Raw genomic sequence first — 72,089 nt, 5'->3', positions numbered from 1 at the left:
TTATTTCATGATTTTACCAAAACAAGCATAATAAAATATCATGAGCTGAGAAAAAAATTGCTATCAGATAATCATTACTGCCTAAAGAAGAAATACACCAAAGAATCATAAATACAACCGCAAACATCACGGTCAGATACAATACAAGTATACTTGTTAAAAATGTAGGCAAAAAAAAGGATGTAAAAGATGGGCACATTGTTATTATTTATATTGCAAGCAAACAGTACAAGTATACTTGACAATGATGAGCAAATATGATGTTCCTGATCTAACTTCAAATATATTCAAGAACCAATAAAAATATGGAGGAATTAAGGTCGCTTCAGAGATAACTTGCAGGCATTTATATATGGATAAACATTCAGTAAGTCAATCAATAATGCAATTTAAAAACAAATAATTTACAAATCAAGAGACTGAGCTTCAGGATAAGCAGAACTTGGAGAAAAACCTGATGAAACGTGTACAACATACCTCATTACAGAATAATTTGCCTATTGCTTTAGGCTCATAGCATTTGCAGGCAATTTACATGCTAATGAAGAGTTTCTGGTCACAGACTAAAGCAGGACACAATCTTTCATCTGAACCTACTACACATGACAGCAAAGAAGTCCCGCCAATGCTGGTAGAAAAACAAATCGGATTATTGCACATTAAAAACAACTTAACAGGGAAAACGAACTTGCTAATTTTAAGTAAGAAAGCATGATATAATAATAAGCTAAGCAAACATGAAACTACCCTCTTGCTCTATACTAGCACATTGTGTTTGAAGAAAGACAAAAATGTAAGCTTTAAGTTCTTAATATAGTATTTCCACTCTAGCCACGACTTAAAATAAGCAAACTTATATAATAAAATATCATACTATCTTAGCAAATTCTTTGAGGAAATTATTTCATGATTTTACCAAAACAGGCATAATAAAATATCATGAGCTGAGAAAAAAATTGCTATCAGATAATCATTACACAGATCTACGAGCTGAAACACATTCAAGAAACTCAACGAATGCACACTGGTATTCCACACTTGCAAATGCAACCCAACACAAACACACTCAACGAAAACAACTCTACACAGATCGATGTACAAGGAAAGCTCAACCAAACAACAATATAAGTGTAAACAATTTTAATCTCACAAACAAAAATTAAAATACAAAATCAATAAATAGAATAATTCTTCAACTTTTAGCATCCAATTCTTCAATAAATACAAAATCAAATGAGAGCAAAAATACGCAGTAACCTACATTAACCGTTCAAACAAAAGAGAAAACACAAAATGTGTCAAAAAAACAAAAACAAACACATAAAATTTGAAAGAAAAAACGGAAAAACCAAGGCAAAATACAGGAAATGTGTATAAACACATTCTCCGTCACAGATCTACGAGCTGAAACACATTCAAGAGAAAATGAGCTTACTAAGGTAATAGGAGCTCCAAGAACTGGAGTTTAGGAGATGACAAGCCGATGGCCCAGTCCCGACGACGTGAGAGAGACGAGATGACTAGCCGATGAGGATGAGTGAGGGCGACTGGCGACTGGGGACTGGCGACTGTGGTACTGGGAATGGGAATGACAGACTAGATGAATGAATCAGGTGAGGTACTGATGACTGACGAGTGACGATTAATCGAAGAGGGAGTTGAGGTACGAAGAAGATGGCAAAGAGGGAGGTATGAAGAAGATGGCAAAGAGATTGAGATTGAGAGGATGAATTGTTATGTTGAAGATTGAGAAAGATGAGAGGCGGCATAGAGAGTTACTGAGTTAGACTTAGAGGGGTTAGGGTTAGGGATTTGAAAAACGGGTACCCGCGGGTGCCCACGGGTTCACCCACATAACCCGTTAGTATACGGGCCGGGTACGGATACGGGTCCAAAAAAAAGGGTTTAATATATTGGACCCGTACCCTATATTTTTTACCGGGGTACGGGTCGACCCGCGGGTCTAAACCCATTTTGCCAGGTCTAATTATGTGTAATTTAAACCTAGGATCTACAACAAGGCCTAATCCATATAAGAATGGAATATCTAACCAATATTTCTCATATTTTTCTTCCATCTTTAAAACAATTTCCCTTAAAACGTTATTATATCTATATTTAGCAAAAGTTTTAGCAAATTAAAGTAAAATATCTAACACTAAATTAGTAGTCGGATAATAAATACCACTTATATATTAGTAGAATCATAAAAAATTTTAAGAAATGAATAAAAAAGTTCACAAACTGCCCAATCATTATAGTTGACAACTTCCTCTGGATAGTGCTTTCGGTTGACGAAATCTGTAATTTGTTTTGCGGTTGGCAAAGCTTTTTCCAATATCAAGTAGGTGGAGTTTCAACGGATAGGTATGTCCGTACATAACTTCAAAGGTTGAACCGATGAGTCCTCTTGCTTACAATATTTGACGTACTCCTGCTATCTTTTATTGCTACCGCCGACAATAAATCCGATAGCCACGCGCACCCTCTCCATCTTCGAATGTATAGCATCTAAACCTGCTTTAACTATCAAATTGATGATGTGGCAAGCACATCTGTAGTGAAAAATTTTGCCTTCACCGTGCGGATCCAATCTCTTTTCAAATAAAGAGATTGTCACGGTGTTAGCAGCTACATTATCAAGCATTAGCACTACAACTCTGTCAGTTAATAAATATTCTTGCAAAACTTCAAGAATTGTAAAATAAATAGTTTCAGCACTATGTTTTTCATATAATGTTTTTAAACCTATCAATTTTTTTTGTAAACCCCAATTATGATCTAAGAAATGTACTGTAATAGTTAAAAAATCGGTTTTTGATCTACAAGCCCATATGTCTTATGTAAGTGCAATAGATATATTCCTAAAATTTTGAAATTCGTTTTTAAGTTTATTATTTATTTTGTTATAAAGTTTTAGTATATCTCTTCTACTTGTACTTCTACTAAAGGGGTATATGTGAACAAAATGCAGTTTAATCATGTGAATAAAATAAGGATTTTCAGTAAACAAATGGGAGAGTCCGTAGCAACTATGAATCTTGCATTTCCTCTCGTGCAACATCTGATTGTATTGTCATGTGAGAGAGTTGAGAATTGTGGATTAAAATTAAGTTGAGTTTGAATTTGTCTACTTGATCCGGTTTGAAGATGTACGGGCAACTACATTATTTAGGGGTGCTTCTCTACGCGCGTGCGTTTAAGTCCCTTTCAGGGCCAATAATGGTTCCACAAAAATTACATACCCCACACGATTCTTCGCCCTTCCTATTTGTCTTTGGCGTTTGATTTGGTGAAGTGTCACCATACATCGGACACGACCCTCTTTGACGGTCGAGGGGGTTGGGCTATGCCGTGCCCGTTGACTCGCAGCTCACATGTGTTTGGCTACACCTTGTCCGATCGAATGTGGTTGTGGAATTGCAGTTGCTGCCTTTAGAGGAAAGGGTGAAAATGGATTGAACCTTCCATTTCTTTGGTGGATGGAACGCAAAACTCATTTGCAAATGGTCCTCCGAATGCATCATTTTGGGAATCCATTATGAATTATGATAAAATAATAAAAAATTAAATGAAAAGAAAAATAAATAATAATACGAATAAGAGATGATATTGAAAATAGAAAAAATAGAAAAAAATAAATAAATAATATGAATAATATAATATAAATATAATTGAGATGAGAATTTGATTGAAGATTGGAGTAGAGAGATTGAAAGAATGAGAGATTGAGTGGTGTGGAAAAATAAAAGATTTTAGGGTTATTTATAAAGTAATCCCTCCCCCCCTCCCAAAAAAAAACAAAAAAAAAAAAAAAAAAATCACCGTTGGCTTATAAAGAAAGTAAATTTAAATAAAAAAAAAAATTTGTAAAATTTCCTTTTAACCCCTATAATTTATGTTTATTTCAAAATTTATAGGAGGTTTTACATAATTGTACAAGGGACTAAAACAAAAAAGTTTAAAAAAATTTGGGCCCAGGCCCGGGCCTTAGGGGAATGCCCAATGGAGGGACCGGGCCCTCCTCCTTAGGACCGATCCTAGGATCGGGTTTTTGGGTTGGACCCAGTCCCAAATGCCCACCTCTAGTAGTGACTATAAGTCAATTAGGCTCTTTCATTGGCAAACTTCATATAGGATGGATCCCTGCAGATTACTATTTTGGAGGAATAAACACTGGAGATTCCATAATCTTTCCACCGTTGTTGGAATAGATCCATTCAAGTCATTATATGAAAGGTCTAAAAGTATCAGACATGATAAGTTTCCAATTTCTGAAGGAATGTTTCCCATAAGTTTGCAATTAGGTGTGTCGAACTTTTGGAGATATGTAGATAAAATTCCTAATTGAAGGAGGAAGGATGCCACTCAATGGATTATTCCCAAGTTCAGAACTTCCAGTTATGTGAAGTTTGTCAAAGAAGAGAGAGTCTCATTCTTCATCAGCAGTCAAGTTATTATCCTGAAGGTTAAGCACATTGATGAACTTCAAGTTGCCAAGTGTATTTGGAATGAGGCCAGAGAAAGAGTTTGAGCTTAACTCTAGGTAAGGGAGCTAGTAAGCATTGGAAATGGATTTGGGCATTGTTCCATCAAGTTTATTTTTGGCTAGAAAAAGATTGGTGAGGTTCAGGAGCCAGCCAATGTTTGATGGTAGAGAGCCCGAGAGTGAACGAATAGAGAGATACGAAAACCAAATTAATAGTAAACACACAAACTATAAACAGTAAAGAGAAAGAAGAAATACGCGTCATTTTACCCTGGTTCACCCAATTAACATGCTACATCCAGCTGAGTCAATACTATTGTAATACTACCTCGCCTTTCTCGTTTACAATGAAAGTAATTTGCTCTATTGTTTGTTGTCACTCATTAAAAGAGAAAAGCATGTTCTAAAACCTAGTATTATAAGGATTTCTTTTAAGTAAACAAGTAGCATTGCTAGTTTGAGTCAATGATTGTGACTGCCTACTTCTCATTTTACTTGATCCTGAAAACACCCTTTTACTCAAGATAGATTTTTTCCATTCTATAGGGGTTTCAATAAACGAACTTGCAAATATCATAACATCAAATCCAAATCTATTAGATAGTAGTTTAAAGAATCGTTTGATTCCTAACTTCAATTTCCTCAAGACTTTTGTCATTCATGATGAAAAAGTTGTTAAGAGTTTTGAAGCACAGGTTGAAGGTTTTACCAAGAAACAAGAAAAACTTAGAAGATGCAAGCAAGAAACAGAGAGAAAAAGAGAGCTAAAACTTAGTTGAAAAGTGTGTATTATTTCAGTTAGTTACAAAACTTAGAACGACGGGTTATATAACAGACATTCTGTTATATTATACAACTACAAAACATCATCATCTCTAAGTTGGTCTTTTATCTTTTACAAATACAACCCTTCCATATTTCTAACATTACAAACTCAACCCTACGCATTACAACATTACATTATACTATACTCAATATTCCCCCTCAAACTAGAGTACTAAAGCTGACCTATACAATACACAAACCACCTTTATACTGATATAATCTTGTAAACTAAACAACCTTCAACTACCAACCTACAAAACTCATTTTATACTAATATTCTCCCATGAACTAAAGAGCCTTCAACTATTTCAGGCTTCCACTTTTTCATATTTACTCTTGTAACATTCTTTCAGTACTATAGTCCCAACATTCTTGGTAAAAACAGAATCAATTTTCAACACTTACTGAACTTAAAACAAAAATAGAGCAGTAATTTTTAACACTGATTGAATTCAATACGTACGAATTCCCAGCACATCATATTTCTTCAGATCATATCACCTCTTCATTGAACTAGATAATCGTTACAATATCTGAGTACTTCAGTTAGACACATCAGGATTATCACCAGTACCATCACTTGGTAATGCATCTGTAAAATTTAACTTGTCCTTAAGCATAGAAAACTAAGAACTAGGAAGCGCTTTGGTTAATACATCTGCCATTTGATATTCTGAAAAAATATATTGAACCATCAACAATTTTCTGGTAACCAACTCTCTAACAAAGTGCACATCAATTTCAATGTGCTTTGTTTGAGCATGAAAAATAGGATTAGATGAAAGTGCCTCAACACTCATATTATCACACCAAATCATTGGAATGTTATTGATTTGAAAGCCAAGTTCCTTAAATAGTTCTGAATCCACACTACTTCAGTGGCAGCCTGGCTTAGTGATTGATACTCAGCCTCTGTTGAAGATAAAGAGACCATTTTTTGTTTCCTGTAAGACCACTAAACTAGATTACCTCCTAAACAGACTGTGTACCCATTGGTGGACCTTTTATCCATTTCATCCTTAGCCCAATCTGCATCGGCAAAATCTTTTAAGGCAAAAACCTTTTTCTTGGTGAAAAGAATACCATGTTGCAAAGTTCCTTTCACATATCTTAGAACATGTTTACAGGTTGTCCAATGAACTTCAGTGGGCTACTATAAAAATTGACTTAGTTTATTTACTGCAAAAAACCAGGTCTGGCTTGGACAAATTCAAATATTGTAGCCCTCCTACAATGTTTCTATATAGAGTGGGCTAATCAAACACCTTACTATCTATTGATCCAAGCTTGAGTCCAGTAGCCATTGGTGTAGAAAAAAGCTTAGAATATGCCATCCCCACCTTTATTAGTAAATCTTGAACATATTTGATCTGTGTAAGAAGTAAACCAGAGGAATTTTGATTGACTTCAAAACCTAGAAAATATTGGACTGATCCTAGAGTCTTCAAAGAAAATTTTGCATTCAAGTCGATGACAAGTTTAGAGATCAAATGATCATCATTTCCAATCACCAAAATGAAGTCTACATAGACAAGTAAAAACATTATGGTAGAGTCTTGTTTGTAGAAGAACAGGCTAACATCAAACACTGAATTGACAAACCCCTAATCAAGCAATACAAACTTGAATTTATCATACCAAGCTCTAAGAGCTTGCTTAAGACCATATAATGCCTTTTGCAATCTACATACTTGCTATGAAGTATGTTTATGTGATTCAAACTCATAGTAGCCTTTATGAGGTAGCATGGAAACTTTTTTTGTCAACTCACCATTTAGGAATGCGTTATTCACATCCAGCTACTGAATATCTCACCTTTGATGGACTGTCAAGGACAACATTACCGTAATTGTATCTGCTTTGACCATTGGTGATAAGGTGTCAAAGTAGTCTAGGCCAAGAGTCTACTGCAAGCCTTTGGCTACTAGCCTGGCTTTATATTTTTGAAGGGTACCATCAGAGTTCAATTTGGTCTTAAAGACCCATTTACTGCCAACTAAATTCATCCCTTCTTCATATGGAACCAGCTCCCATGTGTTATTTTTCAATAAGGCTTGGTACTTAGATTCCATAGTTTGTCTCCATTCAGGAATTTGTAATGCTTCAGTAACAGACCTTGGTGTCAAAATAGAATTTGAAGAAAACACAGCTGGATAAGTAGTATACCTTCTGACAGGTAGAGGACCGGTCTTTGACCTGGTTAACACAGGGTGAGTATTCAAGGTTGAAGTTGGATCAATATGAACCTGATCAGAGGTAGAAATAGTTGGAACTGAAGCTGTTGATGAGTCTAATATTGAACTGATAGGAGCTACTGGAGAAAGTGAAACAACTACATGAGACATATTGTGGTCTAATGATGCCAAGACTGGACTAATAGGAGCTCTTGAAAAATGTGAGACAGCTATATGAGATGCATTATGATCTGATGGTTCTATTACTGAAATAAGAGGAGCTACTGGAACATGTAAGGTAGTTATAGTTGATACATTATGCTCTGATGAAACAACTGTTGGACTTATAGAGGTAGAAGAATAAGCATTTAGAGAATCAGTATGCTCATTATCAAGAGATTTAGTGTGTCGAGAAAGAGTAGGCCTGGAAGGGCTTCCTAACAACTCATGTGAATGACTGATAGATCAGGTAATTCAGCTGATTAGAAGTGAGGATTATTAGGAATAGGGGAGCTTCCAAACATTGCATGAGAAACAGCTGAATTAGAGTAGAGCTTAACTGTTGAATTCTGTGGAAGTCTCCAAGATGAAGAATGTGAATTTACAGACAAAGATTCATTTTCTATCACTGTCACATTTGTAGATGTAAAACTAGTTTTGAAAGGGAAATCGAGTTCATTAAACTTCACTTGCTTGACAATGTAAATTCGACCAGCTGAGTTAGGACACAGATATCCTTTGTGAGTGAGACTATAACCAAGAAAGACACATTTTTTTTGTGGAAGGCAAGTTTATGCTTGTTGTAAGGCCCGAGATAAGGGTAACTGCTGCATCCAAACACCTTGAGTTCACCATAGTTAGGCTTTTTATTGAACAAAACAACACGTGGAGGTACAAATTCAAGAACTAATGTCGGTAGTCTATTGAGAAGATAGGTGGCTGTATTAAAAGTTGTCCACCAGTAAGCTAATGGTATCCCAGCATGAGCCAAGAGGGAGAGGCTAAATTCTGTGATAGAACCGTGTTTTCTCTCCACCCTTCCATTTTGCTGGTGGAGATATGGGCAAGAATGTCTAAACAAGATTCCATGATGTTGAAGATAACCAGTAAAGGCTATGAACTTGCCCCCCCAATTAGTCTGTAGTGCCTTTATTTTGTGGTTTAATTGCTTCTTTATAAAACAATGAAATTGGACAAAGGTTGTGTAAGCCCCAGACTTGAGCTTTAAGGGATATATCCATGTGAAACGACTATAGTCATCTACAAAGATAATATAGTACTTATAGCCTTCTTTAGATGTGATAGGAGCTGGCCCTATAGATCAAAGTGAATCAACTCTAAAGGGACTGTAGCTTTGGAAGAAGAGATAGGAAAATGGCATTGTTGTAGTTTACCATATTGACAAGCCTCACAAAAGAAATTTTAATTGCTTTGCAAAGATTGTTTTACATCCAATTTGTCTAACACATCATTAAAAGTTCGAATATTAGGATGTCCTAATCTTGCATGCCATAGCAAAAGCAAATCTAACCTTGCAATTTTATTTAGTTTTGTAGCAGAATTACATGTACTAGTAAAACTGTGAGTAACATTATTTGAGTTAGAAATAGTTTTATTACTAACATTACTTGAAATAGAAACAGCAGATGCTTCTGATGAGGCAATTTTATTTGGCTCTTCAACAGCATTAAAACCACCAGCAGACTGATGACTAGTAACACTTGAGTCTAAAGCAACTTTATTATTAACATCACTTGAGACAGAATTAGCAAAAGCTTCTTAGCTAGTGAATTCTGGAGTTGAGGTGACATTATGAGAAAGTTCGAGTTGATACAATCCATCGTTAATAGTGCCATGAAGTAGTACAGCTTTACTGGTTTTGTCCTTTACCAAGCAACAATTGGCATGAAATTCCATAATCACATTATTGTCTCTAGTAATTTGTGACTTGTGAGATGCTTAGCAAATTCTTTGAAATTTTGGGAACATGTAGAATATCTCTAAGATGAATCAATCTATGAGTATCAAAAGAGGGAATTAATAACATACCTATATGAGTAATTGAAGAGCTTCCCCATTACCTACTTACACTTTAGAGTTTCTAGGATAAGCGGATTTGATCAGCAAGTTGGATCTATTAGCTATCATGTGATTGGAGGCTCTAGAGTCCACGAACCAGGACTGATCATGGAGTATTTGTGGAGTAGCTACAGTCTATAGTTGTGAAGTTGAACCAGAGAAAGTGTCTTTGATATTTCTTAGTGGCAGACTGTTGGAAGAATCAATGCCGGTGTTATGATAAGTAGGTGTAACAGAATGTTGATCACCTACAATTGATGGATAGGATATTGTGGAATTGTGATACATTTGTGGACCTCCAGAAACAGAGAAATCATGAAACGATCCAAAAGAAGGATTATGCACTTGTGAGTTATTGGATGTATAACCAGGAAAGATAGCATGATTAGGTGCATTTGATGTAAAGCTTGAAGCAAACAAAGCCTGAGCTGGAGTATTAGAACCTTTAGTAAACACAATCGATGGAGGAGCTAATGGAGTGTTGCCATTTGGCTGTGGTTGGTGACTATAATTTGGAGCAACAAAGCCCTGATACTCTTGATCAAACCAGTGATAGCATTGTATGGTAAAGTGTCATGTTTTTCCACACACTTGACACACTAACTTTGGTTTGAAATAACCTCTGCCTCTTCCTTTCATTAGATTGTTATTTAGCTGAGCATCTCCTGTAAAGAATTGATGTGCATTAGGTAAGTAGTAAGGTCTACTAAAGTTTTGGCCATGAAAACTATTATTCTTGAAATCAACACTTGCTCCTATAGGATAACTAGGTGCTCATACAGTAGAGCTAAATTGGTACCAGGTTGATACCCATAACCTGATACTTGAGAAGAATAGTTGGATAGCAATGACTTAAGTTTATATGCGTGTTCATCACAAAATTAGGTGCAGATGAGCTATTGGATTCTTGTTTGGAAGCAAGTAAGGCAGACGTCATATGTTCATGAAAATTGATCATAATATTGTGTTGTCGTTCTAGCCTTAACGCATGCTTATGAAGCATGAATTGAGCCTCCTGAATACTTGTTGTGCTACTATTGTAAGTCAAGTTAGCAACTACCACATCATTTTTTGGTCCAAGACCATCTAGAATATACAACAAAAGCTCATCATCACTAAGATTAACACCACTAGCTACAAACTCATCCCCTAACTCCTTCATTGTTCAGGACATACTGGTTATGCTTAAGGAATCTTTCTTAGTAGTCTGTAATAAATTCCTTAAGTGTATAGTCCTAGTCTTCGAAATAGATTGAAAATGCAACTCTAAGGTATTCCAAATTTCATAAGAACTCACACATTTTGCTACTGTCTAACATAGATTTAGATATGTGAAATAACCAGCTTACCAAACATTGATCAGTTCTTTTCCAATTAAAGTACTTAGGGTTTGGCCTTTTTACAATATCTTCAGAATTATCAGATTTTTCAATAACAAGCTAGGTGGACATATTTTCTCACCAGTTATAAATTCATCAAGATCTGAGATGAGAGTGCTGGAAGAATTTGAGAACGCTAGTGTCTGTAATTCTTCTCTCCAAGTTTTATAAAATTGTAGGAAGTGATGACTAAATACTGGAATTGATTCCAATTCCAGCACAAGTTTGTTCTATCTCTGGTTTTGAAGTGATATTAGAAAAATCAGGATTCGTTGAGTCATTGACGCTTGTCTATAGCTCTGTACCATGAAGGTTTTACCAAGAAAAAAAAAAACAAAAAAAAAAAAAAAAAAAAATTCCTAGAAGATGCAAGCAAGAAACAGAGAGAAAAAGAGAACTAAAACTCAATTGAAAAGTGTGTATTATTTCAATTAGTTACAAAACTGAGAACGTCGAGTTGTATAACAGACATTCTATTATATTATACAACTACAAAACATCATCGTTTCTAAGTTGTTCTTTTATCTTTTACAAATACAACCCATCCATATTTCTAACATTACAAACTCAACCCTGCACATTACAACATCACATTATACTATACTCAATAACGGGCAACGAGTAGTTTTATAGGATTTGAGTACAAATTTTGCCCCAAATTTAGCTCTTTTGAAAGATACTGGTGTGCCTCAATCTCAAATTTCTTTTCTGGTGACTAATAATCCATCTATAATATGTTGCAAACAATCTAAATTTTGCAAGATTGTCAATGATGTTAAGGAAATGGGATACAATCCTGCCCGAACCATGTTTGTTAAAGCAGTGGTTGTATTTAACCAATTAACAGAATCGGTTTGAGAATCTAAGATTGAGGTTTATAGGATGTGGGGTTGGTCCAAGGATGAGACTCTTGCTGCAATCAGAAAGCATCCATAGTGTATGCTTGCATCTGAGGACAAGATTAGAAGAGTTATGGAGTTGCTTGTGAACAAAATGGGTTGGTTGTTACAAGATGTTGTTTTGGAATAACATTTAGTGGATTTACATAATTTGTTTTATGATCTTATAATACCAAAGGAGTTTTTGGCAAGTTTATCGAAAAAGTAATGAAAAGAATAAATTTCTTTATGTTGATAGTGTCACGCGATATATGGGATTATTGATTTACAATATGATATTATTAATTTCATGTCGTTTGGGAACTCTTTTTATTCTTTGACTGTTTTGTAATGTTTTTTTTCTTTTTTCTTTCTTTCAATATTTCATACATTTGTCTAATTACGAGGGTTCTTAAGTTATGAGTTTTACGATGTCCAAGTGATTATATTGTAGGGAAACTAACTTATATTTCATACATTTGTCTAACTTCCTCCGATTTGCTCTTATAGAGAAAAATAGGAAAGGTTTTGCACCGGTATATGTATTTGATTTTGAAGGTCTTCTTATCCCACTAACTTCCTCCGATTTGCTCTTTTAGAGAATAATAGAAAAGGTTTTTCACCGGTATATATATTTAATTTTGAAGGTTTTCTTATTCTAAAAGAAGAAACCAATTTTGTCCCCATGTTAAGGGGGCTAACTTTTGTCTTCCTATCTAAGATGACACAAACATGGAATGTAACACACAATTCATGAGCTTTCATAGATTCAAGTCCAAAGAAAACATAATTGGACCATTGTGTAAAATTACGATGCTATTTTCATTAGCTCTATTACAAAACATATTTGTTTTAGAAATATGCAGATAAGTTTTTGCATTAATTTATTAGAGACTTTAGGAAGGAGGAAAAAGAAGAACTCACAGAAAGAAGATAGTGTTGCATAACAAAGATTACTCCGATTGATTTACCACAATCTCCCGATGTATGTTTTTGCAATAATTTTTAAACCTATTTACAACCCTACTTAGTAAATACGCATATAAAACGCGTATTTACGTATTTTATAAAGTGCTGCCGAATTATTCGAGAATTATTGGAGTATCCGTATAATTCGTGAATTATTGCAAAAAAAAAAAAAACAAAACTGATTGAAACGACGTCGTTTTAGTGGGGGAAGAAGAAATCAGTGGGTAAGGCATAGAAGAGATTGGAAAGGGGGAATAAAATAACCCTCTCAAAAAGTTCAAAACTCAAAATGATATCCATTTTCCCGCCCATTTCCCCACACCTTTACATTTTAAACTCAAAACACATACAAAATCATTTCATATTCTTAAATTATTTTCGTGCTATCTAATAAATTAGATTGGATTAATGATATTAAAATAATAATCTATTATGAAAAAAAAAAAACTATCATATATTATAGGTATAAAATAATAGTTAGACTATTGTAACACAAATCTTTTATATAGAAGTTAAAATTGGTTGCATTTAATATCAAACTTATCAAGTTTTAAATTAGTAAAGAATCATGGTTAAATATTATGTTTGAGTCTGGAGACTATAATTTGAATATTACTTATATATTGTATATTTGTGTTATTGGTTAATTGAATACTTTGTATTTAAAATACTATATTATTGATTTTAGTTAGGTAATCCATAAAAGTATTAAAACTAAGATTGATATTATCGTATTTTTCAAAACATATTATTAATAATATACTGTATTAAACCCGTATATATCCGTACCGTATTTTTTCCGTATCTGAATTTTATGACCAAAATTTTTATAAACATATTTTTCATCGTTTGTCGTATTATACTCGTAAAATTCCTATATCTTTTTTTGCCGTATCCGTATTTACCAACAAGGTTTACAACATCCATGGACAGAAGTTGCAGCTCAAGGAATGGCATTAAATGCGTGGCTCTTTAAATTTTTGTTATTCAGCACACGCATTTGAATAGGAAAATTACTCTATAATCTTAGATCCAAAAAAACTGGGTTAAAATTTTATCCAGGCATAGATCGGGTCAAGGACGGTGGATCAGATTTTTCGGGTCGGATTCGGGTCAAGTGATAGGACCGACACCGACCCGAACCTCTTTTTTTTTTTTTAAAAAAAAAAAATTTTATGTGTCAGTTTTCTATGGGGTCACATAAATAACTTAATATACACATCCACTAGGTTAACATTACAAAACTATGGCGGCTCAGAATTGAACGTTGAAGGCTCTATATTCAGCTTCAGCATATGTAGTCTTGGCATTGGCAGTTTGAAATTGAATTGAAGAAGTTTCCGGAATGCAGTTTAAATTTGAGTAAGTTAAGTTCATTATGTTTCGTTTTCTTTGTAGAACAACAAGAAAAGTAATCGCTGATAGCGATTTAGCTCTGAATCTCACTAGTCAACTGGGTTTTTCTCAAAATAAGATTTTCCCTACTAGGTTTCTTTCATCATCTTCGCATGTAGAGAAGAAACCGTTAAAAACTAAACAAAGTGAACAGGAAGAGTCCTTGAAAGTTTCATACTTGATAAATTCATGTGGCTTGTCTTTAAAATCTGCTGTTTCTGCTTCTAAGTTTATTCAGTTGAAGAACTCTGAAAGAGCAGACTCAGTCCTTAGGTTTCTCAGCGACCATGGTTTCACCAAAACCCAGATCTCTAAAGTTGTGAGAGGATACCCACGAGTCATTTCAAGTGATCCCGAAAAGACACTTTCGCCCAAGATTGAGTTTTTCCGTTCTATAGGGGCTTCAAGGAATGACCTAGTGGAGATTATAGCTGGGAGTCCACAATTGTTGTCTAGGAGTTTAAAGAATCATCTTATCCCCAATTACAATTTCCTCAAGAATGTTGTCATTCATGACGAAAAAATTGTTAAAGTTTTGAAGCGCATGGGACGGGGACTTTTACTGGATTTAAGGAGTAAAAATTTTGGTCCAAATATAGCTTTTTTGAAAGATATTGGTGTGCCTCAATCTCGAATTTATTTTTTGGTGGCTAATATGCCAAGCGCAGCACCTTCCAAACATTCTAAATTTTGCAAGGTTGTCAATGAGGTTAAGGAAATGGGATTCAGTCCCACCCAAACTGTGTTTGTTATGGCAGTTGGAGTAATTAACAAATTGAAGAAATCGGTTTGGGAATCTAAGTTTGAGGTTTATAGGAGGTGGGGTTGGTCTGATGATGTGACTCTGGCTGCTTTTAGAAGGAATCCATGTTGTATGCAAATATCTGAGGAGAAGATTACAAGAGTTATGGATTTCTTTGTGAACAAAATGGGTTGGCTGTCGCGAGATATTTCCAAAATGCCAGAATTTTTCAATTACAGCTTGGAGAAGAGGATTGCTCCCAGGTGTTTGGTTATTCAGGTTCTGCTCTCCAAAGGATTGATCAAAGAAAATATATGTCCATCTAGTTACTTATGTGTTGGGCAGAGCAAATTTATTAAGAGGTATGTAACCAGATTTCAAGAAGAAGTTCTGAGTTATTCGATGTATTTCAGGGCAAAATTGATCTTCAGGATGCCTCTCCTGGATTTCAGAGGCATGTGAAATGAAACAGGTTTAACTCTTGAACTGTGTTCAATATAAATTTTTTTGTTTTTTGTGGTAGTAGCTAATTTAAGCTAACTTAGATGTGGCATTTCAGAGCCAATGTTGGTTGTTACAAGATGTTGTTTTGGAGTAACATTCAGTGGATTTACATAATTTGTTTTATGATCTTATAATATCAAAGGAGTTTTTGGCAAGTTTATCGAAAAAGGAATGAAAAGAATAAATTTCTTTATGTTGATAGTGTCACGCGATATATGGGATTATTGATTTACAATATGATATTATTAATTTCATGTTGTTTGGGAACTCTTTTTATTCTTTGACTGTTTTGTAATGTTTTTTTCTTTTTTCTTTCTTTCAATATTTCATACATTTGTCTAATTACGAGGGTTCTTAAGTTATAAGTTTTACAATGTCCAAGTGATTAAATTGTAGGGAAACTAACTTATATTTCATACATTTGTCTAACTTCCTCCGATTTGCTCTTATAGAGAATAATAGGAAAGGTTTTGCACCGGTATATGTATTTGATTTTGAAGGTCTTCTTATTCCACTAACTTTCTCCGATTTGCTCTTTTAGAGAATAATAGAAAAGGTTTTTCACCGGTATATGTATTTAATTTTGAAGGTCTTCTTATTCTAAAAGAAGAAACCAATTTTGTCCCCATGTTAAGGGGGCTAACTTTTGTCTTCCTATCTAAGATGTAACACACAATTCATGAGCTTTCATAGATACAAGTCCAAAGAAAACATAATTGGACCATTGTGTAAAATTACGATGCTATTTTCATTAGCTCTATTACAAAACATATTTTTTTTAGAAATATGCAGATAAGTTTTTGCAGTAATTTAGTAGAGACTTTAGGAAGGAGGAAGAAGAACTCACAGAAAGAAGATAGTGTTGCATAACAAATATTACTCCTATTGATTTACCACAATCTCACGATGTATGTTTTTGCAATAATTTTTAAACCTATTTAGTATTTACAACATCCATGGACAGAAGTTGCAGCTCAAGGAATGGCATTGAATGCGTGACTCTTAAATTTTTTGTTATTCAGCACACGCATTTGAATAGGAAAATTACTCTATGATCTTAGATCCAAAAAATGGGTTAAAATTTTATCCAGGCATAGATCGGGTCAAGGACGGTGGGCCAGATTTTTTGGGTCAGATTCGGGTCAAGTGATAGGACCGACACCGACCCGAACCTCATTAAAAAAAAAAAAAAAAATTTATGTGTCAGTTTTCTATGGGGTCACATAAATAACTTAATGTACACATCCACTAGGTTAACATTACAAAACTATGGCGGCTCAGAATTGAACGTTGAAGGCTCTATATTCAGCTTCAGCCTTCGTAGTCTTGGCATTGGCAGTTTGAAATTGAATTGAAGATATTTCCAAAATGCCACAATTTTTCAGTTACAGCTTGGAGAAGAGCATTGCTCCCAGGTGTTTGGTTATTCAGGTTCTGCTCTCCAAAGGATTGATCAAAGAAAATATATGTCCATCCAGTTATGTGTTGGGCAGAGCAAATTTATTAAGAGGCATGTAACCAAATTTCAAGAAGTTCCTGAGTTATTCGATGTATTTCAGGGCAAAATTGATCTTCAGGATGCCTTTCCTGGATTTCAGAGGCATGTGAAATGAAACAGGTTTAACTCTTGAACTGTGTTCAATATAATTTTTTTAGATTTTTGTGGTAGTAGCTAATTTAAGCTATTTTTTATTTACCAAGTATTGGATCTGTAGTTCTTTTACGCTAGGATGAATGTTTTAACATAACATTCTTAAACATTAAGCTCTGAAATTGTTGTAAATGACTAAACTTGAATCTCAACATTCATACTGTGTCCAAATGAAAATTAGAAAAGCCAATGTTGGAATGTCAATGTTCTTGGAATATAACTAGATTCTTTGCTTCCTTCTCTCTATGAATGGCCTCTGTTTCTGCTTCCAAGATATATTACCATTCACTTGACTGTACATGAAATTTGTTTTATAGTCTAATAATATAATAGGATACTTTTGACAAGATTGATACTGATAAGTGATCAAAAGAACATAACAGTATCTCAATATTGTGGTTCTGCATATGGCTATTGATTTACAATATGATGTTATTAATTTTATATCTGAACTAATGAATTTGATATGCTAGAGTGATCCCAATTGATTAGAACACTTTGTTGGTCATGTATTTATTTATTCCCATCTAAAGGAACCAAAAGAAACATTCTAAAAATATTTAGTAAATTTTGCTAATAACGTGGATTCTTAAGTTAAAAGTTTATTGACATCTATGTAATTATGTTGTGGAGAAGCTAACTTGGATGCGGCATTTCAGATCCCTGCATGACGTTTTGAAAGTTTCAATCAATTTTGATAATAGCCGGAGATGATGCGAACATGGAACTCTAACAATCAATTCATAAGTCTTCATAGATTCAATTGAATGGAAATGGAGCCTTGCATGTAGTTGGCAAACTAGCTCTATGGCAGAGCATGTTTGTTAACAAAATATGCAGATTATAATTTCCTCAGGAACGTTGTCATTCATGATGAAAAAATTGTTACAGTTTTGAAGCGGATGGGACGGGGACTTTTACTGGATTTAAGGAGTAAAAAGTTTGGTCCAAATATAGCTCTTTTGAAAGATTCTGGTGTGCCTGAATCTTGAATTTCTCATTTGGTGACTAATTATCCACCTGCAGGTTCAGATATTGGGCCCCTTGGGCTTGATTTGTGCATATGATATCACAATCAATAGAGTCCGGTCCCAACATCAGCATGTATAACTAGGAATGCCACTATTGTTTGAAATGCAAAATTTAGGGTTTAATCATCCATGTTATCAAAATTATAGGCAATGAATGAACAATAAACCCCAAAATTGGATCAATAATTTTGGAGGTTGACTTATCTTATATGTCTAAAACATGTTCTACATGTAATAACAGAAGGGAGAATATTATGAATAAAAACTAAAATTAAAGATGAACATGTTGAAGTGATAAATAAAATCATATTCGTAGATTATAAATAAACCAGTTTGGTTGGATTCTTTATATTATAAAAAACTACTAAAAAATTTTATTATTCCTTCTGCTTGCTAGCTACTAGATTGTGTAAAACATAATAATATAAGATCTAGAACTGATTTATTTATTGAAATGATGACAGAGAATCGTGTAACCCATCATGTGATTATGAATTAAAATTAATTAACTGAAGGAATAGCAGACCTTGATAATTGAATATCTTTTCCTTTATATAAATAACAAAATGTAAGTACATACAAGAATAAGCATAAATTATATGTGAGAATTTTCAGTCTAACCTGAGTTGATTATATGTAAGATTCAAACTAAATTTAATTTAATGTCTGATAATTTAGATCTAATCCCAGTTAATTAATTTGATTTTTTTCTTGAGCTTTTTATTATTATTATTATAATTTACATGAAAACTGAAATGGTATAACTATACAGCTAATTGTTATGCCCGGAAAATAAAGTTGACGTGGGAAAGTCACGTGAGGGTGACCTCTCCGTCAGAGCAACACGCACACTTCAGACCTGCCAAATGTTGGAGCTCACACCGTCCATTTCCCTGCAATAAGTCGTGCGATGTCAGCTTGGGAAAAGGAAGAGGGACTAAAGCCGGATTAATCCTGACCACACCCCAAACATGGATTTAATGATGATTATACGCTTCATTTGATATAAAATGGGAGACCCCTTCATTAAGGGGATTCACCATTTTTCATACAAAAATCTCTCTCTCCTGTAAACATTTTCACTTTTTCAACCTATGTAAGTCAGCCCGTATGTCGCGACCTGACCACCAACATCAATCACAGTCAGTGGACGTAGATTTGCTACCTTACATCCGAACCACTTAAAAAACTCCCTTGCATTTATTTCGCTTGTATATTCCATTTTCACGTGTATTTAACGGTCAATCAACGTTACGCACGTGAGAATTCGTTGGTGCGCATTCCCAGCATCAACACTAATGTACCCTTCAATTACTCTCTTGGGTTTCGTTATGGTCTTACAGCTTCCTCGTATCTGAAGGAAGCAAAGTGCAAACGCAAACTGTCAAAGTGATGAATTTTGCTTAATTTTATAGAGCAGCTGGCCATTAACGAGTGCCTCTCTATCGAACCTCTCTTCAATTTCATTACTCATATAAATAAGAAATAATATACATGGGCACAATTACCTATACTACTGCATGTGATCAGTCCAATTCCCACCAAGTCCTGATGCATGGCCTTCGCTTAAGTATTAACTCCCGATAATTTTATCACACCAATTCACTTCACTCCAATAATTCTCACCGACCACACGTTTTTTTTTTTTTTTTTTTAACTTTAATGACCGAGGTATTGTATCAGTTTACACATACCTCAATTAATCTTTAAGGATTCTGAAATTATCGACTAAATATGAGCTCTAGCGATCATTTCTATTAACAATCGAGGAGAGACTCGAACTATGACCTCTTGGTAAATACTCAAAAGTCTCTATTAAACCACTCAACCACTCAGAGGTAGTTAAAAAGCTAAATTTTCTTTCCTAAATTAAATTATTTCCAATTGAAAAGGATTTCTAATACAATGGGATCATTGGGATGGGATTATTTAAGCTTGAATATTTTTGGTTTCAACCACCAGCAACATGCATGTGCATTTTTTAAATATAAATCTCTTAGATGGTATCAACAATGTAAAAATATAAAATTTCAATTAATTTTCTAGTATATAAGGCTTTAAAATATACTAATACTCTTTACACAAAGATGGAATTTAAGATCCCATATGATAATTAATAATGTGTCAATACAAGAAATTTAAGAGACTGTTTTATGATACTTTATTATATCTAAATTACATTAACCCAATTGTATCCTTGATGTGCTTTATGCACATGGAAAAGATACACTCTTTTCTAAGTGAAACAAACTGCCTTTATAACATAGTAACTAACAATCTTGGAGTTTGCCAATAGCATGGCAATTAAAACTTTATTCCACCATTATCTTCATTAGTTTAAGCTGATAAATTGTAAGATAATCCACCATCAAATCTACTCGAAAACTTAGGACAAATCTCGCAAGACTTCAAGACTTATTACAAAATAGATCTGCTTGTATCAAATTGATTGAACCTGTTTTTAAACGTATAAAATCAAAGTCATTCATTTATTCATTTCCCTCCTACAATCAACTTTGAATTTAAATGAGCATAAAACCATCAAATTCTTTGACTTCTCTTAGTCATTACCTCAAATAAAACAAACTCAAACACCAAGTTCCTGATGGATCCACCACCTCTGCCACCCCCCACCACCCCCACCACACCCCCATCCCCGCTGCTACCACCACCGCCGTCCCTGCTGCCACTGCTATCCATCTCAATTATCCTGACTCCATTGACTCCTCTCCTCGCTCCCGCAATAATGACACTTATGATGACCCTCTGCCGCCAGTCCCTGGTGCCAAGCTCCGCCTGATGTGCATTTACGGCGGCCACATTATCCCCCGTCCCCCACAAATCTCTCTCTATGTAGGTGGAGATACGCCCTGGTGGTGGTCGACCGCCACTCGTCACTTTCTCTCTTTGCACCCCGCCTCTCTCGTTCTCTTCTCCATGGCCGAAGCTTCCACGAAAATACCAGCTTCCTAATGAAGATCTTGACTCTCTTGTATCCATCACAACTGAAGAGGATCTCGAGAACATGATCGAAATATGACCGTTTAACATCAACTTCAACTTCTGTATCTTCTACACGGATTCGTCTGTTTCTTTTCTTTACAGCCTGAAACTGCAGCCTCCATGGGATCACTTCTTGATGATGCCAAATCTGAAACTGGTTTGTTGACGCTCTCAATGGCTCCGGCTACTTCCTAGAGGGCTCTCTGATACCACCATGGATTGCTTACTAAATCTTGATAACGATAACGACTTGGAGGCTCCACCTGAGGCCGATCACAACAGGAGGTGAAAAATGTGGCGCATGAAGTGCATTATTCTATGCCAGATTCGCCTATGTAGAAACTAGTTCATCTTTTGGCTCGTCTTCTTCAAGTCCTTCAATGTCAAATTTGCCACCGATTCGTGTTCGTGTTGAGGATCAGAAGAATGGGATGAAGAGAAATTTGCTCAGATGATTTTTGCTCATAGTGGTTTGCAGAGGCAGGATGATGGATTAGTTGTTCACTCAGGTATTCCACCTCCAATTCCGTGAGTTGGGTAGTTCCGGGGCTCTGACTTCACTTAATCATACAGTTGCGTCTATGAAAATTCAAGTAGGATTTTATCTGATGATGAGAGATCGGATCATGGTAATCCTGTCCGGTTAAGGAAACCTCCATTGCCATTGCAGCCAGTTCAACACAAAGCCGGTACAGCTTACAATTTGCCTTCCCCTGACTCTGTTGCAAGGAATTCATTCTTTCTCTTAGATCTTTCATAATGTATTTTTTTATTGTATCTCATATTCCATCTATTGTATTCGAAATGATAATTGATGAGAAAATTTTTACAGTGACAGCAGCATTGCATCTGCAAGTTCTCTTTCTAAGCCCATGTATTATCAAGACCAAGTTGTTGCTGCACACAGGGAGAGCAGAGGTCCCACGGCCCAAATACAAGTAGTGAAATCCCAATTCCAAGCTCACAAATTCAAGATCAGACTTATGTTTTGCCTCCACAATCAGATCAACAACAACAACAAACACATCAAACACCAACACAACAATTTGCACACGCGAGCATGCACTATATTCCCCATCCTGCAACCAATCCGGTGCCAATTTCATCTTACTATCATCAAGTGTATGCACCACCACCGCAACAACTTCACCACCCAACTGATCCACAATACCCGTTTATGTAATGCCAGTTACTCAAAACCAACCATTCATGTCAATGCAATCTAATCTAGTTGACACTAGTACTGTTGTGGCCTCAAGCCGCCCACTGACGCCTCCAACTCCGACGGTAGTTGCAGCCTCTGCAGCATACAAAGACTCAATTCCACCGATTTACCCCACAAAAACAGCTACTCAAGCTAAACTGAAATGCCTGCAAGTGTATACAGAACGCTGTGACTTCAACTCCTGCGTTAGTCCAAATTCCTGCTAATCAATTTCACAACAGTATGTTGTTTACTCTCAATTGCAACATCCTTCTCAGTCTATTGCGGTTGCTTCTGGTGCTGCTGCTAATTATGGTTATGAGTATGCTAATCCTGCTCATGAACAAGTTTACTATGCATCACATCAAGCTGCCCCGTTGCCTTCTCAGTACAAAAGCATGAGCCCAGCTGCAGCAGTTGCGGCATTAGCCGATGCCTCAAACAATGCCTGCAGATGGCACTATGCAGCAGATCAGAACCTCACAGGCGCTATGAGGCCTTCAGGAATGCTAATCAATTTTGGTGGTACCTTGGTTTTTATGTTCCATTTATGTTATGGTATAGCTTTAGTGGATTTCACAATAGGGTTATGTATCTAGTTCTTGTTTCTTCATTGTTGTTTAAATAAAGAATAAGGTCTTCTTCTGTATTGTTAAATTAATCAAGGGGCTTCTAATAATGTGCTGTATCATAATTATAAAACAGGTTGAAGCTCATAAAACAGTAGATTGTTTTAAGTTTTTTATCTATTTATTGCTTATTTCCAGTTTGCGAATGTCACAAAAAATAAAGTTGTTGATATAACTACAATTTTTCGAGTTATAGAAATTGTTTCAACCTTTCCTGCACTCTCAAGCATATAGTACTTTAATATCATAATCTGAAGGAAGCTAAACTGAATATTTGTGCAATCACAAATATGGCCACTTCTCCATTACACATCGAAATTGAAGCTAGCTCAAAATCCGTTATTCAATGTTTGACTAGATAACTACTGATTAGAATGATCTTAAACAAGAAATTAAATTCATGAATAACATACACAACAATACCACATTATTTAGGTGCCCAAAACATCTTTCTGAAACTGCAATTTGATCTTCTTGAGTTTTGCTAATGCATCTTTCATATTGATCCTCTGTTCAGGTGACTCCATGGAACATTTCAAACCAAATCCATGATACTTAACATGCAATTCACTTTGGCATCAAAAGATTCTTGTCTCTCAACAATTAGCATCCACAACTTCAGTCACTGCATGAGGCAGTGACGACTCTACCAAATTCTTTAAACTCTTTCTCCAGCAAGCATCTCATCTGTAGCTTCTTTCTTGTGAAAGTTTCCATACATAAAACACCAAAGCTGTAGACATCACCTCTTGTGGAAGCAATCCCCATTGATCCGTACTCTACAAAATTTAAATTTAATTTCATCATAAAGCAAATGATCATTATTAATATTCTAATTGATAATAGACCATATAGTAGTGTATGCTTGAATATTTAGTGTGAACAGTTAAAATATAAATTAAGATTTAGAGTAGAACACATCACCCGTGCCATATATCCAATAGTGGCTAGTGTTGTAGTTCGTGTCTTAGAATCTCCATCATTCAAGAGTTTTGCGATACCAAAATCACTCACATGTGCAACCATATCTTCATCCAGTAGGATATTGTTTGGCTTCAAATCACAATGGATGATAGGTGTTGATAACCGTGATGGAGTACTCAAGAGCGGATGCAACATCTATCATTATTGTTCAACCCTTGCAGCATATCTAGAAATAGTTTGAGAATACAACCCACTTCTCAAAGCTTCCAGTCGGCATAAATTCAAGTATCAGGGCCTTAAAATCAATTACTACAACTACTCAGATTTTTATGAGATTCTGATGACGAAGTTGCGCAACCCTTCACATTCAGAGTCAAAGCTCCTAAGTACTTGCTCTACTTGTAAATTAAAAACTTTTATCGCAACATTAGTCCCACCTGAAAGCATCCCTTTAATATTGTGCCAAAACTACCTGTACCAGCAAGTTGCACTCCTAAATCATCAGTTGCTTGTTGAATTTCTAGATATGATGTTCTTTTCCATTTCGCTAAAGGTACAAATCAACTTCGTCAATGGGGGAATTTTTTCTTTTGTACCGACACCTTTTGAAGACAATGATGACATCACTAAAAAAATTGACAAGATCAAAGGCAAATATATTTCAATACAAGTGTAATGGTTGTCTTAGATCGTTTGATGGTGCCACCCTCGCACAAAGGTACGCCTACTTTAGTGATCCACATAATGCATGATTTAACAAAAATGATCAAGCTGAAAAGCTTTTGGAAGGTCCTTTGGTGAATTTCCCCTTCTAACCTATTAAGCAACACGTTAAATTTTTACGATATGAGACGACTCCACTAACTTAGGAATTTCACTTGAAGACTGTTGTTTGAGAATCCAGTGATACCAAGCTTATCAAGTGCCAAATGTGGTAGGGATTGGCCCATCAAATTTATTGTGAGCTAAAGATAGAGTTTCTAGAGTTTCAATGTGCCCGAGAGTGACAGGAATATTACCTGATAATTGATTCTTTGAAAAATCTAGAACTCTTAACATTTAAATTTTGTTGGTCTGAAGAGAGGGAACCACTTAGAGAATTTGATGACAGATTTACTTCCAAGATGTCTTAAGACTCCATAAGGACGCACGGTTTCTGAAGTCAATCTGTAGAGTCCAAGTAAAGATATCTTAGACAAATCAATTTCACCAAGCACGGTTGTATGCATCCGGAGAGATCATTGGTACTTAAGTATAATTCATAGAAATTCTCTAGTTACAAAGCTCATATGGAATGGATCCCTGCAAATTGTTATTTCTGAGGCTTAGAGCTTGGAGGTTGGGTAATCTTCCCACAGTTGGAATAGATCCATTCAAGTCATTCATCGAAAGGTCTAAACCAAACAAGCTATGTAAATTACCATTTTCTGCCGGAATGCTGCCCTTGATCTTGCAATTACTTGCATGAAATTAAAGAGATGCTGATATATTCCCAATTGAAAGGGGAAGGACGCCATACAATGGATTACAATCTAAGTAAAGAACTTTTAGTTCTCTGCAATTTGTAAAAGAAGAGAGAAAGCTCCATTCTGTAGTGGGTGATTCAGTGGTCAAGTTATTTGCCACAAGGCCAAGATATTTAAGGAGTCTCAAGTTGCCAAATGTATTTGGAAAAAGGCCAGAAAATGAGTTTTCGGTCAGATCTAGGGAAGTGAGTTTGGAAGCATTGGAGATGGAGTTGGGGATCGCTCCAGGAAGTTTATTTCGCCCTGCCTCAAGAATCTAGAGGTTCGGAAGCCATTGGCCTAAGCTTGACAGTAGACAGCCCGAAAGGTTATTCAGGTTTAGACCAATATTTGCTATGGTTGAAATATTGAAGATTGATGCTGGAATTATACCAGTTAAGCCATTGCAACCTAGGGCCAAGTCTCGTAGAGACTGCAAATTCCAAATCTCGTTTGGAATTTCACTTGCCAAAATGCAAATATTGATGCATAAAGCCTTCAGCTTTTGGGATACCTTAAAAGTTACGTTTAGTCCAGGGAATGTTGGATTATTGGGAATGTTGGATACTGGAATCTTATATTACCTTAAAGATTATTGGGAATCTTTAGGAAAATGTGTTGGATTAGTTGGTGAGTATGTTATATTAATATGTTTGGTTAGAGATAATAAATTGGTGGGTATGTTATTTAAATTAATAACTTGACATCTTTTTTAATATTAATATAAGATTATTTTTATTATTAATTTTTGAATAATTTCTTTTAACTCCCAATATTTCATATTTAGCTAAAACACCCCCGCTTACGTAAAACTTTAATTTATGATAAAATCACCCCCACCCCTTGCTGCCACCACAAACCACCGCTAGAAGTCATCGAAAGTTGTCATGAGTAGCTCACTATGACCAAGAGGCTCCGATATGGCCATTTCTGGCCATATTGATGGCCGAAAACAGCCATATCAGGCCAGATTTTTCTGGAAATGACCAGATCTATTTTGGTCATTTTCGGCTAGATCAATGAATTTGACCGTTAAAAATCTGGCTGTTAACGACCAGATCCTTGGCTATTATCGGCCAGATCTCACCCAGATCTGGCCACTAATGGCTAGGGATTTGGCTCTTAACGGCCAAATCCATCGATCTGGTTGCAAATCGCCAGAATAGATCTGGCCATTTCCGGCCAGATCTAGCTTGATATGGCCATTTTCGGCCATCAATATGGCAAGAAACGGCCATCTCAAAGCCTCTCGGAGCCTTCTAGCAACTTTCGATCATTTTTAGGGACTCTAGCAACTTTCCGACGATGGTTCGTGGTGGTTGGCCTGTTGTCGGCGGCGGTGGCTGGGGGTGGTGATCTGTAATTTGTTTTAAATATAAGAGCATTATTGTCCAAAATTTTTATTAGAATTGTAATAAAAATAAGATTACCTTGGTAATCTTACAATACCTAAGAAAATAGAGATAATCAGATTACCTTCAATATTATCAACAGTAATAACTATTGATAATGCAAGATTATCGAAATCTTATATTACTTGACAACCAAATATGGTAATCAAGTAATATAAGATAATATAACCCCAATAATCTTAAATTACCTTCAACCAAACGCCCCCAAAAGAGTTTATGAGATTCAATTAAAAATAAATATTTAGTTAAGAAATAGTATTAATACCTAAAATACATAAATTGAAGCCAAGATTGTACCTGTTAGGCGATTTTTGACCGAAAGTAAAACTTCTAGAGAAGTACAGTCGTTGAAATTCTTGGGAATAGTGTCACTGATCATATTACGAGAAAGACTAAGGTACTGAAGTGCTAGAAGATGATTGCAGATATCCGCTGGGAGACTACTGAATAGGCCACTGTTGTTAAGATAAATTATCTCTAAAGAAGAAATATTGAAGGGTCTGTTTGGTATACTATTTTCTATCCTATTTCCAATCCTATTATCAAAATAATTGTTTGTTTCATTATTTAGGAAATACTATTATATTTTATTCAATTACTTTTAGACCCTTTAAGTTTATTAATTTAATTAAACACCCACAGAAAAAAGTTTAAAAATTAACAAAAACACCGGTATCCACCCACCCACATTTGCCAGATTCTGGTAGGCATCGCCGAAAAGTGGCCGGAATCTGGTATAATGGCGCACTACCGACTGGATCTTGTTGCTAGTGCGTCGATCTATCATTTTCTGGCCAGATCCACCGTGGATCTGGCAGTAGCTAGTCGTCAACAATGACCAAAGATGGCCATATCTTGGCCTTCATTGACGACCAAACATGGCCAGATCTGGCCATAGATTGGGCCTTTTTCAGCTAGATCCATGGTGGATTTGGCTGGAAAAGGCCATCTCAACACACGACCGACCAAATCTAATCGGTCGTGCATCGATACGGCAAATTCGACCACCCTCTGGCGGTGGTGGCCGATTGCCGATATTAATGGGTGGGTGGGGGTGTTTTTGTAATTCTAAATGTTTTTATTAAGGGGTGTTTTGTTAATTTTTAAATCTTACCTCGTTATTCCCACCCAACTCTAAAAATATCCAAAATAATAAAACAAACACACTCGAAGATGCTTGACGAGAGGAGACCAGTTGTTAACTCAAGATAACAAATTAAAAAATAATCAACCTCAAACATACATATTTTAATTAAATATATTCTAAAAGATTTCAACTCTCACCCGTTGCTAAATGATTTAGTCAATTCTAATTCAACATTTTACTCATTTTTGTTAAAAGTTTTGTTACGGATTGTTTGAGTTGTAATCTATGTGTTTGATATTACATATGATAAAGAATTAACTCAATTAAATTAAAAAGTTGGGTAAGAGGTTATTTTATAAATGAATAAAGAATACATTTTAATTGTATCTCATATTCCTCTATTGTATTCGAAATGATAATTGATGAGAAAATTTTTACAGTGACAGCAGCATTGCATCTGCAAGTTCTCTTTCTAAGCCCATGTATTATCAAGACCAATTGTTGCTCACACAGGGAGAGCAGAGTTCCCACGGCCCAAATACAAGTAGTGAAATCCCAATTCCAAGCTCACAAATTCAAGATCAGACTTATGTTTTGCCTCCACAATCAGATCAACAACAACAACAAACACATCAAACACCAACAACAACCAATTTGCACACGCGAGCATGCACTATATTCCCCATCCTGCAACCAATCCGTTGCCAATTTCATCTTACTATCATCAATGTATGCACCACCACCGCAACACTCACCACCCAACTGATCCACAATACCCGTTTATGTAAGTGCCAGTTACTCAAAACCAACCATTCATGTCAATGCAATCTAATCTAGTTGACACTAGTACTGTTGTGGCCTCAAGCCGCCCACTGACGCCTCCAACTCCGACGGTAGTTGCAGCTCTGCAGCATACAAAGACTCAATTCCACCGTTTACCCCACAAAAACAGCTACTCAAGCTAAACTGAAATGCCTGCAAGTGTATACAGAACGGCTGTACTTCAACTCCTGCGTTAGTCCAAATTCCTGCTAACAATTCACACAACAGTATGTTGTTTACTCTCAATTGCAACATCCTTCTCAGTCTATTGGGTTGCTTCTGGTGCTGCTGCTAATTATGGTTATGAGTATGCTAATCCTGCTCATGAACAAGTTTACTATGCATCACATCAAGCTGCCCCGTTGCCTTCTCAGTACAAAAGCATGAGCCCAGCTGCAGCAGTTGCGGCTTAGCCGATGCCTCAAAACAATGCCTGCAGATGGCACTATGCAGCAGATCAGAACCTCACAGGCGCTATGAGGCCTTCAGGAATGCTAATCAATTTTGGTGGTACCTTGGTTTTTATGTTCCATTTATGTTATGGTATAGCTTTAGTGGATTTCACAATAGGATTATGTATCTAGTTCTTGTTTCTTCATTGTTGTTTAAAAAAAGAAATAAGGTCTTCTTCTGTATTGTTAAATTAATCAAGGGCTTCTAATAATGTGCTGTATCATAATTATAAAACAGGTTGAAGTCATAAAACAGTAGATTGTTTTAAGTTTTTTATCTATTTATTGACTTTATTTCCAGTTTGCGAATGTCAGAAAAAAAATAAAGTTGTTGATATAACTACAAATTTTTCGAGGTTATAGAAATTGTTTCAACCTTTCCTGCACTCTAGCATTAGTACTTTAATATCATAATCTGAAGGAAGCTAAACTGAATATTTGGCAATCACAAATATGGCCACTTCTCCATTACACATGAAATTGAAGCTAGCTCAAAATCCTTATTCAATGTTTGACTAATAACTACTGATTAGAATGATCTTAAACAAGAAATTAAATTCATGAATAACATACACAACAATACCACATTATTTAGGTGCCCAAAACATCTTTCTGAAACTGAATTTGTCTTCTTGAGTTTTGCTAATGCATCTTTCATATTGATCCTCTGTTCAGGTGACTCCATGGAACATTTCAAACCAAATCCATGATACTTAACATGCAATTCACTTTGGCATCAAAAGATTCTTGTCTCTCACACAATTAGCATCCACAATTCAGTCACTGCATGAGGCAGTGACGACTCTACCAAATTCTTTAAACTCTTTCTCCAGCAGCATCTCATCTGTAGTTCTTTCTGTGAAAGTTTCCATACATAAAACACCAAAGCTGTAGACATCACCTCTTGTGGAAGCAATCCCCATTGATCCGTACTCTACAAAATTTAAATTTAATTTCATCATAAACAAATGATCATTATAATATTCTAATTGATAATAGACCATATAGTAGGTGTATGCTTGAATATTTAGTGTGAACAGTTAAAATATAAATTAAGATTTAGAGTAGAACACTCACCCGTGCCATATATCCAATAGTGGCTAGTGTTGTAGTTCGTGTCTTAGAATCTCCATCATTCAAGAGTTTTGCATACCAAAATCACTCACATGTGCAACCATATCTTCATCCAGTAGGATATTGTTGCTTCAAATCACAATGGATGATAGGTGTTGATAACCGTGATGGGTACTCAAGAGCGGATGCAACATCTATCATTATTTTCAACCCTTGCAGCATATCTAGAAATAGTTGAGAATAAACCCACTTCTCAAAGCTTCCAGTCGGCATAAATTCAAGTATCAGGGCCTTAAAATCATATTACTACAACTACTCAGATTTTTATGAGATTCTGATGACGAATGTTGCGCAACCCTTCACATTCAGAGTCAAAGCTCCTAAGTACTTGCTCTACTGTAAATTAAAAACTTTTATCGCAACATTAGTCCCACCTGAAAGCATCCCTTTAAATATTGTGCCAAAACTACCTGTACCAGCAAGTTGCACTCCTAAATCATCAGTTGCTTGTTGAATTTTCTAGATATGATGTTCTTTTCCATTTCGCTAAAGGTACAAATCAACTTCATCAATGGGGGAATTTTTTCTTTTGTACCGACACCTTTTGAAGACAATGATGACATCACTATCAAAAAATAATGACAAGATCAAAGGCAAATATATTTCAATACAAGTGTAATGGTTGTCTTAGATCGTTTGATGGTGCCACCCTCGCACAAAGTTACGCCTACTTTAGTGATCCACATAATGCATGATTAACAAAAATGATCAAGCTGAAAAGTTTTTGGAAGGTCCTTTGGTGGAATTTCCCTTCTAACCTATTAAGCAACACGTTAAAGTTTTTACGATATGAGACGACTCCACTAACTAGGAATTTCACTTGAAGACTGTTGTTTGAGAATCCAGTGATACCAAGCTTATCAAAGTGCCAAATGTGGTAGGGATTGGCCCATCAAATTTATTGTGAGCAAAGATAGAGTTTCTAGAGTTTCAATGTGCCCGAGAGTGACAGGAATATTACCTGATAATTGATTCTTTGAAAAATCTAGAACTCTTAACATTTAAATTTTGTTGGTCTGAAGAGAGGGAACCACTAGAGAATTTGATGACAGATTTACTTCCAAGATGTCTTTAAGACTCCATAAGGACGCGGTTTCTGAAGTCAATCTGTAGAGTCCAAGAAAATATCTTAGAAAATCAATTTCACCAAGCAGGTTGTATGCTCCGGAGAGATCATTGGTACTTAAGTATAATTCATAGAAATTCTCTAGTTACAAAGCTATATGGAAGGATCCCTGCAAATTGTTATTTCTGAGGCTTAGAGCTTGGAGGTTGGGTAATCTTCCCACAGTTGGAATAGATCCTTCAAGTCATTCATCGAAAGGTCTAAACCAAACAAGCTATGTAAATTACCATTTCTGCCGGAATGCTGCCCTTGATCTTGCAATTACTTGCATGAAAAATTAAAGAGATGCTGATATATTCCCATTGAAGGGGAAGGACGCCATACAATGGATTACAATCTAAGTAAAGAACTTTTAGTTCTCTGCAATTTGTAAGAAGAGAGAAAGCTCCATTCTGTAGTGGGTGATTCAGGGGTCATTATTTGCCACAGGCCAGATATTTAAGGAGTCTCAAGTTGCCAAATGTATTGGAAAAAGGCCAGAAAATGAGTTTTCGGTCAGATCTAGGGAGGTGAGTTTGGAAGCTTGAGATGGAGTTGGGGATCCTCCAGGAAGTTTATTTCGCCCTGCGTCAAGAATCTAGAGTTCGGAAGCCATTGGCCTAGCTTGACAGTAGACAGCCCGAAAGGTTATTCAGGTTTAGACCAATATTTGCTATGGTGAATATTGAAGTTATGGTCTTACAGCTTCCTCGTATCTGAAGGAAGCAAAGTGCAAACGCAAACTGTCAAAAGTGATGAATTTTGCTTAATTTTATAAGAGCAGCTGGCCATTAACGAGTGCCTCTCTATCGAACCTCTCTTCAATTTCATTACTCAATAATAAATAAGAAAAATAATATACATGGGCACAATTACCTATACTACTGCATGTGATCAGTCCAATTCCCACCAAGTCCTGATGCATGGCCTTCGCTTAAGTATTAAACTCCCGATAATTTTATCACACCAATTCACTTCACTTCCAATAATTAGCTCACCAACCAACGTTTTTATTTTTTTTTTATTTTTAACTTTAAATGACCGAGGTATTCTATCAGTTTACACATATCTCAATTAATCTTTAAGGATTCTGAAATTATCGACTAAATACGAGCTCTAGCGATCACTCATATTAGCAATCGAGAAGAGACTCGAATTCATGACCTCTTGAGTAAAATACTCAAAAGTCTCTATTGAACCACTCAACCACTCAGAGGTAGTTAAAAAGCTAAATTTTCTTTCCTAAATTAAATTATTTCCAATTGAAAAGGATTTCTAATACAATGGGATCATTGGGATGGGATTAGGTTAAGCTTTGAATATTTTTGGTTTCAACCACCAGCAACATGCATGTGCATTTTTTAAATATAAATCTCATTAGATGGTATCAATCAATGTAAAAATAATAAAATTTCAATTAAATTTTCTAGTATATAAGGCTTTAAAATATACTAATACTCTTTACACAAAGATGGAATTTTAAGATCCCATATGATATGATTAATAATGTGTCAATACAAGAAATTTAAGAGACTGTTTTATGATACTTTTATTAGTATCATAAAATTACATTAACCCAATTGTATCCTTTGATTGCTTTATGCACAATGGAAAAGATAAACATCTTTTCTAAGTGAAACAAACTGACTTTATAACATAGTAACTAACAATCTTGGAGTTTGCCAATAGCATGGCCAATTATAAACTTTATTCCACCATTATCTTCATTAGTTTAAGCTGATAAATTGTAAGATAATCCACCATCAAATCTACTCGAAAACTTAGGACAAATCTCGCAAGACTTCAAGACTTATTACAAAATAGATCTGCTTGTATCAAATTGATTGAACCTGTTTTTAAACGTATAAAATCAAAGTCATTCATTTATTCAGTTCCCTCCTACAATCAACTTTGAATTTAAATGAAGCATAAAACCATCAAATTTCTTTGACTTCTCTTAGTCATTACCTCAAATAAAAAACAAACTCAAACACCAAGTTCCTGATGGATCCACCACCTCTGCCACCCCTCCCCACCACCCCCACCAGCACCCCCATCCCCGCTGCTACCACCACCGCCGTCCCTGCTGCCACTGCTATCCATCTCAATTATCCTGACTCCATTGACTCCTCTCCTCGCTCCCGCAATAATGACACTTATGATGACCCTCTGCCGCCAGTCCCTGGTGCCAAGCTCCGCCTGATGTGCAGTTACGGCGGCCACATTATCCCCCGTCCCCACGACAAATCTCTCTGCTATGTAGGTGGAGATACGCGCCTGGTGGTGGTCGACCGCCACTCGTCACTTTCTTCTCTTTGCACCCGCCTCTCTCGTTCTCTTCTCCATGGCCGAAGCTTCACGATGAAATACCAGCTTCCTAATGAAGATCTTGACTCTCTTGTATCCATCACAACTGAAGAGGATCTCGAGAACATGATCGAAGAATATGACCGGTTAACATCAACTTCAACTTCTGTATCTTCTACACGGATTCGTCTGTTTCTTTTCTTTAACAAGCCTGAAACTGCAGCCTCCATGGGATCACTTCTTGATGATGCCAAATCTGAAACTTGGTTTGTTGACGCTCTCAATGGCTCCGGGCTACTTCCTAGAGGGCTCTCTGATACCACCATGGATTGCTTACTAAATCTTGATAACGATAACGACTTGGAGGCTCCACCTGAGGCCGATCACAACAGGGAGGTGAAAAATGTGGCGCATGAAGTGCATTATTCTATGCCAGATTCGCCTATTGTAGAAACTAGTTCGTCTTTTGGCTCGTCTTCTTCAAGTCCTTCAATGTCAAATTTGCCACCGATTCGTGTTCGTGTTGAGGATCAGAAGAATGGGATGGAAGAGAAATTTGCTCAGATGAGTTTTGCTCATAGTGGTTTGCAGAGGCAGGATGATGGATTAGTTGTTCACTCAGGTATTCCACCTCCAATTCCAGTGAGTTTGGGTAGTTCCGGGGCTCTGACTTCACTTAATCATACAGTTGCGTCTAATGAAAATTCAAGTAGGATTTTATCTGATGATGAGAGATCGGATCATGGTAATCCTGTCCGGTTAAGGAAACCTCCATTGCCATTGCAGCCAGTTCAACACAAAGCCGGTACAGCTTACAATTTGCCTTCCCCTGACTCTGTTGCAAGGTAATTCATTCTTTCTCTTAGATCTTTCATAATGTATTTTTTTATTGTATCTCATATTCCATCTATTGTATTCGAAATGATAATTGATGAGAAAATTTTTACAGTGACAGCAGCATTGCATCTGCAAGTTCTCTTTCTAAGCCCATGTATTATCAAGACCAAGTTGTTGCTACACACAGGGAGAGCAGAGGTCCCACGAGCCCAAATACAAGTAGTGAAATCCCAATTCCAAGCTCACAAATTCAAGATCAGACTTATGTTTTGCCTCCACAATCAGATCAACAACAACAACAAACACATCAACAACAACAACAACAACAACAATTTGCACACGCGAGCATGCACTATATTCCCCATCCTGCAACCAATCCGGTGCCAATTTCATCTTACTATCATCAAGTGTATGCACCACCACCGCAACAACTTCACCACCCAACTGATCCACAATACCCGGTTTATGTAATGCCAGTTACTCAAAACCAACCATTCATGTCAATGCAATCTAATCTAGTTGACACTAGTACTGTTGTGGCCTCAAGCCGCCCACTGACGCCTCCAACTCCGACGGTAGTTGCAGCCTCTGCAGCATACAAAGACTCAATTCCACCGATTTACCCCACAAAAACAGCTACTCAAGCTAAACCTGAAATGCCTGCAAGTGTATACAGAACGGCTGTGACTTCAACTCCTGCGTTAGTCCAAATTCCTGCTAATCAATTTCAACAACAGTATGTTGGTTACTCTCAATTGCAACATCCTTCTCAGTCTATTGCGGTTGCTTCTGGTGCTGCTGCTAATTATGGTTATGAGTATGCTAATCCTGCTCATGAACAAGTTTACTATGCATCACATCAAGCTGCCCCGTTGCCTTCTCAGTACCAAAGCATGAGCCCAGCTGCAGCAGTTGCGGCATTAGCCGATGCCTCAAAACAGATGCCTGCAGATGGCACTATGCAGCAGATCAGAACCTCACAGGCGCTATGAGGCCTTCAGGGAATGCTAATCAATTTTGGTGGTACCTTGGTTTTTATGTTCCATTTATGTTATGGTATAGCTTTAGTGGATTTCACAATAAGGGATTATGTATCTAGTTCTTGTTTCTTCATTGTTGTTTAAAACAAGAAATAAAGTCTTCTTCTGTATTGTTAAATTAATCAAGGGACTTCTAATAATGTGCTGTATCATAATTATTAAAACAGGTTGAAGTTCATAAAACAGTAGATTGTTTTAAGTTTTTTATCTATTTATTGACTTTATTTCCAGTTTGCGAATGTCCAGAAAAATAAAAGTTGTTGATATAACTACAAATTTTTCGAGGTTATAGAAATTGTTTCAACCTTTCCTGCACTCTNAATTTGCTCAGATGAGTTTTGCTCATAGTGGTTTGCAGAGGCAGGATGATGGATTAGTTGTTCACTCAGGTATTCCACCTCCAATTCCAGTGAGTTTGGGTAGTTCCGGGGCTCTGACTTCACTTAATCATACAGTTGCGTCTAGTGAAAATTCAAGTAGGATTTTATCTGATGATGAGAGATCGGATCATGGTAATCCTGTCCGGTTAAGGAAACCTCCATTGCCATTGCAGCCAGTTCAACACAAAGCCGGTACAGCTTACAATTTGCCTTCCCCTGACTCTGTTGCAAGGTAATTCATTCTTTCTCTTAGATCTTTCATAATGTATTTTTTTATTGTATCTCATATTCCATCTATTGTATTCGAAATGATAATTGATGAGAAAATTTTTACAGTGACAGCAGCATTGCATCTGCAAGTTCTCTTTCTAAGCCCATGTATTATCAAGACCAAGTTGTTGCTACACACAGGGAGAGCAGAGGTCCCACGAGCCCAAATACAAGTAGTGAAATCCCAATTCCAAGCTCACAAATTCAAGATCAGACTTATGTTTTGCCTCCACAATCAGATCAACAACAACAACAAACACATCAACAACAACAACAACAACAACAATTTGCACACGCGAGCATGCACTATATTCCCCATCCTGCAACCAATCCGGTGCCAATTTCATCTTACTATCATCAAGTGTATGCACCACCACCGCAACAACTTCACCACCCAACTGATCCACAATACCCGGTTTATGTAATGCCAGTTACTCAAAACCAACCATTCATGTCAATGCAATCTAATCTAGTTGACACTAGTACTGTTGTGGCCTCAAGCCGCCCACTGACGCCTCCAACTCCGACGGTAGTTGCAGCCTCTGCAGCATACAAAGACTCAATTCCACCGATTTACCCCACAAAAACAGCTACTCAAGCTAAACCTGAAATGCCTGCAAGTGTATACAGAACGGCTGTGACTTCAACTCCTGCGTTAGTCCAAATTCCTGCTAATCAATTTCAACAACAGTATGTTGGTTACTCTCAATTGCAACATCCTTCTCAGTCTATTGCGGTTGCTTCTGGTGCTGCTGCTAATTATGGTTATGAGTATGCTAATCCTGCTCATGAACAAGTTTACTATGCATCACATCAAGCTGCCCCGTTGCCTTCTCAGTACCAAAGCATGAGCCCAGCTGCAGCAGTTGCGGCATTAGCCGATGCCTCAAAACAGATGCCTGCAGATGGCACTATGCAGCAGATCAGAACCTCACAGGCGCTATGAGGCCTTCAGGGAATGCTAATCAATTTTGGTGGTACCTTGATTTTTATGTTCCATTTATGTTATGGTATAGCTTTAGTGGATTTCACAATAAGGGATTATGTATCTAGTTCTTGTTTCTTCATTGTTGTTTAAAACAAGAAATAAAGTCTTCTTCTGTATTGTTAAATTAATCAAGGGGCTTCTAATAATGTGCTGTATCATAATTATTAAAACAGGTTGAAGTTCATAAAACAGTAGATTGTTTTAAGTTTTTTATCTATTTATTGACTTTATTTCCAGTTTGCGAATGTCCAGAAAAATAAAAGTTGTTGATATAACTACAAATTTTTCGAGGTTATAGAAATTGTTTCAACCTTTCCTGCACTCTTAAGCATGTAGTACTTTAATATCATAATCTGAAGGAAGCTAAACTGAATATTTTGCAATCACAAATATGGCCACTTCTCCATTACACATTAGAAATTGAAGCTAGCTCAAAATCCGTTATTCAATGTTTGACTAGATAACTACTGATTAGAATGATCTTAAACAAGAAATTAAATTCATGAATAACATACACAACAATACCACATTATTTAGGTGCCCAAAACATCTTTCTGAAACTGAAATTTGATCTTCTTGAGTTTTGCTAATGCATCTTTCATATTGATCCTCTGTTCAGGTGACTCCATGGAACATTTCAAAGCCAAATCCATGATACTTAACATGCAATTCACTTTGGCATCAAAAGGATTCTTGTCTCTCAACAAATTAGCATCCACAACTTCAGTCACTGCATGAGGCAGTGACGACTCTACCAAATTCTTTAAACTCATTTCTCCAGCAAGCATCTCATCTGTAAGCTTCTTTCTTGTGAAAAGTTTCCATACATAAAACACCAAAGCTGTAGACATCACCTCTTGTGGAAGCAATCCCCATTGATCCGTACTCTACAAAATTTAAATTTAATTTCATCATTAAAAACAAATGATCGGTATATAATATTCTAATTGATAATAGACCATATAGTATGTGTATGCTTGAATATTTAGTGTGAACAGTTAAAATATAAATTTAAGATTTAGAGTAGAAACATCACCCGGTGCCATATATCCAATAGTGGCTAGTGTTGTAGTTCGTGTCTTAGAATCTCCATCATTCAAGAGTTTTGCAATACCAAAATCACTCACATGTGCAACCATATCTTCATCCAGTAGGATATTGTTTGGCTTCAAATCACAATGGATGATAGGTGTTGAATAACCGTGATGGAGGTACTCAAGAGCGGATGCAACATCTATCATTATGTTCAACCCTTGCAGCATATCTAGACAATAGTTGTGAGAATACAACCACTTCTCAAAGCTTCCAGTCGGCATAAATTCAAGTATCAGGGCCTTAAAATCAATATTACTACAACTACTCAAGATTTTTATGAGATTCTGATGACGAATGTTGCGCAACACTTCACATTCAGAGTCAAAGCTCCTAAGTACTTGCTCTACTTGTAAATTAAAAACTTTTATCGCAACATTAGTCCCACCTGAAAGCATCCCTTTAAATATTGTGCCAAAACTACCTGTACCAAGCAAGTTGCACTCGCTAAAATCATCAGTTGCTTGTTGAATTTCTAGATATGATGTTCTTTTCCATTTCGCTAAAGGTAACAAATCAACTTCATCAATGGGGGAATTTTTTCTTTTGTACCGACACCTTTTGAAGACAATGATGACAATCACTATCAATAAAATTGACAAGATCAAAGGCAAAATATATTTCAATACAAGTGTAATGGTTGTCTTAGATCGTTTGATGGTGCCACCCTCGCACAAAGGTACGCCTAGCTTTAGTGATCCACATAATGCATGATTTAACAAAAATGATCAAGCTGAAAAGTTTTTGGAAGGTCCTTTGGTGGGAATTTCCCCTTCTAACCTATTAAGCAACACGTTAAAGTTTTTACGATATGAGAGCGACTCCACTGACTTAGGAATTTCACTTGAGAGACTGTTGTTTGAGAGATCCAGTGATACCAAGCTTATCAAAGTGCCAAATGTGGTAGGGATTGGCCCATCAAATTTATTGTGAGCTAAAGATAGAGTTTCTAGAGTTTCAATGTGCCCGAGAGTGACAGGAATATTACCTGATAATTGATTCTTTGAAAAAATCTAGAACTCTTAACATTTAAATTTTGTTGGTCTGAAGAGAGGGAACCACTTAGAGAATTTGATGACAGATTTACTTCCAAGATGTCTTTAAGACTCCATAAGGACGACGGTTTCTGAAGTCAATCTGTAGGAGTCCAAGAAAAGATATCTTAGAAAAATCAATTTCACCAAGCACGGTTGTATGCGTCCGGAGAGATCATTGGTACTTAAAGTATAATTCATAGAAATTCTCTAAGTTACAAAGCTTATATGGAACAGATCCCTGCAAATTGTTATTTCTGAGGCTTAGAGCTTGGAGGTTGGGTAATCTTCCCACAGTTGGAATAGATCCATTCAAGTCATTCATCGAAAGGTCTAAACCAAACAAGCTATGTAAATTACCAATTTCTGCCGGAATGCTGCCCTTGATCTTGCAATTACTTGCATGAAAAATTTGAAGAGATGCTGATATATTCCCAATTGAAAGGGGAAGGACGCCATACAATGGATTACAATCTAAGTAAAGAACTTTTAGTTCTCTGCAATTTGTCAAAGAAGAGAGAAAGCTCCATTCTGTAGTGGGTGATTCAGTGGTCAAGTTATTTGCCACATGGCCAAGATATTTAAGGAGTCTCAAGTTGCCAAATGTATTTGGAAAAAGGCCAGAAAATGAGTTTTCGGTCAGATCTAGGGAAGTGAGTTTGGAAGCATTGGAGATGGAGTTGGGGATCACTCCAGGAAGTTTATTTCGCCCTGCGTCAAGAATCTAGAGGTTCGGAAGCCATTGGCCTAAGCTTGACAGTAGACAGCCCGAAAGGTTATTCAGGTTTAGACCAATATTTGCTATGGTTGAAATATTGAAGATTGATGCTGGAATTATACCAGTTAAGCCATTGCAACCTAGGGCCAGGTCTCGTAGAGACTGCAAATTTCAAATCTCGTCTGGAATTTCACTTGCCAAAATGCAAATATTGATGCATAAAGCCTTCAGCTTTTGGGATACCTTAAAAGGTGCGTTTGGTCCAGGAAATGTTGGATTATTGGAAATGTTCGATACTGGATTCTTATATTACCTTAAAGATTATTGGGAATTTTTAGAAAAATGTGTTGGGTTAGTTGGTGAGTATGTTATATTAATATGTTTGGTTAGAGGGAATAAATTGGTGAGTATGTTATTTAAATTACTAACTTGACATCTTTTTAAATATTAATATAATATTATTTTTATTATTAATTTTTGAATAATTTTTTTAACCCCCAATATTTCAGATTTAGCTAAAACACCCCCGCTTACGTAAAACTTTAATTTATGACAAAATCACCCCCACCCCCTGCCGCCACCACAAACCACCGCTAGAAGTCATCGAAAGTCGTCGTGAGTAGCTCACTGTGACCAAGAGGCTCCGATATGGCCATTTCTGGCCGTATTGATGGCCGAAAACGGCCATATCAGGCCAGATCTGGTTGGAAATGGCCAGATCTATTTTGGCCATTTTCGGCTAGATCAATGAATTTGGCCGTTAAAAATCTGGCTGTTAACGACCAGATCCTTGGCCATTATCGGCCAGATCTCACCCAGATCTGGCCACTAATGGCTAGGGATTTGGCTCTTAACGGCCAAATCCATCGATTTGGTTGGAAATGGCCAGAATAGATCTGGCCATTTTCGGCCAGATCTAGCCTGATATGGCCATTTTCGGCCATCAATATGGCCAGAAACGGCCATCTCAAAGCCTCCTGGAGCCTTCTAGCGACTTTCGGTCATTTTTAGGGACTCCAGCAACTTTCCGACGGCGGTTCGTGGTGGTTGGCCTGTTGTCAGTGACGGTGGCTGGGGGTGGTGATCTGTAATTTGTTTTAAATATAAGGGCATTATTGTCCAAAAACTTAATTAAACAAGGGTAAAATTGAAATGGTATATTAATGTAAATTGATTTTAAAATAGGGGCATTATTGTCCAAAATTTTTATTAATAAGGGATAGAATTGCAACAAAAATAAGATTACCTTGGTAATCTTACAATACCTAAGAAAATAGAGATAATCAGATTACCTCCAATATTATCAACAGTAACAACTATTGATAATGCAACATTATCGAAATCTTATATTACTTGACAACCAAATATGGTAATAAAGTAATATAAGATGATATAACCCCAATAATCTTAAATTACCTTCAACCAAACGCCCCCAAAAGAGTTTACGAGATTCAACTAAAAATAAATATTTAGTTAAGAAATAGTATTAATACCTAAAATACATAAATTGAAGCAAGATTGTACCTGTTAGGCGATTTTTGACTGAAAGTAAAACTTCTAGAGAAGTACAGTCGTTGAAATTCTTGGGAATAGTGTCACTAATCATATTACGAGAAAGACTAAGGTACTGAAGTGCTAGAAGATGATTGCAGATATCCGCTGGGAGACTACTGAATAGGCCACTGTTGTTAAGATAAATTATCTCTAAAGAAGAAATATTGAAGGGTCTGTTTGGTATACTATTTTCTATCCTATTTCCAATCCTATTATCAAAATAATTGTTTTTTTAATTATTTAGGAAATACTATTATATTTTATTCAATTACTTTTAGACCCTTTAAGTTTATTAATTTAATTAAACACCCACAGAAAAAAGTTTAAAAATTAACAAAAACACCCGTATCCACCCACCTACATTTGCCAGATTCTGATGGTTATCACCGAAAAGTGGCCGGAATCTGGTATAATAGCGCACTACCGGCTGGATCTTGTTGCTAGTGCGTCGATCTATCATTTTCTGGCCAGATCCACCGTGGATCTGGCAGTAGCTAGTCGTCAAAGATGGCTAAAGATGGCCATATCTTGGCCTTCGTTGACAACCAAACATGGCCAGATCTGGCCATAGATTTGGCCTTTTTCGGCTAGATCCATGGTGGATTTGGCTGGAAAAGGCCATCTCAACACACGACCGACCAAATCTAGTCGGTCGTGCACTGATACGGCAAATTCGACCACCCTCTGGCGGTGGTGGCCGACTGCCGATATTAATGGGTGGGTGGGGGTGTTTTTATAATTCTAAATGTTTTTATTAAGGGGTGTTTTGTTAATTTTTAAATCCTACCTCGTAATTCCCACCAAACTCTAAAAATATCCAAAATAATAAAACAAACACACCCGAAGATGCTTGACGAGAGGAGACCAGTTGTTAACTCAAGATAACAAATTAAAAAATAATCAACCTCACACATACATATTTTAATTAAATATATTTTAAAAGATTTCAACTCTCACCCGTTGCTAAATGATTTAGTCAATTCTAATTCAACATTTTACTCATTTTTGTTAAAAGTTTTGTTACGGATTGTTTGAGTAATCTATGTGTTTGATATTACATATGATAAAGAATTAACTCAATTAAATTAAAAAGTTGGGTAAGAGGTTATTTTATAAATGAATAAAGAATACATCCTAAAAAGGTAACTATCCCTGCACAAAAGAACCTTGGAGAGGCCCAAGGAACAAAACAACACAAAAGAAACTATAGCATGCGTAGGATATACAAAGCAAGAGAGCAAGTATCAAAAGCCTAGTATCACAAAAATAACAGAAGCCAGAATAAGAACTCCCAGGAAGGCACGTTAAAAGCTGAGTTTAATGTTGCTTATACCCTGTCGCACAACACATTAACCTAGAACATGAGGTGTTGAAGAGAACGAAAATAATGCAAAGGAAGAAATTTGGGAAAAATTCGTACTACTTCTTTATTCATTTCTCACTGTTATATATATTATAGTAGTCAACATACAACTTACTCAAGTTAACAACTAACTCTAGTTACAACTAAACAAACTACTTAGCTAACTAACCAACTGTACAAACTGTAATGTAAACTAAACAATAAACTGAACATTATTTAAGCCCCGCCCCCCGCCCCAAGTTGGAGGGTGATAAAGATCAAGAACACCTAACTTGTGTAATAATTTGGAATGAAGATTGCTGTCAAGAGCTTTGGTGAGCATATAAGCTAGCTACTCTGAAAAAGGAATATAAGCAGTCTTAATCAGGCTAAGTTTGACTTGTTCCCTGACAATATGATAGTCATTGTCAACATGCTTTGTCCTCTCATGAAACATGGGATTGGAGGCAATGTGATTTGCAGCTTGATTGTCACAGTGGAGAGGAACATGAATCAACTTAGGAAGGCGAAGTTCAGTAAAGAGTTGCACCAACCAAATGATCTCACATACAGTGGAAGCCATCGCCCTATATTCAACTTCAGAAGATGATTTGGAAATAGTTGCTTGCCTCTTGGATTTCCAGGAGATCAAAGACTTACCAAGGAAAATACAATATCTAGTGACTGATTTCCTTGTCATGAGGGAAGAGGCCCAATCAGAATCACAATAGGCCAACAGATCCATAGTATTCTTAGTATGGGAAAAACAATCCCAATCCTGAAGCTAACTTAACATACTTGACTACTTTAAGTGCAGCAGCCATATGAGAATCCTTGGGTTTATGCATGAACTGGCTTAACAAGTTAACAGAGTGGCATAAATCAGGTCAAGTCATACATAAATACAGTAGTTTCCCTACCAATCTTTGATAGACACTTGGGTCAGAAAGAAGAGGATCACTGCCAGTGGGAAATAGATCATCATAGGCAATTGATGTGAGCTTCAAATTAGAATCCATAGGAACTAAGGAAGACTTAGAACCAGATAGTCCAGATTCAAAAATAAGCTCCAATGCATACTTCCTTTGACATAAGCTGATGCCCTTAGAGGATCTAGCAACCTCAAAACCTAAGAAATATCTCAAAAACCCAAATCCTTCAATTTGAAATTAGAATGCAACATTTGTTTGGTTTGATGGATCATATCAATGTTGTTTTCTGTGATGACTATATCATCCACATACACTAATAACATGACAATGTAAGAATCTGCACTCTTGATAAACAAAGAATAATCAGACTTAGATTGGCTAAAACCTCTAGCAAGAAGTGTGTAAGCTTATAATTCTAGGCTCTAGAAGCCTGCTTCAAACCATAAAGGGATTTGTGAAGCCTACAAACAGTGTTCTGCCTTTTACTTTACAAATTCTTGAGGTAAAGTCATGTAAGTTTCCTTTTGTAGATGCCTTTGTAGAAAGACATTGTCTTCATCCATTTGATAAAAAGGCCAATCATGCAAGGAAGCCAATGTCAAAATGGTCCCAACAGTAACCATCTTGATAACAGGGGAAAAGGTCTCGACATAATCTATACTAGCTTGCTGAGTGTATCCCTTAGCAACTAACTGAGCCTTATACCTTTCCAAAGAACCATTAGCTTTATACTTAAGCTTATACACCCACTTACAACCTATGGGGGTTTCACCAAGAGGTAAATGAACTAATGGCCAAGTATTATTTTGCTCTAAAGCTTGAATTTCTTTCTGCATAGCAGCCAGTCAATTTTGATTATGAGAGGCTTGAGAAAAACTAATAGGTTCCACCAAGGATAGATTTGACAAATAGGCTTTGTAAGTAGGTGAAATGTGAGCATAAGAAACAAAATTGGAAATGAGATAGTGGGTGAAGTTAGCTGAGGAAGAAGTGGAAATGGAGGGACAAACAAATTCTAATGTCCAAATTAGAGGTCTAGTAGCTCGATTGGATCTCCTAATAGGTAGAGAAGAAACATTCTGGTTTGGTGGAGGTATAGCAGGGTAGGCAATGTCAGGCTAGTCAATTAATGAAGTGGGGTGTGAGAAGGGAGGTTTTATGGTCTAGACAAGAGGCAAATCATCATTAGAGGTAGGAAGTACAAGAGACTAAACTGACTCTAAATCAAGGAAAGTAGAGTCAACAAGAAAATGATGTTGTGATGATTTAGACCAGGTAAAAGGAAATATAGTTTCATAGAAAATGACATCCCTAGAGATAGTAACACAATGTGAGGAAAGATTATAAAGCAAATAATCTTTTTGAGTTAAAGAGTAACCCAAGAAAACATAAGAAGTAGACCTTGAGGACAACTTATCCTTAGAAGTGAGGACAGTAACATAAGCCAAAGAACCAAACACCTTTAGATGATCCCATGAGGGAGGTTTACCAAAAAACTTTTCAAAAGGTGATAATCCTAGAATAACAAAAGTAGGAAACCTATTAATTAGATACACGGCTATTTGCACACAATAACGCCAAAGATGATTTGGAACATTAGACTGAAATTTCAAGGCCACAACTACTTGTTGGTTGTGCCTATGCTTCCTCTCAACAATACCATTTTGTTGGGGAGAATAGGCACAATAACTTTGATGCATAATGCCTTTACTAGTGAATAAGCCATGACAATCCTTATTGAAAAATTAAAGATCATTATCTGTCCTAATACATTTTGGAGTGAAATGGTACTAAGTTTGTACCATTTGAAGAAAGTGTTTGATGGTGGCTAAAGAATCAGATTTGAACTGCATAAGGAAGAGACAAGTAACTCTAGAGTAATCATCTACTATATATGGTAAGAAAATGCCTAGTATTATCATGACTTGTGTCGTATATGGACCCCAAACATCCATATGCAAGAGATCAAAGATACTATTCGATTGTGAACTACTATAAGGAAAAGGAGTCCTAGTTTGTTTAGCTGATGGGCAAACAATACAAGGAAGAGCATTAGACACATTTAGTTTATGATGCATAAGTTGCAAAACTGCATAAGGAGTATGACCTAATCTTTGATGCCATAACTCAAGATTAGTAGATAAACTTGTAGACATAAAAGAAGCAGCAGTAATCAAAGTTTTATTCAACTGAAAATCAAGAGGTATAGTACTGTTTGAATGTGAAACATTTAAGGCATTACAAATAGTGTTATTTAACAATTCTACACCTGACAATATTGATGGAATTTTCATATTTGAATCAAAATAATATAGTCCTTGGCTTCTACCAATCCCCTTCAATTTGCCATTGCAAAGATCCTGAATGAAATAAAAGTCAGTATAGAATGTGATAGAGCAATGGTTAGAAGCAGTGAATTTTGAAACAGAGAATAAGTTGTGTTTAAAATCTGGTACATGTAAAACTTATGAAAGATGAACACCATTATCCAGAATCCCAGATCAACAGAACCAACATGCTTAATGTAAGTTTTGGTGCCATTTGGTAATCCTACAAGAGATTTTGATGATGGTTCTATGGTGATAGGAGATTTTAGAATGGAATAATTGGAAGTCATATGGTCTGTAGCTCCTGTAGATCCAACTACTATCATCCAAGCAAGAGAGTAAAGTAGCAAAATTACCTGCAAGATTAGTAGCTGGAAGAGCACCATTTTCTTTGCCCAATAACTGGAGAATTTGATTGTATTGCTCTGAAGTCAGTACTAGACCAACTGATGTATTAAAATTGCTAGCATCTAAAACTTCTGGAGTTGAGTTTTGAGTTTGCACTTGATTGGCTGAAACTTTAGCTTTCGAACTTATTTTGCCTCTTGTGAATTGGTAATCCGCAAGCTAACCATTCAATTTATAGCAAGTTTCTCATTTATACCCAGGCAAGTGACAGTAGTCACACTCAATATATGGCTTCTTGCCCTTATACCTTGGTCCTTGATTTTGACTTTTATTATTATTTTGAACTCAAAGAGCGGTGGTCACCTTTGAGTTGATATTCATTCTAGTATGAATTCTTTGGCTTTCATCTTGATTGACCATCGAATTAGCCTGTTTGACATTTGATAGAGGATTCATTAGCAAAATTTGACTTTGTACCATTGAGTATGAATAATTTAATCCCATCAAGAATTGCAATATTTTTTGTTGATTGAGATGTTCAGGATACGCCTTTGCATAAATGCTATCTGGAACAGGTAAATTGACCAAAGAATCCAGCTCATCCAAAGTGATTTGAGCTTGTTGTAATAGATCACCACTGTGTTTGTTCCTTGTGTCAAATTAACAATTTCACAATGAATACCAAAAACTCTGGTGTCATTAACCTTGTGACATTGTTCTTTCAAGTCTTGCCACACTTGAGAAGTAGTGGTCGAGCAAACAATCCCGTTAAGAATTTCTTTCGAAACAGAATTGAAGATCCTAGCAAGAACTAATGAATTACATCTCTCCATTATGGAACTAAATGAGCGTGTACCGACAACTTCGTACATGTTCCATCAACAAACTCTAACTTATTCTTTGCAGACAACGAAAAAGTCATTGCTTGACTCCAAATTCCATAATTTTCAGTGCCTATGAGCTGCTTAGATACTAGAACAGACCTTGGTGTGTCCGAAGGATGAAAATAAAGAGGCGAATTAGAGTCAAATAAAGGGATGACTGATTCTTCAGTTGAAATTGCCATAACAATTGAATTGTATCTTCAAGAACCTTGAGTTGAAATATTGAAGAATTTCGAGCTTCGATGAGCTTCACCAGAATGAAATTAAGTATGACTTTGAGCTCCTTTGAGCTTTACAAGAACAAAATTAAATGTTTGATTGATCTGATTGCAGATCGAAATGTGGAAAAATTCGTGCTCTGATGCCATGTTGAAGAGAATGAAAATAATGCAACAGAAGAAATTTGGAGAAAATTCGTACTACTTCTTTATTCATTTCTCACTGTTATATATGTTACAGTAGTTAACATCCAACTTACTCAAGTTAACAACTAACTTTACTTACAACTAAACAAACTAATTAGCCAACTAACCACCTGTACAAACTACAACGTAAACTCATAAACTGAACATTATATACTGCCAATAGGAGGCACTACCAGTATAGGCTTTCTCCAATCTTAACAACCAAAACAACAATTTGCATCATATCTATATTGCCTCTTGACTAAAAATTTGTTATTGTTTTCAACATCAAGTAGTTGTTTGTTGGCAGGCCTTGCTTTCCTATATCATCCCATTTTGATGGATCCTCCCAGGCCAAAATAAGACCACTAAAAGAGCCCCACCCTCCATAAGTATTGGATTGCCTTTGAAGAAGTAACTGGGACTTGTTTCCCACTAACAACATCTTGCTCCCATTAGTAAGAAGGTTTTCAATCTAGCGACAACTCACTAGAGTTATTGTTTTGTTTCCAGTTTAAGAATGTCTAGAAAAATAAAAGTTGTTGATAGAACTACAAATTTTTTGAGGTTATAGAAATTGTTTCAACCTTTTCTGCACTCTTATTCAAGCATGTAGGTCTTTAATATCATATCTGCAAGAAGATAAAAGTGAATGTTTTGTGGATCACATATATGGCACATCTCCATTACACATATTAGAAATTGAAGCAGGGTGAAAATCCCTAATTAGAATGATCTTAAACAAGAAATTAAAATCTTAAAGAACATACACAACAATAATAAATTATTTAGGTGTCCCAACAGCTTTCTGAAACTGCAATTTGATCTTCTTGAGTTTTGCTAATGCATCTTTCATATTGATCCTCTGTTCAGGTGACTCCACGGAACAATTCAAAGCCAAATCCATAATACCTAACATGCAATTCGCTTTGGCATCAAAAGGATTATGGTCTCTTAACAAATTAGCATCCACAACTTCAATCACTTTATGAGGCAATGATGACTCTACCAAATTCTTTAAACTCATTTCTCCAACAAGCATCTCATCTATAGGCTTTTTTCTTGTGAAAGTTTCCATCAATAAAGCACCGAAGCTGTAGACATCACCTCTTGTGGAAGCAATCCCCATTGATCCGTACTCTACAAAATTTAAATTTAATTTCATTATAAAAATAAAGGATCGGTATATAATATTCGAATTGGTAATAGATCATATTAGTATGTGTGAACGGTTAAAATATAAATTTGAGATTTAGAGTTGAAACATCACCTGGTGCCATATACCCAATAGTGGCTAGCGTTGTGGTTCGTGTCTTAGAGTCTCCATCATTCATAAGTTTTGCAATACCAAAATCACTCACATGTGCAACCATATCTTCATCCAGTAAGATATTGTTAGGCTTCAAATCACAGTGGATGATAGGTGTTGAATAACCGTGATGGAGGTACTCAAGAGCAGCTGCAACATCTATCATTATATTCAACCTTTGTAGCATATCTAGAAAATAGTTGTGAGAATACAACCACTTCTCAAGGCTACCATTCGGCATAAATTCAAGTATCAGGGCCTTAAAATCAATATTACTACAACTACTCAGGATTTTTATGAGATTCCGATGACGAATGTTGCGCAACACTTCACATTCGGTGTCAAAGCTTCTAAGTACTCGCTCTACTTGCAAATTAAAGACCTTTATCGCAACATTAGTCCCATCTAAAAGTATCCCTTTAAATACTGAGCCAAAACTACCTGTACCAAGCAAGTTGCACTCGCTAAAATCATCAGTTGCTTGTCGAATTTCTAGATATGATGTTCTTCTCCATTTTGCTAAAGGCAACAAATCAACTTCATCAATTGGAGAATTTTTTCTTCTGTACCGACACCTTATGAAGACAATGATGATCACTATCAATAAAAATTGACAAGATCAGAGGCAATAAGTATTTCAATACAATTGTAGTGGTTGTCTTAGATCGTTTGGTGGTGCCACTCTCGCACAGAGGTACGTCTAGCTTTGGTGAGCCACATAATGCATGATTTAACAAAAATGATTGAGTTGAAAAGTTTTGAAAGGTCCTTTGGTGGGAATTTCTCCTTCTAACCTATTAAGAGACACGTTAAAGTTTTTAAGATATGAGAGCGACTCCAATGACTTAGGAATTTCACCCGAGAGACTGTTGTTCGAGAGATCCAGTGATACCAAGCTTATCAAAGTGCCAAATGTGGAAGGGATAGGCCCTTCAAATTTATTGTCAGCCAAAGATAGAGTTTCTAGAGTTTCAATGTGCCCAAGAGTGACAGGAATATTGCCTGCTAATTGATTCTTTGATAAATCTAGAACTCTGGCATTTGAATTTTGTTGGTCTGAAGAGAGGGAACCACTTAGAGAATTTGATGACAGATTTACTTCCTAGATGTCTTTAAGACTCCATAAGGCCGATGGTATATTAGAAGTCAATCTGTTGGAGTCCAAGTAAAGATATCTTAGAAAAATCAATTTCAACAAGCACGGTTGTATGCGTCCAGAGAGATTATTGGCACTTAAGTATAATCCATAGAAATTCTCTACGTCACAAAGCTCATATGGAATGGATCCCTGCAAAATGTTATTTCTGAGGCTTAGAATTTGGAGGTTGGGTAATCTTCCAACAGTTGTTGGAATAGATCCATCCAAGTCATTCATTGAAAGGTCTAAATCAAACAAGCTATGTAAATTACCAATTTCTTCGGGAATGCTGCCCTTGATCTTGCAATTACTTGCACTAAAAGTTTGAAGATTTGCAGATATATTCCCAATTGAAAGTGGAAGGACACCATACAATGGATTAGGATCTAACAAAAGAGTTTCTAGTTCTCTGCAATTTGTCAGAGAAGAGAGAAAGCTCCATTCTGTATTGGGTGATTCAGTGGTCAAGTTATTTCCCGCAAGGCTAAGCAATTTAAGGACTCAAGTTGCCAAATGTATTTGGAATAAGGCCAGAAAATGAGTTTCCGGCCAGATCTACGAAAGTGAGTTTGGAAGCATTGGAGATGGGGTTGGGGATTGTTCCAGTAAGTTTATTTAGCCCTATGATAAGACGCACGAGGTTCCGAAGCCGTTGGCCAAAACTTGATGGTAGACAGCCCGAAAGGTTATTCAGGGATAGATTATTTTTTTCCATGGTTGAAATATTGAAGATTGATGCTGGAATTATACCAGTTAAGCCATTGGAACCTAGGGCCAAGTCTCGTAGACTCTGCAAATTCCCAATCTCGTCTGGAATTTCACCTGCCAAAATGCAAACATTGATGCATAAAGCCTTCAGCTTTTGGGATACCTTAAAGGAGTTTACGAGATTCAGTTATAAAATGAAAATAAATATTTAATTAAGAAACAGTATTAATATCTAAAATACATAAATTGAAGCCAAGATAGTACCTGTCAGGCGATTTTCGTCCATATATAAAAATTCTAGAGAAGTACAGTTGTTGATATTCTTTGGAATAGTGCCGCTGATCATATTACGAGAAAGTTCAAGTTCCAGAAGTGCTGGAAGATGATTGCAGATATCCGCTGGAAAACTACCGAATAGGCCACTGTTGCGAAGAGAAATTAACTCCAAAGAAGAAATATTGAAGATGCTTGACGGGAGGAGACCAGCTGTAAATTCAAGATCCAACGTCAAAAATAATCAACGCTCACACACACATTTAGATTAAATATATTTTAAAAATCTTCAACTCTCACCAGCTGCTAAATGGTTTAGTCAATTCTAACTCAACATTTAACTCATTTTTGTTAAAAGTTTGGTTACTGATTATTTGAGTTGTAACTTATTGAACATATTTATTTGCTCCGTATTAAATATAAAGCTAATTTTTCTTTATATATACAATTTTTTTTTTAACCACAATATTCTAACTTAAGGTTATTTTTAAATAATATTTGTTAAAATTTGACGTTTCAGATGATGTGTTATCATATATAATATTAACTATAAATAAAGTAACGATTGAAATATTAAATTTTGAGAGAAGAATATTACCAGTTAAACTATTGGAACCGAGAGCTAGAAACTGTAGACTTTGCAAGTTGTCAATCTCCCGTGGAATTTCACCTGCCAGAAGAAAAACGTTGGTGCTTAAAACTTAGAGCTTTTGGCCAACTTTTACAGTTACAAGACATTAAATATGAAAATTAAATATTGCTTTTATAAGATTATACCAATTGAAGAAAATATTATAATACTAATATATTTGTTAATGGACACATCAGCTATATGCTTTAAAAATACCAAAGTGGAATCGTGTATCTGCTAGCCTGTTGTCATTAAGATACAAATGTATAAGCTTACTCAAATTTCCAACAGTTTGTGGTATGTGTCCTGTGAATTTATTATACGACAATGACAATATGTGAAGCTTGCTGCAATCACTTAAACTCGCCGGAAGCTGGCCGGAAAGTCCATTGTGGTATAAAGTAAGCGATTCAAGGTTTGGAAGATGATTGCAGATATCATCAGACAAACTGCCAAACAAACTATTGTTGGTTAATCGAAGACTTTGTAATGAGGAAATGTTGGCCATGCTACTCCAAGGTATGGTGCCCGAAAGGTGGTTTCTTGCCATGTGGAATATTTTCAAATTGGTGAGCTTCCCAATCTCTGACGATACATTTCCTTCGATATTATTGCCTGCTAGTCCCAAGACCTCAAGCAATGTTAAATTGAAGAGAGAATGCGGGATAGTACCGGTGAAACTGTTATTATAAAGATACAAGAACTGGATTTTAGATAAGCTACCAATCTATGTTGGAACGCCTCCACTTATTTTATTGTCACCGATAGAAAAACTTCTCAATCGGCGTAATTGTCCCAGTTCATTTGGCAGATGGCCATGAAAATTATTGTCGCCAAGATCAAGATTCACTAGGAATGAGAGATTACCAAGGTGTGGAGGAATGTTGCCTCCAAGATCCATTGATGAAAGATTCAAGGTTGTGACTCTTCCATGGCGACTATCACAAGAAATTCCAACCCATCGGCAAACTGGATTAGGAATGGACCAATTATTTGCCAAGACACGGCGAGGATCGGAAGTGATATGTGCTTTGAATTGAAGAAGAGCAGATTGATCGGTTGTTAAGTTTTTGGCAGGCATAGCTAAGCTAGACATGAAATGGTGAACAAACAACACTGCAACATAATAGATGCACTTGATGTTCTCCATTGATAAGTGAAATGGTAGGTCGTATTAAGTGACTGAGATATGTTGAAGGATTGATGAGAATTTATAGTGATGATAAGAAGTTGCATAATTAATTAATTATTGCAGGAAGACCATAATCAGATTCTACTGCATGGTTCGTTCGACTACAAGTCAACAACTACTCCCATCTTCATGGATAAATATGTTGAATATATAAATTACGAATATAAAGTAAAAGTGATATGTTGTTACTTTTTTTTACCGACAGCCGCTGGTGACATCTTTTATAATTTTAGTTTAAAAATATAATGGGGGCTAAATTTTTCAAAATCTTTCTCTCTTCACACTTCTTTTCTCCAATTCATACAATGCAACAAGACTCAAGTCCTGTCTCTTCTCTTTCTCCAATTCATGTATTATTTTGTTTTCAGATTGGGAAGCTTAATTAAGTTTTGTTTCGAGTAAGACCATAATTTTGCTTTCACGTAATTCTTTGTCACAAAACCAAAAACCTCATCCAAATTGCAGTTCGTAAAAGCTCTTAACCATACACCCTTCTTGGAGAAATTTAATGAACTCTAGGTTGTTTTCAGATTGGGAAGCTTCCGAATCTTTGATGGATGTTTCCTTGAATTAGCTTTCTGACACACATTACACATGAAGTCACCAATGTGAAGTTTATTTCAAATCTCAGCCCATCTAACGTGCATAGCTTACCCCTTGCAACACTCATTTCCAAGAAGTCAACAAACGTCTTGGAGCATAGATTCAATATTTGATCTAGTATTTAAAAAATTATAAGTAAAACTAACGAATGCAGGACTTGTAATATAATAATAGAACGCGAGGCTTATAAATATTATACATGATGTCGTAGATTGATCATTGCATTAAATGTAAAATTCTTCAAATGAATTTGTAACATTCAGCAAATATCAACACCATGAGTCTGCAATGAATTAATGTGAATTTATATTTTAATGGAAAGAAAACGAAAATAAAATCGATTTGAGGGTGGCCGGACATGACACACGAGTTGTTCCGTATAAAATAAGTTGAAACTCGTCAATCTTTTTCAAAGTCTTTTCTCCAATTCATATGTTACAACAAGAATCGAGCCTTGTCTCTTCTCTTTCACAAACCTAAATATACTTTTATTAATTCAGCTCAATTACAAACACACACACAAAACAGAATTGTATTGACTCAATTTATATAAAACTCTGGTTCATAAATAGGGAAGATAACGCTAACTTAATTTTAACTTGACTCGTGGATGACCCCTCCACTTTTTATTTACTTCCAAGTTAAAGAATATTAGAACAGGATACAGACAAAATCGACATCCTTAGTGCAAAACTTCTTAATTTAATTGAATGCTTTATCTTGCTGCTTTTTTAAAGCTAAAAATATCTAATGGGAAAAGCTAAAAAAAAAAAAAACTGGGTTTGTTTACGTGTCAAAGAATAAAATATGAATATTTATTTAATTCATAATTAGTTTCTTGTGCCTGTTAAACTTCCACAAATTTGTCCAAGAGTCCATCATTCACCCCTTTTGTAAAGTGAGAACAAAATCTTTTTTGGTTTCAGATTAATTTGGGGGTGGGACTCACGAGGATAGTGGCTGTGTTAGGTGAGGGATGGAGACTTGTTCTGTTTTAAAACCCGACCCTGCCGATTTAGTCGAGACTTAGGAGCTTCACCGAGCTAGGTTAACATTTTTCCTATTCACCCAAAACTCTAGAATTTAGGATAATGATCATCAAATAATTGAAGGTCAGGATGTTGGGGCATTTGAAAAAAAGGTGTCGACGAGTGCAATGGTGGCGACAATGTTGATTTTTGGTGAGTAAATCAATCGGAAATCAAAAAAAAACTTACGGCGGTAGCAACTGGCTTTTGCCCGTGATTGGCGAGGCTAACGGGGGTGGGGCGAGATAGATTTCGGTTGGGAGGAAAAGGGGAGTATTTTCGGGGTGATGGGAAGGGTTTTTGACGTCGACATTGGTGAGATCTGGCCGAAATCGAACCAATTTTGGCCAGATCTTGGTAGATTTTCTATGGAATAGGCTCAAAAGATGATTAGGATTACATTTGGGGTGTCACCGCGGCCAACCAGTCATTGACCGATTTGTATTTGGGATGTGTTTGCTAAATTTTAAACTTATACAGACTTAACTGGAATTTTTAGGAGTGTATTTGCTGAATTTTAAAAGTTTTGTCTTCCGGTTTGATCGACCGATCAAACCGGTTAAACTGGTTAGCCTGACACCCAACAACTTTGTCAGGTTTCACCCTGAGTTGTTTATTAAAACATTGGAGACATGCATTATTGGACATTGAGCGAAGCTAATCAATTTCGGGGTTCATGATTAATTGTTATAGATGTTTCTATATATGCATGGTATAGCCCTATACTTTCCTTATGTAATAATATAGTCTATTTCATAATAATTAAGGGATTATATGATCTTGTTCTTGTTTTATTGTTTCCTTATATTGTTCGTTAAATGAAGAAATAAAATCCTCTTCTGTCGCGCTCGTTGAATCTATGCCATGGTATTTTCATTGAGGAGACACTTCTAATAATGTGCTGTATATATCATAATTTTTAAGACAGGTTAGAAGAAGCTTATTAATTATTAAACAGTTCTTAGTGAAGTATTTTATTTATTTATTGCTTAATTTCCAGTACGGATTTTGTTAAAAATCATTGTTTCAACCACCCCTGCTCTCTTATTCAAGCATATAGTTATGTAATATTAAGTCAAATAAGTTAACCAATGACTTTTTCCATTACACATATTAGAAATTGAAGTAAGATATGTAAATGGATTGATAAAAATTTATAATAATGAAAAGGTAGCATAATTATTACAAGGAAGACCACTATTAATGCAAATTAGTTAGGTTCCGCTCCATGTGCTTACAATCATGGGAGCGAAATCTAATTAATTTTCACTATATTTTTTCTTTTTCATTCTGCGCATTTGAATCAAAAATGGTATATTAATATCCACTTAGCTATCTGGACAAATCCCAATTATGGGATTTTCCCTCCCTCTATATGCGGCGTTTGTCAAGATGTCTTATTTATTGGGCCTTTTTGGAATATTTTAATGCCTCCATTACAACATACACTCATTGCTGTATGTTCATATGGACTGCGAGATTTTTAATACATTGAATTATAGATTAATTACATTTAACATAAGACGCTTAACATGGAAATATAAAATTTAGAATATTTAGAATATTAATAATGACTTTGCAATTGGTGAACAAATTTCAGAAAGATATGTAGAACAACATTGTATCTGCTGAAACTTATGTAATAATTATATAAAACTTGTAATATTTACAATATTAATCTTGCTCTTGTTCTTTTTATGGTATAGTTTTTTGTTTAACTTATGTAATAATAGTGATTCACACAATTGGATTAATCTAGGACGACATTATGATAAACATTTTTTGTATGGCTATAGACATATAATGATATTTTCATTTACTAATGTTACACATCCCACAAGATATCTTAAATTCATATCCCAAAACGATGTGTATTTGGTACTGTCATATGATTCACCAAATCATGTTTTTAATTACATCTTATCACCATATAAGATTACACATCATTTGAAATGAAAAATTTAGGATTATTTTTTTGGATGCGTAGTATTATTAACTTCATTTATATTACAACAATTATAAAAAAATATGTCCTTAGTTTGATTGGATGAGGTGGATGTATGTCGGGTCAGATTTGGGTGTAATCTTGAGTCACTCGTCATTGACATTGACTGAAGTAGGAAGAACTTGACTACGAAATTTATTTCTCATTAATTGAACTTGAAATAATTTCATTTATAGTTAATTTTTGCAAAGTCATTCACATTCTCATACCCCATAGTTTGAACTTGGCTTCGGAATTAATTTCTCATTAATTGAAACTTGACTTCGCAATTCATTTCGCATTAACAGTAGTATGTAGGTCTTGGGTCGTCCATTCAGATTAATGCTAGAAAGTCACAGAAATTTAAGGACTAACTTTGGCAGGCGTCGTGCATTAAGAGAAAATTAAGCTTGACTAACTATTCATTTCTCTCATGAATTTCTACTACACCTACCACTTTCATGACCCTTAAAAACGTCTTTACAATTATCATACATATAATTAACCAACCATAAAATGTATGAGAAAAGATAAAGAACAACACATCATATATAAAATTATCAGTTTCCTTGCAACAGTACTTTATGTAATTGTGTACATTATATAAAGCAATGAAATGTAATTGTGTTTACCATCTAAATTGGAGGCATGCAACAACAGTACTGATTTCTTGAGCATAGTGAGTGAACTTAGAAATATGATAGGTTTGCTTAATAAACAAAGTCCAGTGGAAGGCCTAGAAGAATGGAAGACTTACTTGATCCAATTGGTAAGTAAAAAGGGCTATTCTTTTCAAATCAGTGCTTGACATCTCAAAATTCATAAATTATATAAAAATGAATTGCTTAATTATGTCTTGCTTGTTAAATTAAAATCAAGGGACCTTTACCATTTTATCATGTTCTGTATCATATTTAGGGGTGAGCGGTTCCGGGTACCCTGCATTTTCTGGGGGAATCGGAACCGGAACCGCACAGTGCAGGTTCCCAAAAAAATGAACCGGAACCGCACAGTGCAGGTTCTTCAATTCAAGGAACCGGAACCTAAAATGCAGGTTCCGGTTCCTTTCCATGGTATCCTGTAAAAAATCAATTACCCCCTATTAGTTTAAAAAATAACAAAAACACCTTATAAGTTTACAAATACACCCCTAATAAATTTTCATTATTCATTCATTTGTGTCCAATGTAACTCATAACCTGTAATCTCTAAGCAACACTTGAATTCAATCAATNATAAAAATGAATGGCTTAATTATGTCTTGCTTGTTAAATTAAAATCAAGGGACCTTTAACATTTTATTATGTTCTGTATCATATTTATTAAAGAGAGGTTGAAGCAGAAACAATAACAAGGATTATTCAAGTACTTTTCCATTCATGAACTACAATTACTTCTTGAATATAGCAGTTGTTTCAACAATTCCCGCTCTTATTCGAAATAAATGAATGAATGATCAAATTTTGCAGAACACATATGGCCACTTTTGACACTTTTCCATTAGACATTAGACACTTTGAATTGAAGAAGAGCAGATTGATCGGTTGTTAAGTTTTTGGCAGGCATAGCTAAGCTAGACATGAAATGGTGAACAAACAGCACTGCAACATAATAGATGCACTTGATGTTCTCCATTGATAAGTGAAATGGTTGGTCGTATTAAGTGAGTGAGATATGTTGAAGGATTGATGAGAATTTATAGTGATGATAAGAAGTTACATAATTAATTAATTATTGCAAGGAAGACCATAATCAGATTCTACTGCATGGTTCGTTTGACTACAAGTCAACAACTACTCCCATCTTCATGGATAAATTAGAGCTCAGCGGTTCTGGGTACCTTACATTTTTCGGAAGAACCAGAACCGGAACCACACAGTGCAGGTTCCCAAAAAAAGGAACCGGAACTGGAACCGCACACTGCAGGTTCTTAAATTCAAGGAACCGGAACCTAAAATGCAGGTTCCGATTCCTTTCCCGGGTATCCTATAAAAAATCAATTACCCCCTAGTTTAAAAAATGACAAAAATACCTTAAAAGTTTACAAATACACTCTTAACAAATTTTTTATTACTCATTCATTTGTGTCCAATGTAACTCATAAATCCTCTAATCAATTAAATTTCTAATCATTTAATTAATTACTAATGTTTAATGTTTATAATATAATATCATAATTAATTAAGTAATCATTTAATTATGTAATATTATAATTAATTAAGTGATCATATTATAATGTAAATTGTAATGTTATAATTAATTAAGTAATATTCTATTCAACTATAATGTAATATTATAATTAATTAAATTTCTAATCATTTAATTAAGTATTATACTAATGTTTATAATAGAATGTAATAATTAATTAAGTAATCGTATTATAAATTTATAATGTAATGTCATAATTAATTAAAATTGTAATCATTTAATTAAGTATTGTGTAAATTACTAATGTTTATAATATAATGTTATAATCAATTAAGCAATCATTTAATTATGTAATGTTATAATTAATTATGTGATCATACTATAATTAATGTTATAATGAATTAAGTAATCATACTATACATTTATAATTTAATATTGTAATTAATTAAATTTCTAATCATTTAATTAATATACTAATGTTTATAATGGAATGTTATAATTGATTAAGTAATTATATTATAAATATATAAGGTAATGTTATAATTAATTAAATTTTTAATCATTTAATTAAGTAATATAATAATGTAGTAAATTACTAATGTTTATAATGTAATATTATAAATTTATAACTAATTAAGTAATCATTTAACTATGTAATGCTATAATTAATTAAGTGATCATAATATAATGTAATGTAATAATGTTATAATTTAATTAAGTAATTATTTAACTATAATGTAATGCTTAATTAATTAAATTTCTAATCATTTATTTATAATGTAACATTATAATTAATGTTTATAATATAATGTCATAATCAATTAAATAATCATCTAATTATGTAATATTATAATTAATTATGTAATCATACTATAATGAAATGTTATGATGAATTAAGTAATCATACTATCAATTGTTAATATAATATTATTATTTATTTATTTATAATAAAATATTATAATTAATTAAGTAATTATTTAATTATAATGTAATATTATAATTAATTAAGTAATCGTATTATAAATTTATAATTTAATGTTATAATTAATAAAAATTTTAATCATTTAATTAAGTATTGTGCTAATGTTTACGTAATAAATTAGTAATTATTAATTTTTATAATATAATATCATAATCAATTAAGTAATCATTTGATTATGTAATGTTATAATTAATTATGTGATCGTACTATAATATACTATTATAGTGAATTAAGTAATTATATTATAAATCTTTAATGTAATATTATAAGTAATTAAATTTTTAATCATTTAATTAAGTATTGTACTGATGTTTATAATGAAATATTATAATAGATTAAATAATTATACTATAAATCTATAATGTAATGCTATAATTAATTAAACTTCTAATTATTTAATTAAGTAATCTACTAAATGTTATAAGTCAATTAATTAAGTAGTAATTAATTAATATAATGCTACAATTAATTATACTATAAATCAATTAAGTAATGTTATAAAATTATAATTAATTAAGTAATCATTTAACTATAATGTAATGTTATAATTGATTAAGTATAATATTTAACTAGTAATTCAATTTATTAATGTTTATCAATTTATCATATATAATTAATTAATTGCTAATTTACTATAGATATACTTGAAACTTTATAATTGAAGTAAATAACTAAATATATCATTATTCAATCAAATATACTATTTTATTCAAAAATAATTCTTTTAATTGGATCCTAATTCCAATTATACACTTAATTAATCAAAACTTTAATATTAATATATTATAATATATTAAAGTTTTTAATATGGTATAGTTTATATGTAATAAGTATAATTGTATATTTATTTAATTAAGTTATTCTAAAAATCTAACTTTTTCTATTTTAAATTTTTTATATGTAAAATAATGAAACCCCCCATTATTCACAAATATTTCATTGTAGCCCAGGTTCCAAAACAAGTTCCAAAAATCGGTTCCAAATAGGTTATACACCGGGTATCCACTACAGGTTCTAAGTAGGTTCCAAACCGAGTACCCGTTTCAGGTTTTTTTTCCAGGTTCCGGTTCTAGTTTCTCCACACATAAGAACCAAAACCAGAACCGCATAGTATCGGTTCCAATAAATGGAACCGGAACCTACCCGCATAGTGTCGATTTCGGGTAAGTTCCGGTTCTGGTTCTACCTACAGGTTTTGGCTCTAGTCGCTACCCGTGCTTACCCCTAAATCTAACCTGTCTTAAAAATTATGATATATACAGCACATTATTAGAAGTGTCTCCTCAATGAAAATACTATGGCATAGATTCAACGAGCATGACAGATGAGGATTTTATTACTTCATTTAAAGAACAATATAAGGAAACATTAAAACAAGAACAAAATCATATAATCCCTTAATCATTATGAAATAGACTATATTATTACATAATAAAAGTATAGGGCTATACCATGCATGCATATATAGAAACATCTATAACAATTAATCATGAACCCCCGAAATTGATTAGCTTTGCTCAATGTCTGATAATGCATGTCTCCAATGTTTTAATAAACAACCTGGGGTGAAACCTGGCAAAGTTGTCGGGTCTCGGGCTGACTGGTATAACCGGTTTGATCGGTCAATCAAACCAGAAGACAAAACTTTTAAAATTAAGCAAATACACCCCTAAAAACTTTTTAGTCCTTATAGGTTTGAAATTTAGCAAGCACACCCCCAAGTACAAATCGGTCGATGATTGGTTGGCCACGATGACACCCCAAATGTAATCTCAATCATCTCTTGAGCCCATTCCATAGAAAATCTATCCAAGATATGGTCAAAATTGGTTCGATTTCGGCCAGATCTCGCCAATGTCGGGTTGAGATCCAGGCCAGATCTCACCAATGCTGCCATCGAAAACCCTCCCCATCACCCCAAAAATACTCCTATTTTCCTCCCAACCAAAACCCACCTCATCCCACTAGCCTCACCAATCGCCGGCAAAAGCCAGTTGCTACCGTTGCTAGTTTTTTTTTGATTTTCGGTCGATTCAATCACCAGAAATCAACACTGTCACCACCATTGCACTCATCGACACCTTATTTTCAAAAGCTCCAACATCCTGACCTTCAATTGTTAAATGATCATTATCCCAAATTCTAGGGTTTTGGGTGAATAAGAAAAATGTTAACCTAGCCCGGTGAAACTCCTGGGTCCTGGTTAAATCGGTCAGGCCGGGTTTTAAAATAGAGCGTGTCTCCATCCCTCAGCTAGCACAGCCACTATCTTCGTGGGTCCCACCTCCAAATTAATCTGAAACCAAAGAAGATCTTGTTCTCACTTTACAAAAGGGGTGAATGATAGACTCTTGGACAAATTAATGGAAGTTTAACAGGCACAAGAAACTAATTATTAATTAAATAAATATTTATATTTTATTCTTTGACACGTAAACAAACACAGTTTTTTTTTTTTTTTTTTGACCTTTTCCCATTAGATATTTTTAGCTTTAAAAAAGCAGCAAGATAAAGCATTCAATTAAATTAAGAAGTTTTGCACTAAGGATGTCGATTTTGTCTTTATCCTGTTCTAATATTGCATAACTTGGAAGTAAGTAAAAAGTGGAGGGGTCATCCACGAGTCAAGTTAAAATTAAGTTAGCGTTATCTTCCCTTTTTATGAACCAGAGTTTTATATTAATTGAGTCAATACAATTCTGCTTTGTGTGTGTGTTTGTAATTGAGCTGAATTAATAAAAGTATAATTAGGTTTGTGAAAGAGAAGAGACAAGGATCGATTCTTGTTGTAACATATGAATTGGAGAAAAGAGTTTGAAAAAGATTGACGAGTTTCAACTTATTTTACACGGAACAACTCGTGTGTCATGTCCGGCCAGCCTCAAATCGATTTTATTTTCGTTTTCTTTCCATTAAAATATAAATTCACATTAATTCATTGCAGACTCATCGTGTTGACTTCTTGGAAATGAGTGTTGCAAGGGGTAAGCTATGCATGTTAGACGGGCTGAGATTTGAAATAAATTTCACATTGGTGACTTCATGTGTAATGTGTGTTAGAAAGCTAATTCAAGGAAACATCCATCAAAGACTCGGAAGCGTCCCAATCTGAAAACAACCTAGAGTTCATTAAAATTTCTCCAAGAAGGGTGTATGCTTAAGAGCTTTTACGTACGGCAATTTGGATGAGGTTTTTGGTTTTGTGACAAAAAAGTACGTGAAAACAAAATTATGGTCTTACTCGAAACAGTACTTAATTAAGATTCCCAATATGAAAACAAAATAATTAGGTTTTTGAAAGAGAAGAGACAAGACTTTAGTCTTGTTGCATTGTATGATAGTTAAAATAAAGCGTCTATGATGTCACGAACGGCTGCCGGTAAAAAAAGTAACAACATATCACTTTTACTTTATATTCATAATTTATATATTCAACATATTTATCTAGGGATAAGCACGGGTAGCGGATAGAACCAGAACCTACGAGTAAAATCAAAACTGGAATCGAAACCTACCCGAAACTGGCACTGTACGGGTAGATTCCAGTTTTGGTTCTTATGTATGGAGAAACCGGAATAGGAACCTGGAAAAAGAACCTGAAACAGGTACCCAGTTTGGAACCTGCTTGAAACCTGTAGCAGATATACGATTTGGAACCTGTTTGGAACTGATTTTTGGAACCTGTTTTGGAACTTATTTTGGAACCTAAGCTCCAATGAAATATTTGTGAATAATGGGGGGTTTCATTATTTTACATATAAAAAATTTAAAATAGAAAAAGTTAAAATTTTAGAATAACCTAATTAAATAAATATACAATGATACTTATTACATATAAACTAAACCATATTAAAAACTTTAATATATTTTAATATATTAATATTAAAGTTTTGATTAATTAAGTGTATAATTGGAATTAGGATCCAATTAAAAGTGTTTTATTGTTATTAAAAGAATCATTTTTGAATAAAATAGTATATTTGATTGAATAATAATATATTTAGTTATTTACTTCAATTATTAAGTTCTAAGTATATCTATAGTAAATTAGCAATTAATTAATTATATATGATAAATTGATAAACATTAATAAATTTAATTACTAGTTAAATATCATACTTAATCAATTATAACATTGCATTATAGTTAAATGATTATTTAATTTATTATAATTTTATAACATTACTTAATTGATTTATAGTATAATTAATTGTAGCATTACATTAATTGATTACTACTTAATTAATTGACTTATAACATTTAGTATATTACTTAATTAAATAATTAGAAATTTAATTAATTATAGCATTACATTATAGATTTATAGTATAATTACTTAATTACTTAATTAATTATAACGTTTCATTACAAACATTAGTACAATACTTAATTAAATGATTAAAATTTTAATTAATTATAATAGTACATTAAAGATTTATAGTATGATTACTTAATTCACTATAACATTACATTATAACATGATCACATAATTAATTATAACATTACATAATTAAATAATTACTTAATTGATTATGACATTATATTATAAACATTAGTAATTACTAATGTACTACATAAATATTAGCACAATACTTAATTAAATGATTAAATATTTAATTAATTATAAATTACATTATAAATTTACAGTACGGTTACTTAATTAACTGTAACATTAATTAAATGGTTACTTAATTAATTATAACATTCTATCATAAACAAATTAATTATAATATTATATTAAAGATTTATAGTATGATTACTTAATTCATTGTAATATTTCATTATAGTATGATTACATAATTAATCATTACATTATATAATTAGATGATTATTTAATTGATTATGACATTATATTATAAACATTACATTATAAACAAATGATTACTTAATTAAATGATTAGAAATTTAATTAATTAAGCATTACATTATAGTTAAATAATTACTTAATGAAATTATAACATTATTACATTACATTATATTATGATCACTTAATTAATTATAGTATTACATAGTTAAATGATTACTTAATTAGTTATAAATTTATAACATTACATTATAAACGTTAGTAATTTACTACATTAATACATTACTTAATTAAATTATTAAAAATTTAATTAATTATGTTATGCCTAAAAAATATAAGGGCTGACGTAAGGTCCAGTCAGCATGCAAAAGTCAGATCACGGGTACACCCGCAGCCTGCTTTCGTCAGAGTAGTGGGTGTACGCCAGACCAACCTGAAGTTGTGATGATCCCACGTGTCCAATCCCTGCTCTAAATCGCGAAAATCACTCTAGAAGGTGGGCAATGTGACATAAAGAAGGATTTGCATGGATAATCCCACAAACTTACAGATTCACTGATCATTAGCTTTGTGCATCCCACTATAAATTGAGAGCTCCTTTCTCATTCAAGGGATTCGCCCATTTTTTACTCTTGATTAACTATTCTCTCTCAAGAATAAATAGTATTCTCTCTCTTGTACTATCACTTTGTGAGTCATTTGTAAATCATTTGTAAGTCAGCCCGCTAACACGACCTAACCTCTATCAATAATACAAACATTAGTAGACGTAGGACTTGCTATCTTAGCATCTAAACCACTTTAAAAGTTGTCCCCATTGCATTTACTATCATTTTCATTTATATTCACGTGTGTCTTCTAGGCCAACTCAGCATTTCACACGTGCGTTTCGTTGGTGTCAAAATCACGCATCAACAGTTTGGCGCTAAAAGGAGGGCCTGATTTAGTGTTCATCCTTCATTAGGAGAATCTCTAACTTACTGGTCTTATAGCAGCAAATGGCTCGCCGACCTGAACTTGAGCAAACCAACCAGGGTGCTAAGGGAATCCCCCAGGCCCAGAGGGATACCTCTTCCAAAATACCTTCAGTTCCGCAAAATGCTACAGTGGATATCTCATCAAGTTCACAGCTTGATCCTGCCATTAGAAGCTACCTGGAGAGGTTCGACAATACTCTCCAGATGGTCAACCGAAGGTTGGACCGTTTGGACCAAGGCATGCCATCCAAATCAGCTGGAGCGGTGCAACCGACAAAAACGCTTGTAGGTCACGCGAAAGCGCGATAAAGGGAAATAGCCCGTGTCGCGAGCATTGTAGCGCATAGATGAAAGGGTAAGCAAGTGGCAAAAAACAAGCCCACAGGCTCCAAAGGGCCGGCGAACATCAACTGCATCTAGAGCAAAATATCGATAAAGTTAAGACTCGGTGAAAAGGCGCATCCCAAGCTGTCCCATGCCATGTCGCAGGTACACCCTAATAAAAGTGCTGGGCGGGGCAATTCTTATCACTGCCACAAAACAATCCTGATTGTTATCGTACGGGAGGTTCCCACACTTCGCAGGGCGGTTCGTACCACCGCTAAGGTCGTGAAAATACCCCGCATCATCTATCACCTCTAGCCAACGTGTGTCAAGAGCAGCCAGGACCGTCGGCCGAGGCGAAGAGGAATCCGACCTCTAGACTTTTCTAAACCATAATCGCGAGGGTCGAACTCGCATGGATGAAAGCAATCCCCAACTGGCTCCATTGCCACAAATTGAAGAGCTACAGCGAGCTCTAGACCGACTAAGAGCCCAGCAAAATGAGCACAGGCAGGTCGCATTTGCGTCCCCTTTCTCTCCCGAAGTGTTAGCCGCTCCACTCCCACCAGGATTTAGGATGCCTGACATGCGGGCGTTTGATGGAAATTCTGATCCGCAGGATCATTTATGTGAATTTATCGACCTAATGGAGCTTCACCAGGTCTCAGATCTAGCAAAATGTCGTTGTCTGGCCGTGACTTTAACCTCTCGTGCCAAACGATGGTTCAGCTCGCTCCCAGCGGGATCGATCAGTTCGTGGCCTCGGATAAGCGCGACGTTCCTAAGGCATTTTCAAGCAAATCGAAAGTTCTCGATGTCTTTGAGCTATCTCAGCAATATAAGGCAAGAAAGGGATGAATCCCTACAGTCCTACATCGGCCGTTTCCACAAACAACTCAACAAAGTGGCTCATACTCCCAAAGAGTCTGTTCGGACTCTCATCATAGTAGGAGTTCGTCCACAAACCGATCTGTGGAAGGAATTATAGGCTAAGGACGATGTTTCCCTCACCCGATTCTATAAACTTATGGAGAAGTACCTCTGGATAGAAAATTCGTTGGCGGCACTCCGCCATCGCGACCCCGATGCTTCAGGCAGTATGTCTGGTCGGGGGGAAAGTAGAAAAGGTGATCGCAGAGGGGCCGTTGAATGCATTTGTATCGGCTATTCTTAATAAATCCGAAGAAGCCAGCCTGCTCGGAGAGCCCGAGCCCATGAAAACTCCCACGACAGCCAGAAATAATAAAAAATATTGCTGCTTCCATCGGGATAATAGGCATCACACAAATGAGTGCGAGCTCTAAAACAGGCAATCGAAGAGCTCATCAAGAAGGGGCATTTCAAGGAGTATATTGACGACTCAGCTCCCCCGCAAGAGAAAAGTCAAGGGGAGCAAGGAAAGAAACGTCGTGATCGCAAAGGGTATGGCAGTGTCAACATAATCTTTGGAGGGCCGCACCTCGAGGGGAATACGTGAGGTGCCCAAGAAAGATATGCTTGTGAGGCTCATCACGACCAAATCAAGGTGATGAATACGTCGCAGCGACCACAAAAGGTTCGCAAGGAGGAGCCAGTCACCTTCTCCAAAAAGGATGCAGCCCATTTGCATCATCCTCACGCCGACACTCGTATGATCACGCCTCTCATAGGGCACCATAACGTCCGTAGAATGCTAATAGACAATGGAAGTGCTGTGAACATCCTGTTCCAGACCGCTTTCGAAAGAATGAACTTGGACGAGGTCGACCTGAAGCCCGCCTCGATCCTTCTTTATGGTTTATAGGGGACCACCTGATCCCCAAAGGAACGATCCAACTTCCAGTCATGTTGGGTGACTATGACGAAGTGACTAAGGTTACTGAATTCTTGGTCGTGGACTGCCCACCTGCCTTCAATGAGATCCTGGGGCGACCTCTGCTGAGAAACTTCAAGGCAATCACTTCTATATACCATCTGAAGATGAAGTTCCCCACCCCGACGAGGATAGGGGAAGTTAGCGGATCTCAAAGCGCGTCTAGCGACTGTTACATAAAAGCAGTGCAGATGGCGTGCAAAGGGAAGGGCATCTCACGTGGTATTCCCCGACAAGCTATGGCGAACAGCCGGATCCAGCCACAGCCTTGTCCAATAGAGGATAATATGGATCCCCGAATTCAGGAAAGCTCTTTCAGCGGGCCAGTTGAGGATTTGTCTGAAGTATCGGTCGACCCAAAGGAGCCGAGCCGAGTGTTAAAAATTGGAAGAAATCTCAACCCCCAGCTCGCCTCCGAGTTGATAAGCTTCCTAAAAGAAAATATCGATGTGTTTGCCTGGTCGCACGCAGATATGGTCGGGATCAGCTCGGATATCATTTGCCATACGTTGAACATCAACAGCAAAGCCAAGCTAGTTCGCCAAAAAAGAAGAGCAATGGATCCGAGCGACATGTTGTCTTAAAGTTAGAGGTGGATAACCTCCTTCGAAACGAGTCCATCCGAGAGGCACTCTACCCGACCTGGTTTGCCAACCCGGTTCTGGTAAAAAAGCCCAATAGCAAGTGGTGAATCTGTGTCAACTTCAGCGACGTCAACAAAGCCTACCCTAAAGATAGCTTCCCTCTGCCAAGAATCGACCAGCTCGTAGATGCTATCTCAGGGCACGAGCTGCTAAGTTTTATGGACGCGTACTCGGGATATAATCAAATTTTGATGTACGTGCCAGACGAAGAGCATACGTCTTTTATTACAGATCGGGGACTGTACTGCTACAAAGTTATGCCCTTCGGCCTCAAGAACGTTGGCTCGACCTACTAGCGATTGGTTAACCGGATGTTCTCTAACCAGATCGGTAAGTCAATGGAGGTCAACCAACGGGGGATAGAATTCAACCCCGAGAAAATTCAAGTTCTCCTCGATATGGAAAGCCCGACTAGCAAAAAGCAGGTCATAAGCCTAAATGGGCGAATAGCGGCACTAAGTCACTTCATATCGAGGCTAACAGATCGCTGCTTGCCGTTCTTCAATGTTCTGAAGGCCAACAAGAAGTTTGAGTGGACTCGCGAGTGCGAACAGGCGTTCCAAAGTATAAAGGAACACCTCGGGAAGCCACCTCTCCTGTCCAAGCCTCTTCCGCAAGAGATCGTGCTCCTGTATCTGTCCGTCTCTCAGTTCGCGATCAGTGCAGCCCTAGTTCAGAAAGAGGAAAAAGTCCAATGGCCAGTGTACTATGTGAGCAAGTGTCTGTCGGATGCCGAGATGTAGTATCCGAAAATGAAACGGTTAGCCTATGCCCTGCTGATCGCTTCCAGAAAGCTGCAACCTTACTTTCACGCCCATACAATCCATGTAATGACTAATTACCCCCTCAGGCAGGTCCTCCAGAAGCCAGAGACATCGGGTAAATTGCTTAAATGGGCCATGAAATTGAGTCAGTTCGATCTGAAGTACAAGCTAAGATTGACTATCAAAGGGCAGGCTGTTGCTGACTTCATTTCAGAATTCTCCTATCTTCCAAGTGAGTCGGAGCAACAGCCCAACGAAGCCATCCGAAAAACCGCTCAGAATCTATCAACTTGGAGCCTCTACGTCGACGGATCGTCAACCAGGAAGAGGGCGAGTGCAGGTCTCCTTCTTTTGAGCCCCGAAGGGGCTCGCGTTCATGGCATTCTCCGGTTCGGTTTCAAGGTAACCAATAATGAGGCCGAGTATGAAGCTCTGTTCGCTGGATTGCGGTTAGCTAGATAAATGGGTGCAACCGCTATTAGCATCCACAGCGACTCCATACTGGTCGTCAACTAGATCTTAGAAAAATATCAAGCCAAGGAAGAAAATATGATCCGTTATCTGAAGGAAGCTAAGGCAGCACTCGAGCCGTTCAAGCATTTCGTGATCACCCAGATTCCCAGAGATAACAACTCTGTGGCAAATGCCTTGGCAAGGATAGCCTCATCATTGGACTCGGAAGCACCGGATAACATTCCTGTTCGATTCATAAAGGCCCCAAGTATCAGCCCGATCGAACAGACCGTGAATGTAATGGAATAGGATTTCTAGATGACTCCCATTTCCCGATGCCTCAAGGATGGGATCTTACCTGACGACAAGATTGAGACAAAGGTTCTGCGAACAAGATCTGTTTGTTACACCCTCATCGGAGACCAGCTGTACAGGCGAGGGTTTAGCACCGCTCTCCTCCGACGTGTAACTAGCGAAGAAGGGGATTACATCACGAGGGAAATACATGAAGGGATCTGTGGTAATCACACCGCTGCACGATCTCTTGCGAACAAGGTTGTTCGTCAAGGGTACTATTGGCCTCGAATCCAAGAAGACACGTACAACTTTGTCAAGAGGTGTGATAAGTGTCAGTGGTTCGCGAATATACCACGAGCTCCTTCTCACGAATTGATAACAATGACTAGCCCCTAGCCATTTTTCATGTGGGGAATCGACCTCATCGGTCCCATGCCAGTCGATAAAGGAGGAGTCAAATATGCCGTGGTCGCGGTAGATTACTTCACCAAATAGGTGGAAGTCGAACCACTAGCCGCGATCACGACCAGAAAGCTCAAAGACTTCGTTTTCAAGAATATTATGTGCCACTATGGAATTCCTCACACCTTCATCTCGGATAACAAAAAACAGTTTGACAACAAGGAGTTCAAGCATTTCTACGATGAGTTGGGCATCCATAAAAAATTCGCCTCAGTCGCAAGACCAGAAGCAAATGGTCAAGTTGAAGCTGTCAACAAAACCATCAAGCACACTCTAAAGGCCAAACTTGGCGTAGCCAAGAGGAATTGGGTTGACGACCTCCCTGAAGTCCTATAGGTGTATAGGACAACTCTGAGAACCTCTACCTTAGAAACACTTTTTTCGTTAGCGTACGGTTGCAGAGCGATGATCCCCGTAGAGGTAGGAACTGGTTCACTTCGAAAGGACTTGTACAATGAGGCCGACAACGAAGCACTTATGAGAGCAAGTCTAGACCTTGTTGAAGAACATCGCAGCAAGGCTTTGCTAAGGATAGCAGCTGACCAGCAATGCGTGAACAGGTTCTTCGATTCAAAGGTCAATCGAAGAGACTTCCAGGTCAGCAACCTTGTGCTAAAGGAATTTCTTCTTGGTACCAGGGAACCAAGTGTGGGAGTGCTAGGACCAAACTAGGAAGGTCCATACTGCATCAACAAAGTGATAAGACCGAGGACTTATCATCTCAAAAGGTTGAACGGTTCCAAAGTACCCCGAGCTTGGAATGCTAAGCACCTTCGACCATACGATCAGTAATCCCGAACTCAGTTTTCCTTGTAAATTAATTTTTGATTTTTGTAAATCATTTCCTTGTAAAGTGTTATTTTGTTTGCTTGTAACAGTCTTCGCATTTAATATTGTTCGTGTAAGTTTGTTATCTTATTCGCATAGACTTGTTCCAATACAATGCAAACTTATGTATAATAAAGCGAACAGAAATTGTAAAAGCAAAAATGTATTTCATAATGAGAAGAGTACAACAGGAAAAATGGCACGACCATTAGCCCTAATCTGACTCCTAGAGGACCAACCTCATCGTCCTAGGGCTGCTTGGCTGGGGGCTTCTCCAAGGCATGACCTGAACCCCTTGTCTGATCAGATTTTCGGGCGGTCGCTGCTTTATCATCCTGACGTGCCATAGACATCAGAGTTTCCCGCCATTCTTTTGGGAGGTCGGACATATCAAGTAGTGGATTCTAGTCGCAAGGCATAGATAGACTCGATCGCCCAGTCGGCAGCCTTCTCCTCGACCTCCACTGCCTGATTATGCATCTCTTCGGTCAAGGAAACAACTTTTCCCTAACTGGCCTGAAGTTCAGCCTCGAGAGCTTGCCTTTGCTTCTCAGAAGCATCCCTCTCTTATTCTGTTCACAAGGCCCGCAGAGAGGTCACTTAGAGCTCCTGGTCCTTCTCTCCGACCTCCTTGGAGAGTCTGGCTATGGTCCTTTGAAGGTCCTTTGTTTCCTCCGCATGCTGCTCGAGCTCCGCTTTTTGGAAGTCCACCGTGCGAAGAGCCATGTCTCTTTCGTTCATGTACCGGTTCGCTAACTCAGAGGACATGTTTCTTTCTATTTTGGCGGCTTCTAGGCTTCGCTTGAGTGTTGCGTTCTCTTCCTTCAGAGCAGCCTCC

The 72,089-nt window shown here is 36.0% G+C and overlaps 5 protein-coding genes, 1 long non-coding RNA gene and 1 pseudogene across 6 annotated transcripts in view; 4 read left to right on the top strand and 3 right to left on the bottom strand.

Annotated features, from left to right (window-relative positions):
* The window catches only part of LOC116105486, a 1,754-nt gene extending 271 nt beyond the window's left edge, over positions 1–1,483 (bottom strand). Inside the window, exons 1-2 of the long non-coding RNA XR_004124089.1 lie at positions 1,436–1,483; positions 478–628 (exon numbers count right to left, since the gene is read on the bottom strand). This is a non-coding gene — a long non-coding RNA (uncharacterized LOC116105486). The remainder of the gene's footprint in view (positions 1–477; positions 629–1,435) is intronic.
* A 12,688-nt stretch (positions 1,484–14,171) lies between these two features.
* On the top strand, positions 14,172–18,077 carry LOC116105503. Its single transcript, XM_031391915.1, has 3 exons — positions 14,172–15,292; positions 16,792–17,034; positions 17,942–18,077. Exons 1-3 carry the CDS (start codon positions 14,172–14,174, stop codon positions 18,075–18,077), a joined length of 1,500 nt encoding a protein of 499 aa, XP_031247775.1.
* A 2,644-nt stretch (positions 18,078–20,721) lies between these two features.
* Positions 20,722–22,818, top strand: LOC116105502 (annotated as a pseudogene).
* A 10,579-nt stretch (positions 22,819–33,397) lies between these two features.
* LOC116105501 (nuclear factor of activated T-cells 5-like) lies at positions 33,398–35,529 on the top strand. Its single transcript, XM_031391914.1, has 2 exons — positions 33,398–34,545; positions 34,650–35,529. The coding sequence occupies exons 1-2, from the start codon at positions 33,398–33,400 to the stop codon at positions 35,527–35,529; spliced, it is 2,028 nt and encodes a 675-aa protein (XP_031247774.1).
* Positions 35,526–37,261, top strand: LOC116105500 (atrophin-1-like). Its single transcript, XM_031391913.1, has 3 exons — positions 35,526–35,576; positions 35,870–36,189; positions 36,294–37,261. The coding sequence occupies exons 1-3, from the start codon at positions 35,526–35,528 to the stop codon at positions 37,171–37,173; spliced, it is 1,251 nt and encodes a 416-aa protein (XP_031247773.1). The 3' UTR covers positions 37,174–37,261.
* A 487-nt stretch (positions 37,262–37,748) lies between these two features.
* Positions 37,749–39,666, bottom strand: LOC116105499 (receptor kinase-like protein Xa21). The gene is made up of 4 exons (XM_031391912.1): positions 39,561–39,666; positions 39,088–39,295; positions 38,252–38,865; positions 37,749–37,912 (listed from the first exon to the last, which is right to left on the bottom strand). Exons 1-4 carry the CDS (start codon positions 39,664–39,666, stop codon positions 37,749–37,751), a joined length of 1,092 nt encoding a protein of 363 aa, XP_031247772.1.
* An 8,968-nt stretch (positions 39,667–48,634) lies between these two features.
* LOC116105498 (putative receptor-like protein kinase At3g47110) lies at positions 48,635–53,059 on the bottom strand. The gene is made up of 8 exons (XM_031391910.1): positions 52,672–53,059; positions 51,877–51,948; positions 51,270–51,491; positions 51,048–51,119; positions 50,570–50,740; positions 49,954–50,215; positions 49,121–49,734; positions 48,635–48,801 (listed from the first exon to the last, which is right to left on the bottom strand). The coding sequence occupies exons 1-8, from the start codon at positions 53,057–53,059 to the stop codon at positions 48,635–48,637; spliced, it is 1,968 nt and encodes a 655-aa protein (XP_031247770.1).
* Positions 53,060–72,089: the final 19,030 nt, after the last annotated feature.

This window comes from Pistacia vera, unplaced genomic scaffold (genome assembly GCF_008641045.1).
Source record: "Pistacia vera cultivar Batoury unplaced genomic scaffold, PisVer_v2 Contig50, whole genome shotgun sequence".
NCBI classification, from domain to species: domain Eukaryota; kingdom Viridiplantae; phylum Streptophyta; class Magnoliopsida; order Sapindales; family Anacardiaceae; genus Pistacia; species Pistacia vera.
Note: the sequence above shows the minus strand (reverse complement) of the source record. Positions and strands in the feature narration are given on the sequence as shown.

Coding starts and splice junctions, on each gene's coding strand:
- LOC116105503 (XM_031391915.1), top strand. CDS start 14,172: ATGTTTCGTTTTCTTTGTAGAACAACAAGAAAAGTAATCGCTGATAGC. Junction 15,293..16,791: donor CAGAGCAAATTTATTAAGAG/GTATGTAACCAG, acceptor ATTGAATTGAAG/ATATTTCCAAAATGCCACAA. Junction 17,035..17,941: donor GCCTTTCCTGGATTTCAGAG/GCATGTGAAATG, acceptor TAATTTCCTCAG/GAACGTTGTCATTCATGATG.
- LOC116105501 (XM_031391914.1), top strand. CDS start 33,398: ATGGATCCACCACCTCTGCCACCCCTCCCCACCACCCCCACCAGCACC. Junction 34,546..34,649: donor TCCCCTGACTCTGTTGCAAG/GTAATTCATTCT, acceptor AAATTTTTACAG/TGACAGCAGCATTGCATCTG.
- LOC116105499 (XM_031391912.1), bottom strand. CDS start 39,666: ATGAATGACTTGAATGGATCTATTCCAACTGTGGGAAGATTACCCAAC. Junction 39,296..39,560: donor ATCTGTTCCATATAAGCTTT/GTAACTTAGAGA, acceptor ATCAATTATCAG/GTAATATTCCTGTCACTCTC. Junction 38,866..39,087: donor TTTAACGTGTTGCTTAATAG/GTTAGAAGGGGA, acceptor TGTCTTCAAAAG/GTGTCGGTACAAAAGAAAAA.
- LOC116105498 (XM_031391910.1), bottom strand. CDS start 53,059: ATGGAGAACATCAAGTGCATCTATTATGTTGCAGTGTTGTTTGTTCAC. Junction 50,741..51,047: donor AGGTTCCAATGGCTTAACTG/GTATAATTCCAG, acceptor CACCCAATACAG/AATGGAGCTTTCTCTCTTCT. Junction 49,735..49,953: donor TTTAACGTGTCTCTTAATAG/GTTAGAAGGAGA, acceptor TGTCTTCATAAG/GTGTCGGTACAGAAGAAAAA.